This window comes from Thalia democratica, chromosome 2, assembly GCF_965202585.1.
Source record: "Thalia democratica chromosome 2, ktThaDemo2.hap1.1, whole genome shotgun sequence".
NCBI lineage: Eukaryota > Metazoa > Chordata > Thaliacea > Salpida > Salpidae > Thalia > Thalia democratica.
In genome coordinates this window covers 31954363-32026451 of record NC_139166.1, presented here as the reverse complement: position 1 = coordinate 32026451, position 72089 = coordinate 31954363, and the positions used below count along the sequence as shown (strand labels likewise).

Here is a 72089-nt window from a genome sequence, read left to right as displayed (position 1 = left end):
TAGAATAAATTCTGATTACATAGTTGAATTTCTTAAAAATACAATGCATTAAAAGATATACATGGTTTTTACTGTTGTACACTCGTATAATTTTATTTGTGTTTAAAGTTTTGTGTATGACTTTTTTTTATCCTACTGTCCTGGATTATGACGTAAAACTGTATCCATATGGTGTACGACTCGATAACCGAAAGGCTCTTTCGTACCCAAGGTCCTAGAACCAAATATTTTGAGCGCTTTTTTTGTCGTTTATTATTTCTAATATGTTGGCATACTTCAGAACAGTTGTCATTTTTATAGAAATTGAAAGCTAAAATTATTAAAATTTAACAAGAACTAATGATTAAAGCCATTTTACCAATACTGGTGAATAACCTTTCACTAAAACTAGAAATACAAAAATCAAAGTGAATACACTTTTAGTAATATATGGTGTCAAGCTGCATACTTTCTACAACCTAATAGTTTTTATTTTTTATATGTCTTTACCATAGGTTGTTTATTTAAGTAGAAAAATATTAAGTTCATGTAGTAAAGTTTATACAAATTGTTTATATAAAGTAATGCATATATTCTAAAATAAATCTTAATTTTTAGTTTATTTATTTTTAAATTGTGTCAACTGTGGGGTTTTGATCTTGCAACTCAACTTAGATAGTCTTTAACACGGTCAATAAGACCCCTATACCTTCAGGCTACCATAATTTTTACTGATACCCAACTATTCTTAATCAAATTCAAATAAATAAATAAATTTAATTTAATTTTTTATTGTCTTATGGTAGAAAAACATCAGTCTAATACTTCCTTCTGCAACAATAACTGTTTTTTAAAGGTCAAGCAAGTAAGTTACATTGTGTGTAATTTTACCTGCCCCTTTAAAATTAACATTAAATTAACCAAAAACAAATCCTATCTATGGAACTAAATCAAAAATCCCTTGGTGACACATTTGGCAAATGCTCACTAGGTTAAAGTCTGAACTTGAAAAGTGTGGGTAAATCATGAAGCTCAAATCCCTAGGCAAGTATCTGCTCATGCTGCAACAAAGAAAAAACATCAACAATCCAATCATCTGATCACTGCCAACAAATAGAGCTCACAATCAGCTGTTAGAAACATAAATGAACCAATACATTAAGTTATATGAAAACAATAAGAAAAAATAAAGTATTAAAAAGATTTTATATTGAAAAAAGAATTTTAAAATTTATACTAAAAACAACTAAATATTACTTAAAAAATTTGCGAGTAAAATTAAAAAAAAGTACTTGAACAAAAAATTAAATAAACTTTTTATTTTATGGTTAACTTATAAGAAAATAAAATAACAAAAATATCTACTATCTTAAAATCTAACTCATTGAAAAATAAAAATATTTATTGATTCATAAATGGGTATATAAATTCCTCATAAAATCTACTTAAAACAACCATCACAATACAAACATTCATCAGAAGAAAATTTTTTGAAGCAAATCTTACAATAATCATCATTTCCAACAATATCTAGTGTAATTTTTTCATACAATCTTTACAGAAAACCAGTCTTAATTTATACCCTAGAACAGCAATTCTTAACATTTTTTTCATATTTTACCCTTCTTTGGAAGGTTGTTACCAAATTTACCATTTTTTTAAAGTAATTTACTAAATTTACCCCCGCTACACAAAATAGTGTTTAATTTTAAGAAAATAAACTAGATTTTTTGAATTTATACATATGAAAAGTTGTAAAATTTAAAGAGTTTATTTAACTTAAAAACATTACTGTTTAATACTAACTTATTAAATTAAATCTTTACAGAAAACCAGTCTTAATTTATACCCTAGAACAGCAATTCTTAACATTTTTTTCATATTTTACCCTTCTTTGGAAGGTTGTTACCAAATTTACCATTTTTTTAAAGTAATTTACTAAATTTACCCCCGCTACACAAAATAGTGTTTAATTTTAAGAAAATAAACTAGATTTTTTGAATTTATACATATGAAAAGTTGTAAAATTTAAAGAGTTTATTTAACTTAAAAACATTACTGTTTAATACTAACTTATTAAAAAAAAGAAAAAATTAATAAACATTAATTTACATAACTTATAATAGAGAAAATTTACCCCCTAAAACAAGGGTATTTACCCCAGGGTTAATTTATTTTTAGTTAACTCAGAACAGTCTGCATGTATCCATCTCTCACAATTATCATATCATATAGAATCAACATTTGAAGATTCAAAATCTTTTTCACATACACTACATACAAAACCAATATTAACTAAACTGTCTGTCTTTAAACTATAAGCACTCATATAAATTTATTCAACGTATAAACAAAAACAAAACAAGTTAGTTTTAATTTGTTTTTTAGTTTATTAAGGTCATCAACAACATTGAGAATTAATGCTTTGGAGCCTTGTTATTTTCCAAGAAGGATAGTGCCACCTAAGGACCATGCAAATTTGCCCTTACTTTCTTTTTTAAATTTCCTTGCACCAAATAAAAAGTTTTTGCTTCGACTGGTTAAGTTGTCATTGATGTAAAGTGTATCACTTATAAATTTATTTTTACATATTCAAAAATCTTTATATCTATTTTTTCTCCCTTATTACTTATTTTTTTTGTTTTCTTGGTTAACACTACTGATATTGCGTTATTTTTCTTATATCCATCACTTTTCTTAGTTCTTTTAAACCATGTGCCTTATAACTCCCACTCAATTTTTGGGTTAACCTTTGCAACATCTTCATTTTTTGTGACAGGCATTCCAAGGAGTTAAATTTCATATGCTCTGCCAGTTTTTGCTTGATTAAGTTTTACACTAGCAATTTTTTCCTCTTTGACTACTGCCCATTTTTTGTTTAGTACTTCATTAATAAGCTTAAATTTAATTGTTTTCGATTGTTTCATTATCCTTGAGTACTTCTTCAACTTTCTTCTTTTGAAATTTAATTGACTTTTTAAATTTATTCATTTTTTCAATTTTCTATTGACTCTAGTTAGTTCTTTACAACTGTAATATGTTGCTCTCTTTGCAATTTATCTAACTCATTTAACATCTTGTTGAGCATAGGTGTAATGTATTTAGTAATTTTTGTTTGGTAGTTTACAATTGTATAAATATTCTGTCCTATTCAAATATAATTATTAACTCTAAGGATATTGAAAGTATTATTGAACTAAATAAAAAGGATAAGTGATATTCATATATGAAGGGTGTGAAAATGAAAGTTCAAGTCATAACCCTGGATAACCAAAGTATAATAAAATATTATTATATATTTAAAATCATTTACCAAGTACTCATAGCATAACTTAAGGGCATAGGAGGGACAAATCAATTTTTTTCACAATTTGATCTTATTTTATTAAACTTAACTTAGCTACAACTTGCTTTTTACAGATTTTAAAAATTCAAAATGTTTTTTGAGATATAGCCGGTTAAAGTCGGAGACTACAATTGGTTCCTTATGGAAGGCACAAACCAATAAGACAAAAAAAGACTATTTCACTAAAAATCTTTCTCCTGCATTTTAGAGATAATTACCTCAAACTTTTAGAAAGTGTTTCTTGCAATATTAAAAAAAAAATTTAAAAATAAAACTTAAATTTAAAAATAAAAAATAAACAAAAAAATGTTTAACTTTTGTTTGTTAGTCAGAAAAACTAACTTTTTTAACTTTTAAAAATTTTGAACTGACAGAACTTTCTAGATATTACAAGAAACATTTCCTGAAAATCTGAGGTAATTATCTCAAAAAATGTAGGAGAAGATATATTATTTGTGATTTTTAGTTATTTGCTATTTTTAGGGCAAATCATTTTTCAAAATTACTAATAAACACTGCAAACAAAACAAAATACTAAGTAAAATATTAAACAAAACTAGCTGTAAACTGTCTTATAGTTGTATGAGCAATATTAAGGTGATAATACAAAACCACAATAAGAAAACTTTAAATAAAACCAACAAAACCAAAGAACAAAACAACACCACTAATACTTCATCCTGTAACTGCCAATCAAAGAATCTATGCCCTTTCAATTACAAATGTTTAAAAAATATATATTTTACAACACCACGATATTGTCTGCAAAGTAAATAAAAAAATATATAGGTTTGACCGGTAACACTTTTAGAAGTAGATGGTACAATCACAATAATACTTTCAAAAATTATAAAGACAACTGGAGCGAACTAGCAAAATACATATGGCATTTGAAAAACAACACAATCAATTACAACATAAAATAAAGCATCCTCCACCACATTGGTTAAATCAAAAACATACACTACATCTGCAAAACTTTTATTTTAGAAAAATAGAGATAGCCAATGCCAACAAAAAGATCAACTTGAATAAGAGGTACGAACTGTTTGCAATCTGCCCACATTTGCAGAAACTCTGCTTTAAAACTTAAACTATCACTTGTTAATTAGTAAGTTAAATTAATTGTAATTGTAAGGTATTATCTTCACCTCTAGAAAATTATTTTACATTAAAATACCATCCCAAATTAAATCTACATAAATCTTGTTTAATAAAATAATTGAGCAACTTTTAAAAACTTAATTATAGCAAAAACATATTGTTTTAATTTGTACATCAGTTTAAACAGCAAAATAATTATGTCATAATACTAAGTTAAAAAAAAAATCTTCAACAGTCTAAGTAAAACCTTTACCAATAGCAAACCTTAAGTTAATTGTTATACTTCTTTTTTTTTTACAACTAATTTCCGTGTGAGTTTGGTTTATTACTATTTTAATTATTTATTATTTAATTTTTTAATCCATAGTGTCTATAAAATTCTTAAAAATGTAACATAAGTATTAAATTCTTACTTAATTTAAGTATTGTAAGTTTTTGCTTTTATTAAACCACAACTTTTTAAAACATAAATTTTTCAACATTTTGGTTTTCATTTTGTTTTACTTGATATTTTTTATTACTTCCATTTATTTCGTTCAAAATTTTTTTTCAAGATTTATTTGTAACAACTGACGATATAGATATTGTTTTGTTTATAATATACTGTAAAAATAAAAAATATACTATAGGTTATTACTTATATTACAACAGTGATTGTTCCCAAAATTTAAAACTGCTGTTGTAGTATACTAATATAAAGTAACTTATTTTGTAAATTCTTGGTCATTACAATAACGAGTTATTTTTACAAAATTTTTTTAAGGTATACAACTTAACTCTAGTTTTAATAATTATATGTTAATCTTAGTTTTAACTATTTATACACCTCTTTTCAGAGGATATCTCAAGTTGTAAACTAGAACCTTATTTTTAGCTATGTTAATGCACATATATGAAAAATTGTATACCTACTAATTTAAACCTTATAAAGTTTCTACTTAGTTTCAATTCATTAAGTAACAGAGTTACCACACACTTATGATAATTCAGCACAGTTTTAGGTCACTCAGGACATAATTTTTGACTCAAAGAAAGGCAAACTAGTAGTAATTATAAGATTACACTAAAAAACATATTCTACAAAATATAAATTTAAACTTAAAATTGGGAAGAGCTTTTACTAAGGTCATCAATTGTAACAACTAAGGTCATCAATCAATTGTATTCAAAGGTTCTTTTTATTTTTACTTGAACTTTGAAAAAAGTATGGTTCTGCACTTTAACTGTCCACAACAAGAAGTATATCTTTGATATATTTTTAAAAATTGGGAAATTTGACAAAAAGTTAAATGGCGTTTAAGATAATTTGATAACCAGTTACCACCCTGTGTTGATAGTATTTTTATTAAAATTATTACCACAAAATTGCATTTAATGGCTTAGGTAACTCAGCTCTATTTTAATAAAATTTAAAAATCTAGTATACAGACTAACAAGTTTGCTATATTGTTTGCCTGCATTTTATCTTTAATTCATTTAGTAAATTCATAAGTTGTGTTAGGTATGGTTTTCTTGTGTTTTGGTAATAAAATTCTAAAAGTTGCCACAAACTCAGGGTAATTCAGGCTATTTTTAAACTTTTAAAAACCTCAGTTCAACTCAAATCATTTTGAACTTTTTGGAAAACTCAGGTTTATTTGATTATTTTGTGAAATTTCAGACTATTTTATATGACTATAAATATTTTCTTTTCCTAAAAATAAAGTTATTGTTTAAGTTATTTTATTAGGTATTTAAGCTTGATTAATTTTTTTAAATTTTTTGGCTAATGTTATTTTTTTTTATAGAATTTCTGATAAACTCAGACCAACTCAATGTAACTCAGATTATTACTTTTTGTTTACTCAGGCATGCCTTTTTGCTTTAATTCTATTCTGTTAAAACTTAATTGTCTTATTGTTTTATTTTTTAGTTTTGTAAATAAGAAAGTTTATTTCCTGTACAAAATTATTAACTTTAATTTAACATACGGTTTTGCAGGTGTTTAGTCTAATTATGTTTAGGAAAACTTTTAGCTCTGTTGTCTATAAACTTAATTCCACTGTAACATTTCAAAAAGGATCACAACCCCTTACTAATTTAATAAATTTACAATGTTTAAACATTGAGAGAAGTATTTCTGTTTCTTCACTCAAGTTTGGTACTAATCCAGGTCAAAGGTCACAAAAAGTAGCTGCTGGTCAGAAAAAAGGAAATCTAATTTCCAAATTAGTTACTAAACTGCGCGGAGCTATGAGATGTAAGTTTTATTTAAATATTACAAATAATCTTACTTTGTTTTCTCAAGTTTCAATTAATAGTCAAAATACTACATTAAAGTACCTTATGGCATTATGTTATAAAATAGTCTGATAATGATTTTATATTGAATTAATTTCTTATAAAACTCTTCTTTAGACTAGTGCTTTAATTTTTATTATTATAAAAAAAAAAAAAACTTTAATTCTACACTCATAACAACAAACACAATTAAAGTATTAAAAATTGTTTCAATGATTTATTATTTTAAGCAAAAAGGCCATTACATACAAATATAATTTAAACTGATGATACATCAGGAAGTTTTTATACAATAATTAGTTTTTAAAATAGGTTTCAAATGCCCTACCTTTTTTCTTATTTATAAGTTTTAGAACTCAGTATATGTTCATTTTAGTAAAAAAATTTAAGTATTTGACTAAATATACTTAAATATATGAGACTAATTAACTAAGTAAAAACAAAAAAGACAACAACAGCTTGAAATTTACTCAATTTGTTAAAGGCATAGGAGGCTTCATCTAGTTTTTTACAAGTTTATCTTAGCTGTCAGACAATTTTACTTATCACCAGAATTAAAATTAACTTATGAAATTAAGGGATCAAAGTTTGTGAGTGCAAAAGATTTTGTGTCGAAAACGCAAACTAAAAAACTATTTTTCACTAAATAACTATTTCTCCTTCAATTTTCAACATTTGAAAAAAAAAATATTAATACTACGTAAATCTTTTTTTTATGAGTTTAATAAAAAAGTTGAATTCCTAAATGTATTTTTTTTTTCAATGTTTAAAAAGTTAAATTTAAAAGTTTTATTAACTGTCAAATAAATGTTTACTTAAGTTTTAGGTCTCTAAAAAAGAGCTAGATAGGTTATTGGTGAGTTCATGAATATAAAAGAAAATTGACCATATAAAAATAGTAGTTCATAGGTTAGCATTGAAAACTTTTTACAAAAATAACTTTATCTCAAAATTTTGTTAAAATAATTGAAATATTTTAAATAGCATAGAGAAACATCTTAAAGTTTTATAAATTCATTACTTAACAAATTGTTATTTTTATTCCTATAATCTAACAAGATTGTTTTGTTTGATTCTTTTGTTAGCAACCATTATCAAGTAATATTTTTTAACGCATAAGGGGTCCATCTTGTTGTTAACAAGATGATCTTATTTTAATTTTTTTTATCTAGATTCTAGACTATCAGATATTTTAAACCATTTAACAAAATTAAAAGTAGCTTTTGAGATATGAGCAATCAAAGTCAGTGAGCAAATAGGTTTCTTATAGAAGGCCCAAACCAAATATGCAAAAATAAGACTGTTTTACAAAAAAAATATTTTCTCCTTTATTAAGCAATCTTCTTCAAGTTTTCACACTAAGTCCTTTGGTAATATTAATATTTGGTAATATAACCCCTTTTTTTAATGCAGGAAACTGTTTAATTATAAAAAAAAAAATTATTAAGAAAACCACTTAACTTTTTTAATATGATGTTTTTAATTTTTCATATTTAAAGAATTACAACATAAAAACTATATAAGTTGTGTTTCCTGAACATTTGAGGTCTTTATCTCAAAAAATTAAGAAGATAGATTTCAAGTGAATTTTTAATTTCCTAAGAGAACTGACAAAAAAAAAGTTGCAGTCTGTACGTTTGTAATGGAAACATTTTACCAAAACTTCCATATCTCAAATATTAATCATAGTTTTTGTATTTTACAGAAACTGACTTATTGTTTAAACTTTAAGCTTTAATATGAAAAAAAATGCTAAATTAATATAAATCATATCCCCTTTTTTTAAAGATAAGTTTTAAAATTTCATTTTTTTACTTTTTTTTCTTTGAGTTAACACTAAAATAACTTTACTTTAAATGAAATACACTTTAAATTAGAAACAATTATTTTAATTAAAATATTTAATAAAGTTTTACTCAAGTTAAAAAAGGTTAACCAGATACTTTTTTTAGTACCTAATGGTCAATTGGAATTAGATACTAGAAAAAATAGAAATCTCCATAGGATGATTGCACAAGTAAGATCCGAAGGTTTATCAGAAGGTGTTGTCAAAAGAACTCTTGATCCAAATAAAAATGTTGGTGTTCTGTTTGTTTGTTTATATTATTTATTATTGGAAATTGTTTCTTACAGTAGTCTTTACTAATATACAAGTGATTGTTATAATATATTTTGCTTAAAGATTAACTAAATTATTACTGTTAGTTACTAAAACTGATTATAATTTCAGAGTTTGATACTTGCGTTTAACTGAGTTTCCCACATGATCATTGTATAAGATGTTAAGGCAGCCTTTATTTATATTTGATAAGTATTTAAATGACTACTTGGCCACAATTTATTATTTCCTTAAATAGATAATAATTTTTTGAATATTTAAATTCTTATCTTTTAGAGAATTTTATTTCTTAATTGATTATTGCCATCTATAAGTTATAAGTTGCTTTAATAAAAAAAAAAGCCAAGTCGTCATTTAATTAATGTGATAAACAAGAAATTGGTAACTTTCCATACTTTTGGTCAACTACGTTTTTTCTTTAAAATTAAAATTCTGTAAAATTAAAACCTGAAATACAACAATCTATGCAAAGCATTAGTTTTTAAGTTATCTAATTGTATTTATCAACAGTCAAAAGTATTTTTTATTTGTAAAATTTTTTATAGCAACTGAATGAGTTCCAGTTTATGATCGAAGGACCTGAAGGTATACTGATGTTGATCGATTGTCAAACCAAACATCTTCAGGTAGCTAGAGCTGTCATCAGCAAGGTCGCAAAGCAATCAGGAGTGTTAGTTTCTAAATACGTTCGCTTTTTTAAGTGATTTTTTGAATTATAGAACCTTGATACACTTCATAATATATATTTAGTAATATAGTATTAGAAGGCGGCTCTATTTGCTTTTTTAGAAGTATATTTTATATCTAATCTTAAATATTATAATAAATATGCACTTTAGCTATTTTATTTATAACCCGGTTTCACTGGAAAAAATTCGAATCTTTTCAAATATATAAATGAAATAAAATGAAATATAAAATAGTTAACTTGCTTTTTTATTAATATACTTAAATAAGCTCTTTATTTAACAGTAAATTGAGCAACATTTTTCAGTACAAATGATATTATATATCTAATCTTTTAAATATTTTCAAATTATACATGGAATTTAGTTATGTTAGTTTAAACCTTTTTTTTAAATTTAAGTAGTCCTGATTTCGACAAATAAAAAAAGTTGTTGTAAACTCATTAAAATTTTAAACCTTATTTAAATGTCTGTATGAATATATGTTTAAATCATCAAATAAAAATTTGATACGAGCAGTCTGTTTACAAATAGAAGCAATTTATTATAAATTAAATATTAACAGCTATAACTGAGAAACCTCAATGAATGATGTTCTGGTATCTATAACTATTTTTTGTTTAAAATATGATATAGTTGTTGAAAATGTTGGTAAGCAAAAAACTTTGATTTAAAATCTTTGAGTCAAAGCTTATATTAAATATTGTTCTTTTTATTACTTCAAGTTTACTTCACTCCCAAAAGTATCAATAAGTAAAAATATCATTTACTTATAGTTAATTTTTGTCTTCTGTATCTTAAATTTTTAATAAACTCACAATTAAAATACAGCAAGCTGCTAGTCTCCGACGGATTTGACAGGGATAACTATTTTGAAAGAAAAGGTTTCGTATCAGTACTAAATGTAGTCAATGGAGTGAAGTTGGATGAAGAAGCAGCAACCGACCTGGCTATTGAATGCTCTTGTGAGGAAGTAGAAGTTCAAGATGAAACCCTAGAGGTTATTAACATTTTGCCTTCGAACTTTTAACTGTTCCTATTCGCCTAATTTGTTCAGATTTTTAAGGCTTGCTAAGTTTTGAAGTTATACATATTTTCACGCAGTTTTAAATATTGTTTTAAAATTCATAATTTTTAGGTGTCTATTTAAAAAAAAAAATATTAACTTTAAGTTGATGTTTTTTGAAAACAACTAGCATAACATTTCATGATTTTTTTTAGATGGTATGCGATCCACCAGATTTTAAAGATGTTATTGAACTTATTGAAGAAAAAAAGATAAAAATAATCGATTCAAGAGTTGGATTTAGACCTTTGATGAAAATAGAACTTGATGATAATCACACTGTGTTCATGAAATCTTTTCAGAAGAGAATTATGGAAAATATAGACATCAACTTTAATTTCCAATACCTTACATGTAATTACGATCTTGAAGAAGAAGAGTAAAATGTTCAGCTTATTTAGATAAAGGAATAATCAAGTTTTGCGTGGGTGTCTTATCAGGCAATTAGAATTAAATGAGTAATGTTGATTGATATTTACATTTATACTACACGTAGTAAAGTTCTAAAATATTTTTGAGTTTCTTAAGTTATTTTTGTGCTTGTCAAACATTTTTATTGGCATCTAAATAGTATCTATTTAGCCCTGTGCTTTAAATGCTTTTTATCTAAAAATGTTTTACATTAACTCGATAATGATTTTGTTTTAAATTTGGATAATGTTAAGCTGAGCAAAAGTTACATCTACATTTTTTATCTAACTCAGTTTAAAATTGAACAGTTATTTAACATAAGATTCCTTCGCTTAATGCGGATTAGACCGAAATTATTCAACCTTTTAAAATTTATTTATGCATAAGAATTTCATTGTTCTCAATTTTGTAATAAAATTTGATAATTTTGCGTAGTTACAAACTGCAAAGTTGCTATATATTTAAACTAAAATTTTTAAATTATACATTGTAGGCAATTACAATGAAGGCATGTGTGTATATTTAAGTTAGTAAAACTGTCTCTTACTTATACAAAACTATTATTAAATGTTTGTGAGATACTTTTGATTTGTTAAACGAAGCAGTTTTGAAATCTGTAGAAAATAATAGTTATATAAATTCTTTATCGTAAAGTAAATTTTGTTTTATACGTGTACTGAACAATATTGTCAAAAATAATTTTACCTAAAAACAAATGTCTTAACTTATTTAGTTATAGTTAACAAAAGTGATTCGGTCAATAATTAGTATAAGAACTACTGACACCCACGCTTGACGTTTTTTCCGTTGTTTTTCTAGGCCTTTTTACGAGATGTAATCGAAAAGTTTAAAATTATATTGTGAATGTATTAGAAAATTTTATGAAATAAATGCTTATAGTAAAAATTCAATTTTGGATTAAATTAGCTTTATTTATGTTAAATGATAAAAATAAAATAACTTAGCTTTTCTATATTTATATGGTCCTTTTATTCAAGATGGTATTTTTATATAAATTTAATAATGTTTTTAACCAGTACAATGTTTAAAGGGTACTTAAATTTGAAAAAGTATTGTTTTATGAGCTTTGAGTTAATAAATAGACTAGATGTATATCATTTAGTATAAGATTATATAATAAAATTTTATATTTAATATTGTATCTAATATATAATTTAAGTTTTTATTTTAGTTAAGTACCTATTTTTCATTTAAGTATTTTAATTAAAGAAATATTTATGCTACAATTAAAGAACTAAGTTTTATAAAAGCCTTAAAACAACTCAAACGGTTAATTTAGTTAATTAATTAAGGGAATAATATATAGATAGTTTTCGGTTTACCTACCGATGTTTTAAGTTACAGTCATTTAGTTTTAAAATTTCAAGCGTAGACGATGTAAACTGGAAAATATATAAGTTTTTTTAGGCATAAACATAAAATGTTAATCATTAGTATCTTGAATAAGACTTCAAAAACAAATTTGTTGATCTAATGGGTTACATGGTTATTCAATTTCTTATAAAAAAGTATTATGGAGTTACATCTCCGAAAATAGTTTAATTAATAATAAGTAAAACAGGCCCATGTAGAGTCTAATTAACAAGATTATAATAGTAGAATTTTCTTTTAATATGTAAAAATGAGAACACTTACAAATGTTAAAAAATAGCCCTATTTTAGTAAGTTTTAAAACAATTTTAAGTCGTGTATCAAAATATATTTCATTGAAAAAGATCACGAAGGTCTGGTCAATACGGTTACTTAAGTAAATTAAAAAAAAGTACATGAAAGCAATTATTTCATAATAACTCTTATATTGATATAGTTTGGCTTATCTCGCTCCAGTCTAATCAGTAATTTTACAGTAAGAAAGTTTTATTGCTTCAAAAATTACATCACATTTTGTACAAGTATTTTTCCATTATAAAAGTTATTTTAAACTAAATAGTTTTACTAAAGAAGAGTTTTAAAAAATACTCTTTAAATAAAAATGTTCAAAATAAATGTGAATTTAACACAGGCTGTCCTCTATAAAAAAAAGAGTACATAGCTAAGAAATTAACTGTCTTAAAGATAACAAAAAGCACTAACTATGTTTTTTTTTTAAACAGGTTAAAAAAGTTTTTTATTTTTGAGTATCCAAATTATATTTTCGTGAAACTTAGCAGTTCTTTACTAAGATTAAGTATTAAAATCTGAAAATTTAAGTAAGTTTAATTTAATTCTTAACATAGTTGTATTCTTTTTGATATCATTCTTAGCATAATAAATAATCTTAAGATATAAAACTTACCAATTGTAAGCATGTTGTACTTTTTGCTTCAAACAATAGTTGGTCGCTCGAATAGTTTAAACAGATAGCAAATATAAAAATCATAAGATTTTTACAAAAATAAACATTATTGGAAAACTAATACTATAGAATGTTTATTCTATGTTGATCAGACAATACTTTAAGTTAACACATGGTACGGTCTATCTTTAATAGTTAACTTTTAAAAAATAGTGTCTATATTATTGAATATATTGAGAAATGACAAAAAAAATATTCTTCGTATTTTTTCTTAAATTTCATTAAAAAATTAAAAAAACCTTATAAAAAGAAAAAAAAAGCTATCTATGCAATTTTATTTGAAAAATAGAAATCTTTTTTGCAGTTTAATTTTATTGAATGAAAATTAAACAGAAAAGTTTCGTAGCAGTTATATACAAATTAAAACTTTATTACTCGATGACTTGAGTTTCAGTTTACGTTGTAATCTGGACGTAGCCTTAAAAAGAAAGTTTTATTCTTGTTTTAATTTTTTTTTTCATCAAAACTTTTATATGTAATGTTTATAAAAAAAATGTTTAAATTGTAGTTATACCTTTAAAATTATTCTTCGAAATCTTCGAAGTTTGATTAATTAACTTTGTATTGTAAATAAATTTAATTATATATGATTGTATCGTTTAGAAAATAAAATAATTTATTTATCATGAAGCATTTATTACACATACTTAAAATACTTCAAGACAACTATTGTACTAAATATAATGTTATTCTATAATTTTATTTAATTGTAGGGTCACTTTTAATTTAACAGAAAAAAATTATAAAAATCCCAATCGTTAAAAATTAAAGTTTAATTGTTAAATTTTTCATTTAATTCTAGTAAAATAGGTTTTTTCTTATTAAACAGTATGAAAAATTCTGCATATTTTTTTAAAATACAAAACAAATTGTTGATTCACGGGGGTTCTTTGCGGCGATATTATATTCTAATTGTGTTGCCATTGAATTTTTTTTATGGGTGGTTTTCATCAAAAGATGTATAAATTAAATTTAGAAGTTGTTTGTAAAAATAGAGTATTCAATCGCAACACAATTAAAATATCATACATTCGTACAAGTAATATAGAAGCAAAATAATAGCACACACAATAAAATTTCAAACAAAATAATAAAAACGATAAAAGTAGCACAAAAGATATACTTTGCAATTTCCGCAAAGAACCCTGCCCTTTAACCAATGCCTAGTTTCTAATATAATCTATTGAGCAACAGTAACATCCAATAAAGCAGCCAAATAGTGCTTGGGGTACGTGGGGTACTACGGGAAACAGTTTAAAAAAAGACGTATGACTCATTTATCTCTATTTAACAATACTAATAAAAGACATACAACAGAACTTGCTATCTATATTTGGGATTTAAAGAACAACAAAACATATTTTAAGATAAAATGATTAGATTAATTAAGCGGAACAAAATCCAAATTTAGAATATAATTTGGTTACATACTTTGTAACCTAGAAAAGTCGAAACAGATAAAGCAGACAAAACTAAATCACTAAACAAGAAAAGTGATAAAATAAATATATGTACAAATTACCAAAAATTATTATTTAGAAAACTAAACCCAAAGAAATTTTAATCAAAGTAAAATTAGTCCGAGGACACGAACAGTTTAATTTTTCTAATATCACTTTTCTTTTCCGCATTTTACAAAATTTTTAATAGTGGTTACTAAAAATTTTTCAAAATGCACAAGTTCTTAAATTAATAACAAGACAAATATAAAAATTTACTTTGTACATTTACGTACACATAAACACTAACAAAAATAATTTTTAGATCTATACAATTAAAAAAAAATATATATTGATCAACATTTTGCCAGCGGATTTTTTTTGTAAAACTAATGATATGGAACAATTAAGTAAAAAAAGTCATCAAAAAGTATTGAGTTTTTTTTTTGTATAAACTCTAAAGACCAGTTTCCGAAGGTGTGCAAGAAAGTTGTCAGGAAAAACTGGCAAAAAACATTTACAGAGTTACGATGCAACCAGTAGACCAGGTGAAAGTTTTGTTTTTAATTTTTCATACTAGTTTATGTGTTCCTACAAACTAATGCTGATAAAACTATTTGTTTAAGTTAAAAAAGTGCTATATGATTTTAATACAGCAATAAACGATTAAATCCTAGATAATTTATAAACATTTATGTTAAAAAAAAAAAAAAATACAATAAAAGAATGTTGCATGTAAAGCCAGAAGTAAGTTAGTAAGAAAAGAACTATTTCTTTTTTTTTATTTTTGTAAATCAAGTTAAGATTAGAACCTATATAATAGTGATTGTTTAAACTATATTCCTTTTTTTTAAGCTTATATGCTAGGAAGGTACATTTGTTTAAACGATATATCAAACGTAAGTGTTTTTGTTTTAGTGTTAAAACTAATGAAAAAAAGAAACTTTTGATTTAAACTTTTATTTGTAATAATAAATGTGATCCTTAACTTTTGGATTAATTTTATAAATAAACTTTATATGGATGCCTCTTTACCATCTCTAACTTTTTAATTAAAAACATTTGAAAAAATGTGTACAACACAACTTTTGTTTTTAGTTAGTAACTTTTATTTAAACAAAACTAAAAATAATAAGGAAAGTTAAATAAAAAAGAAGTTATTAGCTCTCAAGTCAAAGAAGAATTTGTTGTGCGAAAATGAAAAATACAGAACTACCCAGTTGATTGAAATAGAAACTAAAAAAGTGCTAGCTTATTGTTAAATATCTCGCTAAAACAACTTTCAGTTTCATAGAAAGAAGTTTCACAACAGTTGCGGATTCTTATGAACTTTTAGGGTTAAGCTTTGCTTTAGTGGCAAGAATTCCCAGCAGCTTATCTTCAAGCATAATAACGTAAGTTGACGTTTTTAATGCCGCAAACGCGTGATTGGCGCACAATAGTTGTAGCAACCTTTCAAAACATCTTCTCCTTAAATTTCGTCTTCCTTTACTTACAGAAGGCGCTATAAAGCATGTCTACGCAACTTCATACCGTTTTCTAAAAACTTAGGTTGTGTGGAAATAGTAAATTAAGTTTTATGCAATCAATCCAGCAATATTTAAGGTAAAGTTTCGTACAGATATTACAACCATCGCACTTACGACAACCTGGCTGATTGGGGATATGATTAGAGTAGGGATGAATGGCGGAGGATCTGTTAGCGGTGAGACCCAGATTAATGGAAACAACTTAAAGTGCATCCAAAAACTCTCTTCGATGCCTGGTGTTCTGGCAAGATACAATCAGTTTTTGTAAAAGGTGAAGTTTACATTTTCATTGGCTTATTGACTTCCACTTGAAACCCACTGAAGAAAGAGTGAGGTTCGATAAGTTCTTTTCGTCCACTGGTGTTTGGAGCAAGATGGTAGCTGGTATGTTTGATAATCGCAACAAACTTCAAGTCTGCGTCTTCATGAACAAAATTTATATCTTTTCCGGGCGTAACGGTAAAATAAACTAGTTAAAAATGAAATAATTTATTGTGCGGGATTCGACTTGGCGGAAATGTAAACGGCAGGAAACTGCAAAAATCAATCAAGCTAGAAAGATGACCGCCTGTGCAGTTTATTTTGGGAAAGTTGTTGTATCAGGAGGGAATTTGTGGAATAGTTTGGATTGGGATCACGTGTCTTTTAAGTATATTAAATCCTACGACGTCTTCTCAGACAACTGGTCTCGCATGTCAAAATTAAAAAAAAAAATTGGTGTCACAGTCTGGTTGCCATGAGCAACAAACTGTTTGCGAACGGAAGGCGTCGTAGTTTTTAGATTTGAAGCTGACGTTGTACGAGTTGTTTGGAACATTCAACAACGCTGTGGGGATCGAAAGCAAAATATACGTGTGGCGAAATTGTTGCAATGTCTGTGTTTATGAAGTTAACGAAGAAGAATGGAAACATGAGCAGATGAATGTAACGTAAAGTTTATCTGATTATTCATTTTTAGTGCAACCTTCGAATTAGCACTAAAAAATATACTTCTCAAGAAAAAACAAAATAAAGAACGTTCGTTTCAATTATATAAACCTTGCCTTACTTATTCTTACTAAATTGAGTTTCAAACTTAGTGACTTGAATCGTTAAGAAATTCTTATAAACTCTTTAAAGTTTATATTACTGTGTTGTTGAAATAAAACTATTTATAACCAAAACTTTGTTTTTTATTGTCAATGAAGTAGCAAAAAGTAAGAGAACTATGGTACCTTACACATAAACTAAATAACTTTTAGATATGATTGGGCTGGAAAACAGTAATTGACATACTCTGAGAGTAGAAAATAAACTTATAGTAATAAGTTGTTTATTAAAAGTGGCTTTCTGCTTTTCAAAATTAGTTTTGTATCTTTTCTGCTTCAAGTATTTAAGTTATGTTAATTTTAATACAGCTAATTTGTTTTAATCTTCCCGAAATACATGAAATGTATTTACAATGAAAGTTTTATTAAGCATCTATTAATTCTACATGCACGCGTCTCGCAACTTTTATTAATACTTATCTTATACTTACACTATTACAAAAGTAAAAAACTTAATTCAAATATTTTCTCATCTGGTTTTTTCTTTTTAAACTTTAAGGAATAGCTTAATTTAAAGTCCTAAAAGCAAAAAGTTTATTTATTAAGAGAGTACAGTAGCTTTTTAATCAATTTTTTTATGGTTTATTAACATTATCTTTTCTTTTTAATTTAACTATTAGTTTATACTATACTGATCATAACTTTAATCATACCTAAAAAGAAATAAACCTGTGACAATTTTTTAATATAAAATTTATTGTTAATAACTAATTAGTTAAAATTAATTTTAAGTTAGTAAGTTTATTGTAGAGCATTAATTAAATAAGTTAGCGTTAAATGCAAATAAATTTTTTAAAAGAAATCTTTGAATAGCTTGAGACAAAATTTTTAAAATAACGGATTTTTTTAAATAAGTTATTTTCTCGCACCCCCTAAAAACCTAATTGCAATTTTTTTCATTGTCAAAAGGTTTACATGCAAGTATGACATTCATTTTAAACTTAAAAGTGTGATAGTTCATGTGGAAATGTTCATGTTTATACATAAAATTGTTTATTGAAAGATAAAAAAGCGCTCAAAATATATAGCCCTAGGACCTTGTGTACTTTTCGGTTATCGAGTCGTACACCTCTTGGATACAGTTTTACGTATTGCCCAGGATAAGTTTCAATTTAGACAATTCATTATTCTACAGTTGGAGGTTTGATAAATTATAAAAAAAATTCTTTATAACTTTTGCTGATTTACATATATAACAACTTACCCTGATAAAAGAATTTGTGATTTTTGTCACCTCTTTTCAAGCAAATATTTTTTCTAATTACTAAATTTAAAAAAAAGCACTATAAATCGAAAAAATTTGGCTCAAAAGTGCAAAGTCAACCATCAGTGCGAAATCAGAAAATGAAAGCTATAGCGGCTGATCACAGTACTCAATAAGTAAATTTGACGTCTTTGTAATTTAAAGGGCATACTTTGACTCAGTTAAAAACTAATTTTAACAAAAATATTTTTAGCATAGTTAGTCAAGCTACAGAGAAAATAGATACATTTTTATTTTTTAAAAGATTTTCCAACTTTAAAATTTAACATCTTTCTTGTTATCATAGCTTTAATATTTTTTTAAATGTAACTAACTTACGTTTGTACTTGTTTTTTCAAACAAAATAAAGATAAACATGCACTATTTAGGTGAAGCAAATACATTTACTGAATGGCATTATTTACTAATTTAAATGGATCGGTAAAAATCTTATCAAAAATAGCTTAAATTTTTTACAAAAGTAATTAAGTTTTTATAATTTTTATACTGTTTTGATATTTTTGTCAATTTAAACTTTGGTTTTAAGATGTTCTTAGTTTTCCTTCAGTACTTACATATGTTTTGTTATTGTATTGATTTTATATTAAAAATTTGATAACTTTTTTTTTTTTGTTCATAAGGTTTTGATCAATATATTGAAGTATTTAAAAAAAACAATTAATATTTTCAAAAAGTCTCTTACAAGTTTAGAATATTTTTCAGTTTTTTCTAAACATTTTCATTAAAAAAAAACTGAATTTGCTACCATTAAAATATTTATCTAATACAAGCATCTTATAAGAAAAAAAATAACTTTTCCATGTAGCTTCATTGTCATTTCAAAGAGTAGTTTAGAAAAACAATATACAGTCACCTCTCGTAAATCTACGCACTCTTGTTTAGTTACGCATTTAAAAAAAAAAAAAAAGTTCGATTAGTCTTTAATTTTGAAACTTTTTTGTGTGTATTGAGTTAGTAATATTTTTATCTTCTTGAATATTTTTAAAAATGCTAATATAGGAGGAAATTATTTTTCTACAAAATTGAGATTTTTGCATTTTTATTGTTTTTTAAAGGAAAAAAACGAAATTGCTCAAAGTACTTGGTTTTAGGACTTGGTGCACGAAAAAACCTTTAGGTTATCGACTCGCACACCACTTGGATACCTTTTAATGTCTTGTCCAGGACGAACCTTTTAACGTCTTTTTTTTAGACTGTGCCTTTCATAAAACCTATTGAACTCTATGGCTTTGCTCTTTATTGTTTAGGTGTCATAGCCAACCTTTAAATAAAACAAGGAATAATTTTCAATTTACTCAAAATATGAAAAAAACATTTAATAAATAATCTTTGACAACTTATTAAGATGTATCTGTGGAGTATAACCCGATAACCGAAAGGTTTTTTCGTACACCAGGTTCTTAGACCAAACTTTTTGAGCACTTATTTTGTCGTTTAGTAAAAAATTTAAGTTTGTCTCATTATTAAAAACATACACTTAAAAAGAGATCAGTCGTTTACTACAACATTTTCAATATTGATGAAAAATACAGATATATAGATAATTTACATTACAGATATGTTTAATAACGAGTTAAACAAAATTCTTATTTTACTTTTTTTTAACTAAAAGTAACGCAAAAAAAGTATAAAAAATTAATTAAAAAGTTCCTTATTTTATGTACCATTCTATAATTTGGATAAAACAAAAGTTTGGAAAAATCCTGAATCTAATTAAAGCGTAATCTTCAAAATAAAGAAAGTTAAAATAAAAATAAAAATACAGTAATTTTCCTACACTGTTTTTCCGCATCACAAGTCTAGTTACTTGTAATTGATTTTGTTGTACTGTTTATTGAACGATAAAAAAAAGCGCTCAAAAAGTTTGGTCTAAGGACCTGGTGTACAAAGGAACCTTTCGGTTATCGAGTTGTACACCACATGCTTATAAAGTTTCTTACGAGCTATTACACATAGTTTTTTTTTATCATTTAAATATTCAAATCTTTAGTAATGAACAATAAATTAAACGAAAAGAAGAATGAAAGAAAATAAAACTAAACAAAAATAAACTAAAAATTGTTTTTAAAAGTGTAGTTTGAATCTTGTTTAGTAATATATGAACTAAAAAATATATATATAATTTTAAATTAACTTTTTAAAGTAGATAAACAACAATAATAACAAACGTGTGAATACTTGAATTGTAGGTTACAACTTCTTTAAAGAAAGTAAAATGTAATACGCTGAAATTTTTTACAAAAAAAGTATTTTTTATAAGTATTTTTGTTAAAAAGGTAATTTTTATTTTATTTAATAATTTAAATTGAACAGTAAAAACAATTTTACATTTGAATAGTTAAATTAACTATTGTAAACTTTTTTTTAAGAATTTTAAAGAAGTGATTTTTACAGTAACTAAACTTAAGTTTTATAAAATATGAAAATAAGTACTGTAAAATTTATGCTTTTAATAAGAAAAAAAAGATAAAAAATATAATAATTTTAACAATAATGATATTAACAACAACAAATTTCCTTCTATTTTAAAATATCCTTTTTATTTTCATTTTTTTTTGAATACCTGTCCAAGTCTAAAACTGTACTAATAGAAAGCAAGCCAAATTTGCAAACGTAAAAAGAAAAAAAAATCTTTAATTTCCTCAAAAAAACAAAAAACAAAAATTTTTAACTTAAGTTTGCTTTAAACAGTTATCTCAGCTTACTATTTAAATACTTTATTTTCTGCTAAAGAAAAAAAAATCTATAACTACTTTTTTACATTTGTATACTAAAAAAGAAAAAAAAATTGTAAGCATAACAAAAAAAAAAGTTTTTAAGCATTCTGAACTTAATTCAAACTAGTAATCTTAAAGAATAATCTTAAAACATAACCAGATAGAAAATGCTAAAACCTAGACTAAATCAATGTTAACGTAACCAAACAAATCAACTTTCGAACAATAAAAAACAAAAGTATAAAAAAATAAATAGAATTTAGGAAATTAAATGACAAATACTATTAACTCCTTAAACAAAATAAACAGACGAGTAGAAATGATCACTCATTAGACCTTGAGAATCACTATTTAAAAGATAGCTTTTAAGTTCATCCTTGAACTTTCCAAAATGACTTATACTTTTTAGGTATATTGGTAGCTTGATCCATAACTTACTTCCTTGGTAAGATAGCGATATATGACCTATTTCATACATTCAATGATAGTATATGTTCAATGTTTTTATATTTTTGTGTTTGTTATTTTTGCTATAATTTTATAATATAATAAATAATAGTCAATGTTACAATATAAAGATTAATAATAACTTAATGACCAATAATTGATTAATAGTGTACAAGCTGTTTGAAAACTACATTTTGTGTAAATAATTACTATTATTATTTGCTACTTTTTGTTGATTTTTATTTTGTTATCTAAATATACATTAAAAACTTTATTATTTTGTTTCTCACATATACCCTGATAACCTGTATACAATAAAAAACTGTTGATAAAGTAAAATGTAACCTCTTACCCTGATAAGCATTGAGCGTTTTAAGTCAATAAGATAACTTTTACATAAAGAATTGCTGCATTTTCCTTATGTTTTTTTAGCGTAACAAGTGTTCTTAAGTTTATAAAATTAAACAGTATTTAAAAAATTAGTCTTGGTTTTCTACCTTATAAAAAAAAGACACAACAAAATATATAGACTAAACATAATTTTTTATAAATAAATAGCTTTTTTTATTTCAAAACTCAGTAATTGCATTATTTTGAAAACTGTCTTACATGTTGGAAACTAGTAAAAAACTTAAAATAGTATTTACTAAAACAAATAACTCAGAACTATCAGAGTTTAAAATATCTGAATATTTTTAGTCTAAACTATTAGAATTTATTTGTCACACTTTAAATTGTGTTGGATCTTAAAAAGTACAGCGTTATTTAGAAGTACATTCAAAAATTTTATCAACTTTAGTTATTTAAAGACTTTATAAAACTTTCAGCTTATTGAAGATGTGCTTACAAGTTATAAACGTTTTTAAGCAGTTTACAAATACTAAAAGTAAGAATTATAAAAATTTGAAGTCAAAAGTCTAAAATAAACTCGTATGGGTTTGCTTGCTTCGAGATTCTACAAACTATTCGAATAAAGTTAGGTGATGCAAAAAAAAAGACGAAAGTTTAAAAAAAATTACCTGTATATGTCTATAATGAATAGTTGGCAGGTAGTTTTTTAGACAAGAATCAGGCAGCTTGTGATAGCTGAAAAAATAACTTGTTTTAAAAAGCCATTGAAAAAAAACTGTCTCAACTCTTAAAAGAAGACATATAAAAAGAGATCTTTTGTTTGATAAATAACATTTAATTCTTATTCAAATAAATTCTATATTTTTCAAACGCTACTTTGAACTTCAACGCGTTTGGTTTCTATAACATAACTAAGACTAATAGTTTACAACAGTTTTAAAACTTACCACATTTATTTCGGTTTTAATTTGCAAGCACTAAAAATGGTTTTAGATTTCATCCACAAACTCTTTAGAATTAAGTTAAAGGACCACAAGCCAAACTTTGAGTAAATCCCGTGATATCCGCGACTGAAACTCTGCAATAATTTTTACCCGAATGGTTTGAAACACACTTCAAGCCATTAATGATTCTGTTCCTCTACTAAAACTTTCTTTTTTAAGTTCTTATATAAAATTAAACTAAAAAACTGTCAGATTTGCTGACTTTTATTCTAAAAAAATCTATGACTTATGGAATTACAATTACTAAAAGATATAAATTTGAGTGGAAAAGTTTTCAGTTTAGTAAAAAATTAGTATTATTTGTACAACTAATTTAATTAAAAACAATCAATTTTGCGTTTTTATTACCTAACTTCTTTAAGAAAAGCAAACAATCAATCTTTTTATGATATAAACACTTTATAATGTAAACATGCATTGTTGAATAGTTTAACAATAAATCATTAATAAAAAAAGTATATTTTCAAACCTAAAAAAATAAAAGTAGGCAATGAAAGATTTCAACTAAGTTTTGGAAAAAGGTCTAGTGAAATACGCCTATAAGTAAAAATAAAAACTATTTTTATCAATCAATGTTCATTTAAATAATGTGTGCTTTGACTATTTTTGTTGTACAGTTACAGATAGATTTCTTTTGAACTTTCTAAAATACATTTGATACTTAGTAATACTGAAAATTAAAAAAAAATTAATCAGCTTTACAACAGAGGTATAAAATATAAAGCTTTAAAATTTACACTAGATATTTATAGTTTTGAAATGAAGATAAAAAGTCTTAGGTAAAATTTAAAGGAGACTTAAAACTTACACTAAACATATCAAAAAAAGGTCAAATGCATAGAATTAGTACTTTTGTAAATGAATTGGATAGTTAGAAAACTTTGTAGATTAAATGAAAATTAAACTCTCCGGTCAATTAAGGACTAAACTTTTCTACTACGGCCCGCCGACTAATAACGTTGCCCACCTCTTTTCTATAGTTTTTCAAAAAAATATCCTGAATCAATAAAATTTATATGTGTAAACAAAATATTAACCCTGTTGTTAAAAAGATATTTGTGTAAGAGAACTCCGTATTTTATTTTTTTATGAAACAATTAATAAACACTCTATATCCTAACGATTGTTTAAGTAAATTTAATTAGTTGTTTTTTTTCAAGTGCAAAGACAAAATAAGTTTTTAATTTTTTTTTAAGTTTCGCTGTACACTATAAGCAACTGTGCACAATTTTAGAAAAATCAAAAGTAGATAACTTAAGTGAACCTTAATTTATATTTAAAGTTTTTTGTTTTACTGAAAAAAAATCTATTGCTAGAATGAGTAAGGTTCTAATACAAATAGTTTCTTTTTAATTTTCAATAGTTCCAATACTTTAACGTTGATGTTAATTTCAAAACTTTAACTTTTTTTTCCATTTTATTATAGAACTATAGACCTTAGTTTTAAACCATAAATAAAAGTAGTTTAATTTGAAGTATCACTTTTTGATATTGTTTGAATGAAATTTTATAACTTTGACGCTAACCCGGTCTACTTATACACTTTTATTGGCTTGATTTACAACGCAACGTGCGCTCTAACTTGTATAGTAGATGCCCCAAGATAACGCTTAAATTATAGTCGACTTAAATAAACTAAAATGAATTACTTACTATTTACTAAAGGTTTAATAAATCAGTTACTTATACTAATTTAAACTTAGTTCGAATCTGTGATAATGATTATATTTACAATGAATTTGCGAAACTAAAAGATGATAAAATACTGCACAACATTACACTGATAAACCAAATTATCAAATCTTTTAAAAGACGACAATACTCGAAAAAAAGAAACTAAAAACTAAATGTTCAAACCAAACTCAAAAAGTGTTCTAAAATCGAAATCAACTCGACAACAAGATTGAAACCATTAAAACTCAAGTGCAGCGAAAAACTGCACTGACTTCAGTCCGCCGCAATGCAGTACAAACTAAAAGAAGTCTAAATTACTCGAGATTGTTGAATATATACTCGCTTGAGAAAAAAGAAGAAAGTAAAAAAGAGACAATTACCGCGTAAGCGGCACAACTTTTTTGATAAAATATACAAACATTAATTTTTTTTGATAAAGCTATTGTTAATCGAGATTATTTGTATCATAAAAAACTCAAAACTTGTATTAAATAATGTAAAAATAAAATAACAATCTTGTTTAAATGACATTTACTTTACAACTTTGAATTACTTAGATATTTAAATAAATTTGATAAAACAGTAAAATAAACACTCTCAAAATGAACTGTTTATCTTAAAATAATTGTAATATAAGATGAACTTTGTTTATAAAACAAGATTTAACAATTAAAGTCTTATTAAAATAACCTTATCTATTGTAAATTTATTTACCACGCAACAGATCAAAATAAAAAGCTAGCATAACAAACAACGGATTGTAAGTTTAACGTAGTTTTTGTAATCTGATATCGGTGTATTTCTACAGCAAAAAAAGTTCTTTTCTTTTTGCTCTATTGCATGGTAGTTAGCCACAAAGTCTAGATATTTGAAACATAATGTCTTTGGCTAGCTTTATTTTTTTTTGTAAAGTAAACTAACAAATTATAATATATAAATAGCAACCTAATAATTTCAATAACAATCATAATATTAAGTAAACACATCTTTGAAAAAAGACTAAATTAGTCGGGCTTAAATTTAAGCATGGTTCCACTGATCAAGCTAAGAAAAATTTCCTGACTTTTTACCAAAATTTTCCTGATTTTTCTAAATCAAGCTTTTAAATTAAACTTGTTCTAATATACATAATCTAACACTTGAAACTATATAAAGCTTTCAATCTAATTTTAATACAGATTAAAAACAACAGTTTTTTGCTGAATTTTATCATCAAACTTCCAGTACATCACTTAAACCATCTGTGTATGATTGATGTTTGTAATAAAATGCTCTATCAGCAAAATACTTGTACTATTACCTTATAAACACAGCTTGTCTGAAAAAAGACACAATTTTTCAGCATTACCTAGCATAAATGTATCTAGATAAACAAACGACATATAAGGAACTTTTAAATAGTTTTATAAAAGATATTCTACTAATTTATACCAGGTGAAGGCATTGGAAACAAATTTAAATATTTTTGTAAACTTCTAGGGAAGTTTTGGAATTTTTTTCTGACTTTAAAGGACTTTTAATTAATTTCTACCATTTGAAAGCTTTGGAAAACAAGGAATTTTGTAAATTTAAACTGACAAAATCTAATTTTTTTTTTAATTATATCAAATTTTCTGATTTTTTTTCAAAACCCCCCATTTTTTCCTGACTGTTGTCATTTTTTTAAATTTCTCCTGACTTTTCCTTACCGAGTGGCAACCCTGTTTAAGTCTTGAAACTGGGTATATATACAGACAAACAATTAACTAAATTGTTTTATAACTTAATGCAAGTATATTAGGGATTATTTAGCTTGTACTTAGTCCATCAGCAATCTTTTACACTGTAAATTTTTACTATCTTATTTCATAGCAATTTTTTTTCTTTACGAATATAATTAAAACTTTTGTAGTATATACCTTTAAAATGATATAATAAATAACTAGTATTCTTAATTCAGCTTTATTAAAATCTAGTTTACATAAAATAAAAGGCTAAAAATTTAACTTAGCACTTAATGTAAACAAAATTAAATAGAAATGCAAAAAAAGTATGAAATAAACTATTGATTTAAACGATCATCATTTTATGTAAAGAAACCAATACATGTTTCAATACTATTTACGCCTTACTTATATTCATTATTTCTAAAATACTCAACAAATTAAAAATTAAGTAAATTATTTTATTTTTGAGCAATTAACTAAATTATGCTACATATAAAAAAGCGTAGAAATATTGAAAACTTGATATCAATAAAGAGAATGAGCAAAAATATGAAATGAACAAACACATTATCTTAAATACTTTCAGCTTTATTGGCAATTATGCTAAAAAGCAGCTTAACGTACCGATTATATTTATTTAATTACTAAGTTTCAATTAATATTTTAAAGATTAAATGTTTTCGTTTTAACTAAGGTAAATAACTTTACATATTGAAGTTTTCGTAATCAATAATATAAAATGTTGTAACAGCACCATAAAATAATAAATAAAAATTAAATACAGTAGTGGTATGTACAAAAAGTAGAAAAAACATACTATATGGAAAACTATTACATAAAAGTTACAAAACAATTAGAAATTAATCAAACATTATCAAAGTTTTAAATAAAAATGTATAAATATAGTGTTCATAATATCTAAGGCATCTTAAAAAGTAATTGAAAAAAAAAGCGATAACTATTGTGAAGCAAATATTTAAAAAGTTTGTTTTATTTTTCAAAATTATGCCAAAAAGTAACTAATAAAAAAAAAAGCTTTTGATATTCAAAATTTACAAGTTGACTCAACTGATAAAAAAAACTTTGGTGTAAGAATAAGTTAAGTTGGTAAAAAAATTTCAACAAAAAAAATTATGAGTCAATTTTCTATCGAAGAAACTTGCTTATGTCTCGCTACTTCTATTAAATTCAATTATTTAAGTTTATATTTAATCATTTTCTTCCACTTCTACACTTTCGTTCAGAACCCTTTCAGCTTCAGCTACCGCCCTATTACAATATAATATTATAAATCATAAATTGTGATCTGATCTAATTCACATTAAACGTTTAAGAATTTTTTATTCAAAATAGCATTTTAAATATTACGATGTAATATTTTATAGAAAAATTAAACAAAGAAACAAGTGTTTTTTAAAAGTTATTTGTACATAATTATAATATTTAAATTATTGGGAATAATAGTTTTGTTGTTTTCTTTAAGAACACTAATTTGGTACGTACTATGTTAACTAAACTTTTTAGCTTCAGAAAATTTGTTTTGTGTAATAAAAGTAATTCAATAGTAAAATACAATACGTTTTAGTCAAATATCTGTAATGTTACGGATCTATAGAACCAAATTTTTGTCTAACTTATAGCAAGTTTAAAGATCTATCTTTGGTAATTTAAGTTATAGTACCAAACAGAATTTAGCCGTAATTTAAAAAAAAGTAAGACATGTAAAAAATTAGAGACAATTGAAAGATTATATTGAAGATTCAAACTGAACATTAGATAATTGTTTGCATCTGGACTTTAACTATGAAAATAAGTTATATACATAATGGAGCAGTACACTTATAAAAGTTTTAGTTTTTAAGTTTTAAAAAACTTCTGAAAAAAAAAAACGTTTAAAGATATAAAACTTCCGTCAATATATTTTTTATTTTATGCTTTTATTTTTTTCTTAAATAAATATTCTAAAATATAAAAAATGGTTTTTTAGTTTAAGTTTCAAGTACTGACAACTTTTAAATTTAATAAAGTATTTTTTCAGTAAAACGTTTGAATAGTCACAACATTTGTTTTCTATTTTAAACGAAACATTATTTGTATTAAATTATTGCTATGATAAACAAATGATATAATGAAAAGATATTAAACATGTTTGATCTTATAGATAATTCAGTTTTTGTGATTATTTTAAAACTTGCCATTAATTAACATAAATTTTGATGAGATTTAAGTAGACCAATGTTAGAAGTCACTATAGCTCTTCTGAAAATGGTTATGATATAGTTTTAATGTACAAGTAAATACTTATAAAAATTAATAAGATCAATAGTTTTGCTTAAGTACCAAAGTTCTACAGTTTTAGTAAAGAACTTTTTTTCAGATAATATGTTTAGTTTAAAATTTTTGAATACTCATTTTACCTTTATTTTAAGACCAATTAGAAACACAACTGTCAAAATTTTTTAATACACTTATCTTCTTATACATTAAAAAAAAGTCTTATATACAATTTTGTTAAATATATACTTTAACTTTTTGTTAAAACGTCGTATATTACATTATTAATATTTTACTTTTTGTCAAAATTAAGTACCTGAAAGTTTAAAACCACAAATTTTGTACATTTAAATCACATAACAAATTTTATTTAACTTTTTATCTATAAACTCTATTAAAGTTTAGTAATTTGTTTATTATTTTTACTTTACACATGCTGAAGCAAAGAAAAAAGCTTAGGTGCATCAAAAAAAACAAAGTTTAACAGTACATTTTCTATTCATATCATGTTGTGTTTTTCTTCAAACAGTGCAGTTAAAAAAAATATACGAAGAACTAGTAAATTTTTAGTGGTCAATTAGCCTATTTAGACAATAAAAGAAGTACATTAACTATGAATTTTGTTTAGAGTGCATCACAAACAAGTAAAAACATTTACATTCAGATAAAAGCACATAACAGTCTTAAACAGATAATATCAAGGAAATTGATATCTAAGTGTTTTTTTTAAACACCAAACCTTTTAGTTTGAGTTGAAAAAATCACTCTAATTATTTATTAGCATGCTAAGTTGTAAAATATCAAATTCATACGGTATGGAGAATAAATGTGTTTTAAACTGTTTTTAACGTGATTTAGTAGATAAAGCATAATTAAATATATATTTAAAAATGTTTATATGTTATTTCATAATTTATCTATCACATTCGTTATGCGACTTAGCTACACAGCTTATTGTTTTCTTAGTTCTTAAGTTAATACTCTCCTGTGTATCGAAATTTCTGAACCCTACACCGAGCCCATACAAATATTTTTCTCACCCCATAAGCTCTTCGACATCAACCCCTCCTTCCGAAGAAGCGTTGGATGTGGATTTTTTCTCTATGGCGTCACAATTATTTTTCTTCGAATCTTTTCGCACGACGTTAATTGTCATCACTTGATGAGTCCCTTCTTCTTGGTCGCTGTGAGTATCACCTTCCTCTGTTGTCATGGAAATTTCCGCTAAGGTACGCTGTACATCCTCGAGTACGCCTTAACAATTGTGACGTCACAAAAATTCAGGTTAAAAATTAGACGCAAATACTCTACACAAACCTGATTGCTAAACAATAATCAACTGAAAAATTATCTTTTTCTTTTGAATCACCGATAAAGTAAACGTCACAAAAAACTAAACTAACTTAAATTCAAATAACAAATACTTTCATGAATCAATACCGCTGCATAAACTGAAAATATTTGTCTGTACCCTGTTACTTATAACTTACTTAGTTAAAACCTTTTATTGAAATTGGTTGCATACACACCACATGCAAAAAAACCCATGCAGTAAAAAAAAAAAAGTAAAAAAAAATATTTATAAGCTTTTTTTTTTATTTGTTTAGTTTAGACAAAAACAAACACTATATGAGAAAAATGTATCTATTAAAATTAGCTTCTCAAGCTTACTAAACTGTTTTAGAGGTAAAATATTTATGTTGGTTAGAAATAAAAACTCTAACATAAAATATATAAACCGCTAAACTTTCATGCAAATATCAATAACATTATTTGAAGCTCATGCAAGTTTTCATTGGTGTATTATATAAATTTAGAAAATTGTAAATAAACTTTAGATTTTCTAAATTATGCTAACACTCTTTAAAAGGACTTTCAAATGTTTCAAATTTATTTGTATGGTTATTCAATAACTTTAATAAATATAAACTTAAAAAATTTATTTATGTTTAAAAGTTATAGTTTTGTGTTATAAATGTAACGGATTAAACTAATATTTTTTTTATAAATGATTAGAGTTAAAAAATATATTTAAATAAAACTACATATTGTAGTAAAACTATTGCAACTTTTTAACTATTATTTTTCTATAGGTATATTTTAATTACTACATCGGTATATGCACCACAAAACGGTTAATCTCAGCTTAGCTGATGATTGTTATTACTGATTACTTTTGAGAAATTTTGCAACAAAATTTTAACTTCTTTAATTATAAACTAACTCTGGTGCATTATAACGTGGTCATCGTCATCTTCAGAGTCGCTGCCTAGCAACGGAGTTTTGGGTGAACTTGCATTTGACCGCAATTTTTTAGACTTTCTCTGAGGTGATTTTTTCTTGATTAGTTCCTTAAAAATTATAAATAAAAAATTTTAGTTATAACAAAAAGTAAACTTACATAAGTTACACAAACTAAAATTTGTTAATCAACAAAATGTCAAACTTGCTTTTGTTAAATTTGCTAAATTTTGATGCTTTAAAACTAAAAAAAAAAACAGATTTACCAAATATCATTAATTAAAGTATAGATAATTTATCTTTAGAATAGTCTTAACTTAAAATAAAAAAATCATAAAAGTTTTAGAAGTGTTGTTTGTTAAACTTAAAACTTTCTTTATAATATATTTTTAAATATTTTTAAATTTTAAACAGCATTGGCACAGTGGACTCAAATCGCGTTTAACTGGAAATAAGGAATTAATTTTCTTAAAAAACTTATACTTTCAATCTTTACAAACACTTGATTTTAGTGTAGTCTAAGGTTGTATCTATTGAATTTTCAGAACTAAACTTAAAAAATTGTAATAGAACAAAAGTTACTGGACTTTAAGTAGTAGCTCTTATAAAATGTTTTTGCTCTATGCATTTTTATTAATACAAGTATCTTTGTTTTAAAAACATAAATAAAGCTAATTAAACTTTTATTTTTAATTAATTTCGCTTTTAAACATTTTGTAGGTGTTTAGTAGATACTAAATATAAAGTTTTAATAATGAAAAAGAGTTGTTTATACTAAAACTATTTTATTGAAATTTTCTAAATAGATTCTATAGGGTATTTTGGAAAAAAATTGCTGGCTAATTACTTTTAGAATGCTTCTTATCAAAAAATTCTGGGTATGTGGTTGATGTTTTGTTAGTGTTTTCTAATCTACTAAATCTAAGGATTTTTTAATTTATTCATATATGATTTCCACCTAACCAGAACTTTTTTTATTTAAAAAAGTTTATTAGAATGTTGTTAAAAAAAAATAGAACCATATCTTTTGTTTAAAACATTTTTTTATAGTTTAACAACTCTTTAAAGTATATTTTTCAAACTCTGAAAAAAGAAACAAATACTTTGTTGTTAAAGTAGTTTTTCAATGATATTTTTTATGTAAGCGTTGATTCTATATTTTTAAAGACATCAAAATTTGAACTAATCAAAATCCCTTCAAATCGCCTCGCACCAATTGACGTAACTTTAGTTATAGATGGATTTTTTTAGCTCAGTTTAAAGCACTAAATGTGCTATCTTGGCTTTCTTCCCACAAATTTTAAAGAGAAATAGAAATTTTTTTTGCCATTTCCAGTCGCGGGCCCACTGTGAATGGCAACTAAAATATTAAAATATAAGAGTATTACATTATTATTTTTAGTGGCAATTTATACTACGCTAGTATACAACCAGAGGTGTCGCGTGGGGTGCAACGCTGGAGTAGAGGCAACTCGAGCAGAGGCAACTTAAGCAGGGGAAACTCGAGCAGAGGCAAAAGTTTTAAGTTTTTTTTTTAATTTTCAGCACCCCTTTACCAAAATACCACGCGACGCATTTGCATACAACTAATTGTAATTCCTAAACATATTTGTTAAAAATAAATAAATAAATTCCTTAAAAACATCATCTTGTATTCATAGAAATACCATAAATTAAATTTAAAAGAAAACAAATATCAAGATTTAAAATACAAAAAAAACAAATCAGCTTCAGTAAAGTTTAAGGTTTTCAACAAACTAACAATAGAAGGATTTTGTTTTTTCGGGGCATCCCCTTCTCCTTCAATGACGTTATTACCACCCAATGACGGATCGTCAACTTGAGGAGAATTTTCAACCACGTGACAATCTCCCTTTTCATCGATCACGTCACTGTTGGAAGATTGTGACGTCACAAGGCAACATTTCGGTTCCACTTGGTGACGTTGTTCTGAAGTCAAACTGAACCTTTGAAGTTCTGATTGTGACGTCATATAGAAGCCTGAAATCAATCAAAATATTAATTATTAGAATTTATAAGCAGATAACTAAATAATAAATAGAACTTTCAATAATTATAGGGAGATTAGTTAAAAATATATAATTAAAGCGAAGATGGTGAACAACTTAACCTAAATTATTTTTTTTATAATCGAAAACTTACATAAAACAGATAGATTTAAATAAAAGATAAAAAATTTAATAAGTATTTGAAATAAGTATATAATTTATTTTATTTGTTAGATGACCTTCTTGAAGAATAAATAAATAATCTTATTGAGTCTAATACTTTTTTAAATTTATTTGTTTTTAGATAATTATTACTTAAAAATATGGATACAAACGGTTTATCTTAATAAGTATTTTACACAAGTTTATAGAAACAACAATACCTTGTGCGTTGTTGGTAAGCATAGTTGAAGAAATAGCAGTCATATTATCAATTTTTATACAAGAAAGTTTCTTCATTAGTCTTACTTCACTCATTGGTGCGTAGATATGCACTTCCCCTGTTTTAATTGTTTTATTGATTCTAGTTGTTTAATACAAATTATAAACAAAAGTATATTTTCACTAAAAGCTCAAAATAGTTAAAGTAAAAAAATTGGTGTGTAGCTCGATTATCAAAAGATCTTTCTATACACCAGGTCCTTTGACCAAATTTATGAGTTTCGATTTTGTTATTGTCAGGGTTGCCACTCTTTGAGCCAAAAAATCTTCCCTGAGTGACCAAAAATTTCCCTGAGTAACCTTAAATTTCCCTGAGTAACCTTAAATTTCCCTGAGTTTCCCTGAGTATTTTTCAAATCTTAAAAAAAAAATTTCTCTTCTAACACAAATTATTAAAACCTCATTCTCATTTTTCTTCTTTAATAATAAAAGGAAGGTTGTATGTGTATGCTTCTGCATTAAGTTTATGAAAAAAACTGTTTTCAAAAACTCAATCTTAAAAGGTTTAAACCAATTAAAAATTAAAAACTAAATTTTTGCACAACTTTGTGTAAACTTGTTAGTTAACTTTCTACATAAAAGAATAAAGTTTTTACTGAAAACAAGTAGTTGTAAACAAATAACAAATAACTTTATTATTTAAAAAATAAGAACTAATAGTACAACATAGTGTTTTTTAAACTACATAAGTAACTAAAAATAAAAAGTTTATTAGAACTTTTCAATGAATAGTTACTTTCATTTCTCTAAACTGTTTGATTTTACTTAAGTAAATATAAATTTAAAACTTAAAAAAACTACAATGTTAATACTAAGAATATTGAAGAACTAGCCGCAAGGCTAAAAAAATTCTAAATAACCACTTAAATAATAAAAATTACTACTTTCGAACAAAATATTGAAACTGGATTAACTAAACCTCATTCTAGATCTAGAAAAAAATTTCCCTGAGATTTTCAAAAACTTCCCTGAAATTTAGAGAAAAAATCAAAACTTCCCTGAGTTTCCCTGAGTTAAAAGAAAAATGCCAAAATTCCCTGAGTTTCCCTGAGATTTTCTACAGTTTGAAAATTCCCTGAGATTCCCTGAGTGTGTGGCAACCCTGTATTGTTCAATAAACTATAAACTACCAAAAATAAAATTAAAAAGGATATATTTAAAGTCATCAATCTATAAATAGACGCTTTTTTTAAAGATATTGTTATTTTGAAACTAAAATAGTTTTATTTTCAAAATTCATTATAGAAATATTCAAGTATTTATGATTAAAAATATTTTCAATACTTAAAACTTGAAAATAATAAATTGTAAATAATTTTTTTTAATGATGTTTAGTTAAAACTTTACTTTCGACATATAATAGTGCTTACTCAAAATAAGTTAAAGCCTCTATCAACATAAGAAATGTTTAACGTTTTAAAACACGGCAACAAACTTTGTAAGCGAATTAGTGCGCATAATTTTCAAAAAATTACAATATAAAATTTGAAAACATTAGCAAAGCAAAACCTTATTCATATAGTACTAATCAAACCTTTCCAAAAAGATTTTTGAAAAAAAAAAGTATAAATGGCAGTAAATGTTAAAGTGATCGAATATCTTTTACATTGCTTTAAAACACAAGTGAAAAAAATTAATACATAGAAATATAAAGTTTCAATTTTGATGAATACCTTGGTTAGTCATACAAACGAGGTTATACTGATTATACTCCTCATCTGTCAACTTGGACGCATTAACCTTCCTAATACGTGATCCATCTGTAGCAGTCAACTTCACTTTCCTTTTTGGTGTGAACTTGGGTAAACTAAACAATTTGATTTGTTCTTCCGAGCTGTAAACAATTTATTCTTTAAAATAAACATATTAGATAAGCTGTAAAAATTTATAAAACATAAATTCTTTGAAACAAAAACTATTTTAAAGCAATGAAAACAACTGAAGTTTCAAAGCGTTTAAAAAAATCTTAATTCAGAAAATGATTTGAAATAAACAAACCTAATAATAAGCATTGGGTGGTTGGGATGAGATGGGCTGGTTTTCTGCTGGTTACCATTAGGAATAGTATTTGTAAATGGTGTGTTTTTGTGTTTGAATGGTGCCGTAGATGGTATGTTTTTGCTATCAACCACCTGTATATCTATCACTGGTGCTCTGTGCTTTAACTGCACCATTTTTGCTGCAATAAAAACATACTTTAGATTTGTTTTAAATAATTTCTATATGTACTATATTATTTTAAATTGAGTATTTAACATTTGCTAAAAAATAAAAAAACAAAGTACTAAGGTAAATGACCAAATACTATCAGAAATTTTAACTGTTTTTATTTTGTTAAACATCTAGAGCAGAGTTTCGAAAAGTGGGTCAGATGGCCCCTTAGGGGCCATTTCTTATTTAATATCTTCAAAGGTGGCCTTATAAATAAATATTTGAACCCTGATCTAGAGTTTATTATGATAACTCTTAAAATTTTATAAACATACAAATTACTAAAACCAAGTTTTAAACATTTTCATAAAAATTGTATGTAATATAGCTAGGTATCAATTGAATTTATATTGCTAGATACAATTAAACTAATACTATTTCAACACTTTCGAAAAATTCAGCTTAGTTTCGCTATTCACAATATCTTTAAAAATATATATAAAAACCTGTATAAATTTATTTAAAACCGTGAAACTGATCAATTAAGAAACACGTGAGTCATAACAAATTATTGTACTGTAAAGATGTAAAACTAAAATAAAAAAACTAAAACGTTTTTGCACCTGCAACGAAGCTAACTTGGATATCTTGTCTTTTACTATAGTCAGGTATGTGAAGTGCATAACAATAAACCATCCCTGAGTTTGTACCAGCCCAAAATGTTGGTGTTGCGCTCACAGCTGTAATCAATTATAAAAATATCAATCTATAGTACATCTTTTATAATACTAATTATTTGTGTTTTGAGATTAACAACAAAAAACTAACAGTCTCTAAGGTTGGTTGTAGCGAAATAAGTGCATCTCACCATTCCAGTCATTCCATCGTCCACAGCTCTCGCTTCAATTCTTCGTTGTTGAGGAGCGAATCCTGTGTTGCCAGGTGATTCGTCGACCAGCGCTTCATTTGCCTCCTGAATTTTCTGTTTTGGGAGATTTTTACAAAGGTATATTTAAAAATTACTCTTTGTTGAACTTTATGGTGCTTTAAAACTAAATAGTTGTAGAGCTTTATTTTTAATTTATTTAATATTACTGGGACGCTGAAAACTTAATACTGAGTTTAAATATATCAGTTTTGCTTTATTGTTTTTTAATCTATTCAATATAAAGTGTTTAAAGCTTAATTGCTTTATAAGTGTTCAGCTTTATTGTTTTGCTAAAATTTTTAGCAGTAATATTTGTACTGTTGAGCTTTGTTTACCTTGGTCAGCAAGCTATAGTTGCCAGGTTACAACATTGTAGGTCAATGTTAACTTAAGTAATCCTTAAAAAACTGCATCAAAAACTATATCTGAAATCTGAAAAATCTAAAACATTTGTTTCTTTTAACTTAACGTACTACTGACAGTTAATAAAAAATGCAATCTAAATCGTTATTTTGGATTAAAAAATAAACAAAATCCAGTCTTTAAAATATTAATCGTGTTAAACTATTTTCGATTATAACTCGTTTGTTTCTAAACTGAACAGTAAAAAAGACTAAAACAAAAAACACAGGCAGCTAATAACAAGATAAATTGTACCAGTATAAAAACTAACTGGAGCTTAACACAAAAATACTAATTAAAATACATAAAAATAACTGGTAAAGGCCTGTTATCTTGATCTTCAGAGGAAGAAGTTCTATCAGATGAATATTCTTCACTCAAAGTCACCACGCTCCTACTGAAACACTGTCAATGAAAAAAACAAGATAGATTTTTACTTAGAAGCACTATTAATTTTGTCTTTACGCATAAAATTAGTTTTGTCTTATTGGTTAAGCTAAAACAAAATATTATTAATAAATAATTTACTAAAAATAATATTAAACGAAACTTGAATATTTGTAGATTGTTTAAAAAAAATATTAGTTATAGGCTAATTAAAACTAACTGCAAAAGTTTAATCAAATTTAAAGGTACAATAAAATATATCTGAAAAAACTTCTTGCTATCAACTATACTACTTTTATAATTAAAAAAACATCTGATATATTCTTATAAGCTTTTACTTTTTTTCCTAATACTACTAACAAAAGTTCATGTAAGTTAAATTTTGTTTCTATAATAGCAGCTTCAACTTAAAAAAAATAAAGGAAGAATGCTGTACACCAGTGGATCTTAAACTTCAAAAAATTCTAAGTTTTTTAGTAAATTAAATCAGCTATCAAAACGTAATTAAACGTTATAAGTCGAAAAAATAAAATAAACTGTATATATATTGTATTTTGATAAATTTCTTCCAGGTTTGAAAGTACACGTTTCTTGGTTTATTTTAAATTTTAAATTAAGGTTAAGGTAACAAACTGTCTTAAATAGTATAACAACATTGAAAAGATACTGTAAAGTTACTTTAAATGTGTTTTCAAATAATAAAACTATTGATGATGTTAAAAATACGGTAAATTTTTTGTGTCAAATCGAAAATTTACTACTAAATATGCAAAAACTGTTTATAATTCCAGGTTTTTTCAGTTTTTTCTCAAAATTTCTCTAAATCTAGGTTTTTTTAGCCTAAATTGTCAAATTCCAGGTTTTTCCAGGTTTTGTGGCCTTCTGTGTATATATAGATATCAATGAGTCCGCTAAGTTATCATATGTACGGTATGCAAAAAAAAAAATATCAATATGCACTTTTTACATATGATCCGCTTTAATTTAACTCAATGCTAAATAATAATCAAATAAAAGAATAACAAATAAATTTAAATGCCTAAATAAAAATCTAATAACAATTGTTCACTTAAGAAATTATGCTAAAATATAAAACACTGTATGCTTAGTATGAAAAAAGCTTAATCTATTGCCAGTGAATTTACTAACTATATACATAATTTTGCAATTTTTTTCTAACAATTTATCTATCATACTTTTTTCTAGAAAAAACAAGTGGTACTCATGAAAAGTCTTACATTTATGAAAATTAAAAATTTAATATCTATATTTCAAAAAAACCTAGTGATTGTAACATGCTGTAATTATTGTTTTTAAGTGATAAAATAATTTGTTTAAGTGTATAAAAGACACCATTTTTGTAAATTAACGCTGTATTGGTTTTTAATATATAGTTTTATTGAAAATGATAAGTAATGTTTATTTTATGTAATATTTGATTTGAAATTTTAATAAAAAACTAGCGTAAATACTAACACTATGAAAATATATTTTGTAACTCGAAACAAAAATACCGATTTATTTTTTACGCATTAATAAAATAATATTGGTAGTACAAACAATAATTTAAATAGCAATTAATAAATTTTACCAATATTTAATCAATTATTGTAATAATAGAGTAATAAATAAATATAACGTTTAAAACAAGTCTATAATAAAAAAATCATAAGTAGGCGCATTCGGAGTTTTAAACTAGCTGGAATCAGAGAAAAATTGTTTGAATTACTCTTTAAATAAAATCTAGTAGAAAAAAAATTATCTGTTTTCTTATTAAACTTTGTGTACTCAAACCTTTCCACGGTCGCCCGACTTCTTTCCCCTCCGACTCGACCTTCTTCTGCTTCCCCCTCTGAACGAGCTTCCGATCCTCCGCATCGACTGCCTGATCGACATCTTCAAACTCCGCACCCTCGAAAAATTTCCCTCCAAAGCCAGCTGCTCCCCGGCCTCCAAAGTGCATCTCTGCACAACCATCTCGTTCTGCGTATTTTTTCACTTAAATGTTGAATTGAAAAAATAAACTTTTATTGACAGAAATTTATAGCAAAACACAAACTAAAATATAAAACTGTTATGTTCCAAATTAAACTAAAATTGAAAAAAGTTAACATGATTATTTAACATTATTAAATTGTATTATTATTAAATAATTAAACTTTTTATAGTATATAGTTAATATGATAGTTTACTGTTTTATCTACTAAAGATTTCCGATTTTTTTGTTTATACACAAAAACCCTTAATTTCTATTTTTAAAAAGTTTAAAGTAATCGTACATTAACACCATAAGACATTAAAAGACTTTAAATTACAACTTTGTCGTAGTTTGCAGAACATTTTTTATAACATAAACTTCATTTAAAATCATAAATAATCTAAATGTTTCAAAATGATTAATTATTCATTAAAGTTGTTTAACAATAATAGTTTAAGCTAACAACTGAAAAGACTTTATTAATATAGCTTTACTTTGCAACAAACCTAGATGAACTTTATTAATATAAAACAAACTTAAAACTAATTCTCGAATAAGTTTAATAGTTAAGGTTGTTTGGATTAAAATGAACTAAAATACAATAAATAATTTAAATTAAGCTTTAAACCTAAGTTAAAAGCTGTTGTTTAAACTTCAGCTCTTAGTTGAAGCTTTAGTAATTTTCCATGCTAAGTTTTTTTAACAAAAAATATTTAAAAACAGAAAAAGGTTTAACAAATAAGCTTCAGCTGTCTAAAGCAGTCTTTGGTTTCACTAACAATAACAAACATTTGTGAATTTAACTATAGCAGTCTTTAAGTTTTAATAATTAATTCTGAAAAATTAAAATCCCTAAAAACATACAAGTAATGCAAATAAAAGTATGACTACAAATATTTTTATGCATTTTTCTTAATTAAGATACATGTTAATGTAATTCAAAAAATTACAATCTAATTTTAAAACTTGCTTAGTTTCTTGGTTTAGTTAATCTAATGTGTAGCAAAAATTATTTGTAAGTATATCTTTGTAAAATATAAAACATAGATAACTCTACAAAAATTAAATATATACGTACTTCATTTATTTTTATGTTGATTTATAGTGTGTTTTTACAACTTAAACATTTTGCCACTCGTATTTGAAGTTAAAAAACTAGTTTCGTTAGCAGTTGCAAGTACTAAAACAATTTTGTGTAAAGAATGCACACAAATATGATTGGAATGACACGCTCTTGTTCAGTTTAATCATTATTTTTTGTCTGAAAGAACAAAAATTAATTGTACTTATTTGTCGTTCACATTATAAATATTTATATTTTGTCATGCGTTTTGTCAAAATATTTTTGTTGGAAATTTTTTATCCGAAGAAAATGCTTAAAAAGAAAGCATATATTAAATGACAATAGTCTTTGTAACACCAAATTAAAAAGTTTAGTCATACAAAACACTAAAATGTCTATGCATTATACATTTACTAGCAGGTTAAAACAAACAACGCATGAAATTGAGTTTAAAGAAATATTTCTTGAATGTTGAAAAAGCTGCATGTTTTACAGAAATTTAATAAACAGTTTCATAATAGTGCAACTGAATATTTATGTTTAAAATTTACAATATTCTTCATTTATTATATTTACCATTTCATTAAAATTTGAATAGTTAATGTTTATTTATTTTTTACGCATCAATGAGTTCAGATTCACATTACTGCCAATGTCTAAATGTTATTTACTGTTTTGAAATTATTTGAAAAGGTCGGCTAAGGCTCACCGAAACCAGGTAATAAACCAAAGCAGTGCTTATACATTTGTTTTATTATATTTTATTTTATTATATTTACCTTAAATAAAAATTTAAATTTTCTGCTAATAGCAAAATATAACTGGTATAAAGTATTTTATATAAAAACGGTTCTTGAAAACACACAGTGTTTATTTACGGAAAACAGTCAATTTTGCGAGATGTTTACTCGAAAGAAAGTTGCTCCACCCATCTGCTGTTCTTTTCTCCAGGTACGTCAAAAATAACTTACTCTACCGCCGGTACAATGTTTTAAGTAGTTATTAAAAAACTTTACTAAAAAACTTAAAATTTTAAAAGTTATCAACTTAAAAGTAGTTTTTTAACATATACAAAAACACTTTTGGACAATAATTAATCATATAAAAAAGTTTAAAACAGGCTGTCTATATACGAAAAGTCATCTCATTCTCAATAAAATTTAAAAATAAATTTTTTCCATTTAATATTGCTAAATTTTTTTTGTACATGTTACATATACTTTTAATTAAAAATCAGAGTAGAAACAGCATCAAAAAAATTCAAAACTCAATTTATTATAACAAGAGACAATGACATTTCCTATAAAAAACAAATAAGTTTAAATTATGGTGAATGTTACATGAAAATTAATAAAAAATAGTAACTATTCATACACCACAAAAAAGCTACTAAGATGACAAAAACTTAAGTAGTTTTTTAGATTTAAGTTTTCTATTTTTTGTTTTTTATATAAAACATATACACTAGTTTTCAATAAATAAAACGCTCAACTTTTGCGATAAAATAAATATCAGTTTTTATTTAATAAATAATTTAAATTTATAACTATTTATTTCTATAAGCACCCACAAAAACTGTATGTAGCATTTATTGATAAAAATAAATAAAAAACTTGTTTAAAACTATATAGTTTGAACCATTATAAAAACGATAACAAATTTATAAATAAAAATAATAGTACTTTGTAGTTGACTAAAAACTTTTTATAGTGATCTGTAAATATTACTTTAATTTTTATATTTTTCGGTTAGTTAATATTCTATTATTTAAGTACAGCGAAATATGCACAAGTAAAACAAGTTGTTAAATTGTAAAGTAATTTTTACTTGGAAAATTAAATTGCAAAGAATAGTTTTATTATTTATACATTTAATAAATGTATAACTAAATAAAGTGTTCTTGTTATACTCTGTAGAAAACTACCGTTAAAACATTGAAAATGTCATAGTTACAATTATTAAACTTTGCTAAATTTTAATATTAGATATATATTTATATTAATAACAGATATATAAGGATATCTTTTTAAAATGTAATTTGAAATCTTATTTACCTTAATTCATATAGTTAAAATAAAATCCTTAAAAATAAATACAAAAACTATTAGTTATTCTTATTACCATCTCTTTTAAATTAATTATTGGGCTTTAAAGCACGTAGTTATTGAGTTATAAAAGCTTTTATTAGTACTTCTTATTTAAGGTATAAAAAAAGAAAACTCTCTAATTTAATGCCAATTTTTAAGTCAATGACTAAGAACAAATAATTTGTAAACTATTTAGAAAAAAAATTCAAATTTAAATTGACTGAAAATCGATAGATTGATTTTAGTTTAACTAGTATAAAACAAACATAATTAGAATAGCTTAACTTAAACAAAATACAACCCCATAATTAATAAATTAATTTTTCACAGTCTCTAAGTTTTCATTTTTATATCTTCGCAAACTATATAAATTTTTTGGCAATATACTAACACAATATCATTTTATAATTACATATAAACCTGCATATAGTCGAATAATCCAAATCCATGGCTTGTACCAACACCTATTAATCCCCAATTTGCATTCAGATTTATTGAAGTAACCGAGGCTGGAGGTTCGCATTGAAGTATGCTCGAAACCTGATAGCCTAAAACATCAATAAAAAATTATTACATTTTCTTCACCACTATTTATAACATTTTTATTAAACCAGTAGACTTTTTTGAAAACTCTTACGTAATTTAATGCAGGTAAGAATATTTAAAAGGAGAATGGTTGTAAGCATAGATTTATCTAAAGTTATAAAACAATACAAAAAAACGTAGTCAAAGCTTTTTAACGATATTTATAAGACGTTCTTAATAGTTTAAATTGAGTCAAAAAATATTATTTTATAAAAAAAAAAGTGTTTTTTAACCTAAGCCTTATGTAGATGGAAAGTTCTTTTAATACTTTTGGTAGTAATAGCCGACTTGCATTTTTTACACGGTAAATAATTATAGAATTATCAATTGAGGCTCTAGTATACTAGATTCAAAAAACTGAGTTACAAAATACACAAAATAAACTTATCTATACGTAATTTTTAACATTATATTAACATTTCGCTTTGTTTAGGTAAGTGTCAAATATTTACGAATTGACACTTTTGTACAAAGAAACTTTTGGTAGAAGGGTCACTTTTACACAGGTTGAAATTTCTTTTTTTTATTTTTAAATTTTTTTTTTTATTTTTACTATCTTTGTTACCCCTAACCCTTACCTTCGGTCGGTAACTTTTTTTTCTCCTTGTTATATCTAAATAGTTTATATTTGATTTTTAATATACTTAATTTCATGTTTACTATCACTGTTACCCCTAACCCTTACCCTCGTTCAGTAACTTTTTTTCTTCTTTTATGTTTTTTAATTAAGTACTTTTTTATTTTATTTTGTTTTTTTCTTATATTTCATATATATATTTTTTACTCTCGTTCAAAAATTACCCTTCGCGCAAAAGTGACTCTTCGTGCAAAAGTGACCCTTTGTGCAATTGTGTCTTCGTGCAAAAATGTCCTTTCCTACATATTTGACCCTAAGTGCAAAAATGTCTTCGTGCAGATTTTACCCGTCTCCTTAATATTAATTATAGCAAAAACAGTTAAAATTTGATATTTGCAACCTATTATACAATTTTGTTTTATTAAAAATTTTTGAATCAAGCTGAAACATTTCCTCTTTTTATATGGGCAGTTTTATTAGTTTTAGATAATAATCAAATTATGCTAACATACTATCTAAGTTTTGAAAACATATAAAATTATTTTTGTCACACCTAACCTGGTTTAAAAGCGATGTGTCCATTCTTTAGTTCTAACTTCTGATGACCTTTCCACGTAAAATCGGTTCTTCCTTGTAGCAAGTCCACACTCGAAGATGGGACGACCACCTCTGCACTATCCTGGGAAACTTGGAAGACCACCACCTGACCCGCAGTACCACCTGAAATGTTTTAACTTAGTTTAGTTTATGATTCTAGAGTTTTGCAGCAGTAAAAAAATATGCAATTTTTAAGTAGGAAAGAAAGTTATTAAAAAAGGCAAAACTATTGTCTCATTTTTATGTCAGTTCTAATGTTTTCCATTACAGATTTCATAGCTTAGTTTTAAGAGAAGACTAAATCATTAAAAATCTTGTTTTACACACAATCGACATCGGTAAACTTGAAACTAACAATTCATGATAACTGAAAAAAAATCTTCTTTCAAAACCAATGTAAGTTAAATACCACATGACTTTTAAAACTTTTTAAAAAAATTGTGAGTCAGAAGAGACAAACTATTAATGTCAGCTCAAGCTATTGCTGATTTTTAATGAAAGTTCTAAACAACAATTTATGAGTTTAGAAAGTTCCTAACACAAACCTGCTGCAATAGCGCCAGTAAGAGGGCACATTGACAACTTTCTAACTGCAAGCCGAGGGTCATCACTGTATGGATCGAATTCTCCAATCTGTGATTGTGTGTTTTTTTTTTGTACAAACATTTAGTAAAGACTTTTTCATGAAAAAGTGTTCATGAAATTTAAGACAAGGATCTGAGTTTGCTTAAATAAATTAATATACAAGAAACTAGTTTGTAGTTTAAAGTTAATCTAGTCTAAAATAAAAACACTATGTTTTCAGTTTTACTTTTTTATTTAATTTGTATTTTAATTATTGAGTTTGTTGACAACATTTGTTTTTACTTTTAAAATCTAAACTTGTTATGCTCCATTTTGTTTTGAGAAACTAGTAAGGATTATTTCAGAGTTGAAGAATACTTAAAAATGTGAAAAAATGTTTTATTTCGTCATACTAACTTTTCTAAATGGTGGAAATTCTTCACCGTAATCCTCTTCATTTTCTTGATCTTGGTCTTTGAACACCGTTGAAGTTTGTACTTTCAAAACTTGCCACATATTAGTGCTTGATAAATCCCACACCTGATAACTTTTGTTTGTTAATCATTTTGTAATTACTATAAAAAAGCAAATAGAAATAAATGTTGAAACTTCTTGTAAAAACTTATCAAAAGTTGTACAGAAAATAAATTATATTAAAAATGTTACACAATAATTAATTAAAGTATAAGCTACTTTTAAAATCAAGTAAAAAACTAGTTGAAAATACAAAGCATTGAAAAATGTTTTAATTAATTAATTGTGCTACTAAGTCAAAAACACATATAAAAGAAAAACATACTTTAACACATCCGTCTTCATGACCTGTTAACAATAAACTTTTCACATTTGAACTTAGATCGCTCCTTAAATCAGTGCCTCCACATATTGGCCATTCCTGCAGTTATTAATATCTTATTAGAAAGACTCAACTACATAAACTTTAACTTTTACAGTTTTCAAATTTTCCAGCTTTAAACGAAAGAAATACATGTTATTATATATTTCAATTAAGGTAGCAATTCATTGAAAGAACTTCAAAGTAAGTAGTCATAATATGATACCCTCAAAATTTAATTTCAAAGTTAGCAAGCAAAATATGCTTGAATTTAAAGTACATGAAGTATTTTACAAAACATTTCTAGACATTTAGAAAAATCCTTTGCTTTACACAGTGGGCTGGCAAGTGGCCATTGATTATTTTCGCGACTAAACAGTTAAAGCAAGATTTTTATTTAATTGTTTAGAGCGGGGTTTCGTCTTTTAAAAACTGGGTTTATTTCTGTTCTGCTTAAAGTATACTAAAAGTTATGTAAGCTTAAATATAGCCAAAGTTTGCTTTTTTGAAACCTCGAAAAAAAAAAAAGCCTCGAAAAATGCTTAAATTTTTGTCAAAATTAAGGTCTACATCTACTGTTAAAAAACACCTTAAAAGCTTTTATACAAATACTATTTTTTAAGTTTTTTCATTTCTTTGGTTTAGTGTTAATTGAAAAAAGTCAAAATTCTTTGAATATTTAAATCTAAAAGTATATTATTTTTCATTTAAAAAATCTTCTATTCTCGTCGAAAATCCATTGATGATTTCTGGCAATTTAGGGTATTCTTTAGGGTTAATTTTTTCAATTCGCCACCGTACAACCAACATAATTTTTTTTATATAATTTAGTAAAAATGACAAGGATTCTATATACAAATTTACAGACAAATCTATCATGTGGAATATAACTATTTTTTTAGGTTTTTACAAGCGATATTTCTGTTTAAAAATTTGATATAATATCCTATCCCTGGTTTTTCACTATGACAAAAAAGACCATTTTGTATGTTCTAGAAAGTTCTTAATGTGTATAGATTCACTTACTTATGTTTACAGATCATTTAAGCTCCAAGAATGATGAGAACAGTTAGTATTGGTCAAAACATGGTAGCTTAGCATATGTTTTAGTTATTGAAATAGTTTTTTTTTACTATTTTAGCAAATTTAAGGTATTGTAGTTGTGAAGTTATTATAGTAACTATTATAGTAACCTGTTGATCGTTTTCTTGAACAAACAAAACAAATATGTGAAGAGAATGGCACTTGCTTGAAAATCAGAACCAAATGACTATAAGGTTAGATAGGGAGTAACTAAGGAACCAATTACAAATGAAGAGCACTTGACTTTACATCCGCTTCACAGTTACCTCAGAGTTTTCGGATGGATCTATAAAATATGTTATCATGCTGTGGCTGGACATTTTAATTGGTCAGAATCGAAGTTTGAACGAATATATAAAAGTCAAGGTGTAAATAATTTAATTGAGTCAAAAAGAAAAAATCAGAAATGTGTAGAAGAAGAAATTAATGTTGCTCTTGAAAAACCGGATCCCACAGGCCATGGTGGAACTTCTACAACAGGTAACGTAGTCAAAACTTTGCTAAACACCAATAATAGGACTCTGCTGACGAAGCATATTTCTGATGTTAGTTTAAAAGAAAACATTGACAAAATTATTTTGTATGTTTCCATTATTTTATGCCTCATAAATTCTAACAGAAAGATTAATGTAGAGAAATACTCAGTTTTATGTCAAAAAACAATGATGCTGGTCATGTTGGTTAAATGAATTCGCTTTACACCAACTGCGCATACTGTTCTTGCACATAGTGCTGAAAATTGAACAAAACAACGGTATAGGTTTGCTAAATTACACCGAAAGTGGATTGGAAGCTAACAACAAGTTTCTAAGACAGTACAGAATGAACTTTTCAAGGAAAACTTCTTATGAAAATTTAACAGATTGTTTAAATCGATTATTGGACAAGAGTGACTACGATGTTAACAACACTTTAGACAGACTGAATTGCACTTATTGTAAAGAAGTTGGACATACTGCGCGAAGTTGTTTGCAGCTAGATGGAAAAATATCATCATGTAGTTCAGAATGGGAAACGTTGTTACATATGCTTTGTGCTACTGAATAGAGTGTTTTATTTATTTTAGAAACTTAATTTCAAAGAAGTTTTAAGAACTTACTGTTTGACTTATATTTTCTAGTAAATTTAAAGTACTTTTTTTTAATCACAGGCTAAATTATTTTGTTTTTTGCACTGTTTTGCAACGAAAAAAATTTTTTATTGTTCAAAATGTTTACGGTTTTTTTCTTTTGATTAAGGCCATAGAGGGGGGGTAGGCAATGTTTTTTACAAATTGATCTTATTTTATACAGTTTTTACTAAGCTTCAAGTTGCTTTTTACCGTTTTTAAAAATTCGAATTAGTTTTTGAGATATGACCGGCCAAAGTCGGGCCGCATAACAGGTTCCTTATGGGGAAGGAAAAACTAAAACGGCGAAAAAAGACTAATGCATTCAAAATCTATCTCCTCCTTCATTTTTTAAGCAATCTTCTTCAAACTTTCACAGTCTATTCTTTATACAATAACAAAAAAAACGTTATTTGTGACTTTAAAAAATTTCAAGTAAAAATACCTTTTTTTTGAAAAAAAAAAAAATTTTTGATAAAAAATCACTTTTTTTTTTGTCATAAAATTTTTGTTTTTCAAAATTATTAAAATTCACAAATAACGTTTTTTTCTCATAATGTAAGGAACATTTCCTGAAAATTTGAAGAAGATTGCTTGAAAAATGAAGGAGAAGATAGATTTTAAAGCCCGTTTTTAAAAACTCGAGAAAAACGGCTTTAAAGTTACTCTTTATAAAGACAACCCTTTATATAACCGGTCATAAAAAAAAAAGTTACTTAATATTTTTAGAATCTAAAAAAAGCATCTGAAAGATTATGAAATTTACTATAATATAAGTCTATATGTTATTTTTGGTCAAAAAATGGCTTCTACCCCCCCTATGGCCTTAACTAGGTACAAATGTAACGTTATTAATAATACAAACTTTGATATACACAGAACAGCCTTAAATTAAAAATAAACTGTATTTAGAGCATAGTTTTACCCGGCTTGATATTGAAAATTTATTCATTTTTAAACTAAAATGGGAGTAAATGTGACTCTCTTGAGGTAGCCAACTATTAATATCTTTTTTTTAAGTTTCTTTCTTTAAGGTTTTATTAGAAATTAAAATTTTAACTATTTTTTAAATAAAAACAAACATTCATATTTTAACACTAAGTTTAACTTTAAATTGTATTATACTGCTTTTAATGACAGTTTTATGTCAATGGCCGCTTGAACCCCGTATTCAGCCCACTCTGCTTTAGTAACAAAAAAAACTTTTTATTTACAGCGTGGAACGTTTAGGTTAGTTTTCAAGTAAGGAAAAGTTTGCTTTAAATTAAACATTTTAGGTGTTATATTCAGTTAATGAAACCAAAATCAATAATATAACTTATATTAAATATAAAAAAAAAGTTTTTTATTATACTTTTTTGTATTTATTAACTTACTACTAGTTCTTACTATTTGAAGCTTTTTTAACATTACTCCCAATTTTTATATATCAACATTTATTAGGTAATCATTTCTATTTGAAGCTTTTTTGATAAACAAAGGAAAAAACTAAACAACACTTCAATTTGTGACCAGTGTGTTGATGACTTTCAAGTGCTTCATGTTTAATGTGGCAAACAAACGTATTGATATCAACAAAAATATTAATAAAACATTTTTAAATAAATTATACCTTCAAAAAACATTAAACTTTAAGAACTTTCTGGAATAGAAGCATTTTAAAGACTAAAATTTGAGAGATATACAATAAAATAAGTTTATATACAAATATGTAAAACCTAAATTTAATTAAAATGTAAAAATAAACAACAATTTATAACTTTATGAAAAAAACTATTGAGAATATATAATTAAAATATGAAATACCTGTTAATTCTCTAAACTGCATAAAAATCTAACATATAACACATGATTAATTTTGATAATAAAAACAGCCATTGTGTAAGCGATCGATTCTTAGTTGGTTCAACAGCACACGTGTTGTTTTAAATATGGAAAAAATATTATAAATAAATAAATATAGTAGTTTGTTTGATACATCGCTATGTATTTAATTTTGTGGATATTTCATTTTTTAAATTGTTAAAATAGTGCATTGTATCAAACGTTATTACTTTTACAAAACAAAACATTAATTCCACACAAAAGCAAGGGTGATTACATCATTATTTGTAAATGTTTATTACTTGTTTTTATTGCTTATAATTCTGTTTGCACAGTCGGCAGTTTATATATTGATTGCTAACTGAGTAAACATTGTGAACGCTGAATTTCTTTAATGCTAATATAATAACGATACTGCTAATAATTTTAATTGTTAACTTATTGGAAGTTTAACAGTGTAAATTAAAAGAACCGCAAAGTAAGATTAACATACAAAACAAAATCTCAAAAAATATTGCATTTATTATTAAATAAATATTAATATTGATTCATTTTAAAATTAGCAACTATAAGTCTGCTCAATTTAAAAAATATTTAAAGAGCTTCAGATAAAGATTATATAATTTGTAGTATCTGATGAACTTATTTTTATGTATTTATACCAAAAATTTCTTTTTGTTATTTTATCATGTCTTTTCCGTTAAATTTTTTTATACACTAAGTTTTTACTTTGAAATTTTGTTTACGGAATCTACTAACTTCTTATACTTATACCTAGTTAGCTAAAAACAAACTAATCAACTTTACTTAAAAACATTTAACACGCCCAATTAGTTTTTTATTTTCAATATAAATATAGCAATATGTAAAAAAATTGTTAGGGAAAGATTAAAGTAATAAATATAATTAAATAAGTAAATAAAAGGAAGATTAGTGTATAATTTGTTTCTATTATATTCCAGTGAACTTGTTTCACTAGAATCTTTTGAAAACAAAGATTTAAATTTATATTTTGAATAGTTATAGCCATATGCAGTGATTTTGCAAATTTATTTTGACTAAAGAGCACTGGTAGTAATACCACTACAAAACTCTAGTTTTGAAATTAACTTAGAATCACTGAATCGTTTAAATAAATATTAAACATATTATAATTATAAAGACTATAACTATTTTTTCACAGCTTATCTTGCTTTTTATATTCATGTTTTAGCTACAAAAGTATAAGCTAAAAACTACAGGAATTACATCTTGATCAGCAGTGTCAAAATGGCCAAGGGTACTTTCTTAAAATAATATCTAGTATTCGAAGAAAACTATATAGGTTTAATAAGTTTTTTAAAGGAATTTTTTTGTAACTAAAAAAAAAATTCAACTCTTCACTTCTTTCAGGTTTTAGCACATAATTTAAATTTCTAACAACCATATCTATGTTTTTATACTAAATAGGAAAATAAAAACTACTAAAATAACTGACGATGATAAACTTGTCTACCTTAAATTTATGTCTAAAACTTAATACAAAACTTTATTAATCTCAAATATAATACAATTTTTCGATTATATAAAAAATATATATACGTAAAATTTTGATACATTATCAAGTTTTCATTTTTGCAAAAATTATAGACTGAATCTTTCTCTACCTACTTAGTACAAATGTACTCTTAACAATATAAATACTTATCTTTTAAATCTAAATGTTTTATATAATAATGTTCAAATAGTTTGTCTGTTAGTATTACTGAGTATGAGATTAAAGTGTTAAGTAATTAAGATTATTGTAAAAACTAACAAAAATAATATGTTTTTTAAAGTTAAGTTTGCTTAAAACTTTTTTTATGTATAAGTGAAATCCTATGTGAAAAAATTACTTATAGTATAAATTTCAGTTACAAACTTCAAACTTATTACTCTAAGTAGTTTTTTAGATATTCAAACATTTTTTTGCTATTTGTTTTAACACATTTGAAAAAATTTAGTATAAAGTTTAAGTTATATTCCACTCGTCTACTTTGGTATAACTTTTCAACTTTAGTAAAATTTATATTAACAATATTAAAATTATTTAAATAAATATAAATATACTTTTATAAAAATATTAAAGCCGAATAGGTTTAGGTTGTGCTTGTTACTGCACAAAAAAAAAACTCTTTTTTGCAGTAAGTAGTTTAATATTTTTTGGAACGTTAACATGAAAACAGTTACACTAATCGTGTTACAAATAATAGCTAAATTAGTAATCAAATTCTAAACGCTGTCTTAAGTATACAACTTTAATTTAAAGATAAAAGTTATTAAGTTCATCAAAATTTTTACTATTATTTTATTTTCTAACTACTAAATAGTCAATAAAATTATAAAATTTATACGTACATTACGAAGTAGATTTTTATTTGGGAACCGACTCATAAAATTAAAAATAAAAACTAACAGAGTAAATTAGTATAACATAAGATTGTTTGCACTTTGAATTTTTTAACTAAAACCCTTAAAACAATAACAAATATACGATTATTGAAAATAAGTTTTGTCAGACATACGTTCTTACTAATACTAAATTTGCTGTCAGATAAAATATTAAAAATGTAGTCATATGGAAACTAAAAAGCTATGTTTTATGAAACATTTAATAGCTTTAACAACCTAAAAGTAGCCAGAGTAAATTTAAATTATTTTGACATATTTTGAAAAAATGATAAGCAATTCAAAGTTTTGACGTGTGTATTTTAAATAACAGTTTCGGTTTTTAGTTCAAAAAACTTTGCATTTTTTGTTTAATTTTTCTATCATCCCTTTAAATAAGTTTAGCTTACTTTTAATTAGCTTTGTTCTATTTAAATTTCATTATAAATTTTTAAGGTACTTATAACAAATTTTCACATATCACTTTATTAATGTTTATACTTTTTAAGTAAAGTATTTTAACTTTAAACGACCTTAGATAAATGATAAAACTAGCCTTTTGAGATTTATCAAGTTGATGATTTGCTTGAACTACTTTATTGAAAACTTCCAAGTCAACGTTGGTCACGTGATGCTGACACGTGATTGCTGAAGCGTGGAGCGATGCGAGGTACGGAGGACTCAATGAAGGCCATCCAGGAGTGGAAAGATCAATACAAACTAGTTCTTCATCGCAGAGAACTACTATGAAATCAGGTTCGTTTGTACCTGTAATAATTTGGTAAAATTATATTTTTGTTGTATCCAGGCACGTAGTTTGGTACGTTTCTGCAAATATGCAGAAACGTATACGATTTTGCAAAAAAAAAAACGCGCTTTTGTTTCAATTCTTTAGCTGATAAAGACCCTACTTTCTTAACTTTTAATATTTAGTTTTGCCCTCCTGATAAATAATTTTGAAATATAAACACTCCTTAGTACTTGAAGTGTCTAAAAAATAAAATTAAACAAATTAAGTACATTTAACTTGTCATTTAATTCAAAAATCAATGCATTGTAAAAAAAATTTTTTTAAGGGTACGGATTTTTAAATTTGAAAGAGTGTGAACTAAAAATCATGATCTCGCGTTGTAAAAAATTCATTACAACGCGAGAACAATAAGACTGGTAGTGCCAAGTCTTTAAAAATGTATCTTCTCCTTCGTTTTTTAACCAATCATCTTCAAACTTTTAGAAAGTCCATTATTAATTTTAAAAAAGATTTAATGAAAGAATTTTTTAATTTTTAAAAATAAAACTTTAGATAAATTAAACCACCTATTTTGTTTGTTTTTTTATCATTTTTTTTTAGTTTTAAATATTTTTAAAATCGCAACATTCAAAGTCTTTTAAACTATAAAATGAACATTTCCTGAAAGTTTGAAATCTCTAGCTAAACAAATAAAGGAGTAGATAGATTTTTGTGATTTATAAATTTCCGGGAAAATTGACCTTTAAAAATTTGGGGCCTATACTCTATACGTTTGTATCGGAAACTTTTTACAAAAGTTGCAATATCTCAAAAGTTAAATAATATTTTTTAATTCTATAAAAACTGGCTTATAGTTTGTACTTAAAGCTTTCATATAAGAGCCAATGTTATTTTTAGTAAACAAAAAATTGGACCCCCTGTGCCCTTAATAAATATAATTAATATTTTAAAGATTTTTAATTTCAAGTAATTAAGTTTAAGATAATAAAACCAATACCGTTTCTGGACGATGCAATAAATATGTTTTTTTTTTGATACATGTTAAAACAACATAAAAAATTTTATGATAGAAAAAAAGCACAAAGTTTGAGATAAATGAATTTACACTGTTATAACTTCTTTATCTATTTGGTTTTAAAACTTTTTTCTTAGATAAGATCAATGATTCTCAAACTAAGGACAAATCATTAGAATTGCATATTTGTTGAAATATGGTCTAAAATAACATTGTTAATTTATTTCCAAACTTCTTTTGATTGTTATACAGGTAAGCGTTTTTATGTTTTGAAAAACTTTATCAAACATTTATTTTTTCAATGCTTTACTTTTTAACATTATAATAACTAGGCATGAGCAGAAATGGTATGCATCAAGCGGGCGCCAAAGAAAAATTTGAGACCTGCTTGTTTAAATTATGACAGTGAAAAATATATTTCAATAAACCTTCAATTATAATGCTGAATTTTATCTCTTTTAAACACTTAATACCACAAAGTCAGCTAACTATTTAGTTATTAAAAGTTTTAAAATATACACATTTAAACAAATAAACATTTTTGTGTCTAAATTAATATATTTTTTTTATGTTCAACTAAATAATTTTCCACTATTTTTTGTACACGAGAAAATAACAAACTTTTGTTATTAAAAACGAAATAGTCAACAATTCGTGAAGTGAAATCAAAGGTCACGTGATCAATCGATTCATGGATGACACTCAAACATTGTCGATCTCCGTAGTTTGCGCGAGGCATTCCACCGGTGAATATTGTCATCGGGTGGCTGTGATTTGAGGATTAAAATAAAGTAAAGATCTGCACTTAAATATAGTAATAGCTTATTTGCTTATTTAAATTTGTTGAAAACCGTGCAATGGGTCCAACTTTTTAAATCAAAAACGAAGTTTTATAGCTACAAAAAGAAGATCAAAAAAGATATTTCAGTAACTTTTCTGTTATAGAACTATTATATTTTAATGTATAAACTCTATAATTTAATTACCAGTCTAAAACGTAAAAATAAAACTAACGATATAGAAGTTTTCCAGCTAAGTTTTGTAATTGGTTTGCAAGGAAAGGGTCCTGAAACAGACATTATAGCATTCATTATCACCAATATTAAACAAATCAAAAAACACATATCTCTTACTTTTTAATGACTAACAAACATACTGTATGACGTGAAATATTTTTTTAAATAAAACTTAAATCTACGATATCACTTATTAAAAATGCCTCTATTATTTTATAGCTATAAAAAATAACCATATGGTGCATGTGAATCTACAGCAGTTGTTGATTGAACGTTCCAATTTGAAATGAAACCGTCAGAGTAGGCAGACATAAACTCAACACCATTGCTATTCCAACATAAACACTCTAAAGACTGGAGAAAAATTAACCATTAAGGCTTACTAATGTATAAAAGAGCAACTAGATGCAGGTTTTTTGAGATATATTTCAAATCATCGGTATATTAATTTTATACATTGTCAAAAGACCTCTAATTTATCTAAAATGCAGTATTTTACAACTAATTTTTCAAAAGTAAACGTACTTTAAAATTAAGGTTTTGAATAACTATGAAACATAGATTATTTACTTAATAGTTTCTTAAGGTTATCAAATTAATGAGGCTCTCTTAAAGATTTTTACAGTATAATTTAAAAGGAATTAATATTGGAAAAAGAAGTAATGTTAACAATTAGATACTAAGACTTTTTCAAAAATTTACTACCAATTTAAACTTGTATGTCTCTTACAGTATTTTTTCTTTAACTACTTATATTTTATTTATTGACAAAAATTACCTTTATAAATTTTGTCTTCAATATTATATAACAATGCAATGTAGAAAACTACTCCTTGTTAATTTTGACATAAATATCATTTTATTAATTAAAATATAAATGTAAGTTTTTATTATAAATCTAAATACTCATACAATTTTTATAACAATAGAACCACATTTTTAATATCATCTTGAACAAAATACTTTCAAAAATTTAAATCTAATTAAAAGTAAATTACCATTTGGTTAAATTTTCAACTTTACTTGTGTTGATTACGGTTGAACTTCGTTAATTGATTAAATATTTGTGTAATATATATGTTGCTTGTGTTTTATCTTAGTTTATTGTTTCAGTTTTACTTTCCCTGGCAAAAATTGATAGAGTATATCGAAAAAAAAATAATCTGAGTTATTTTGTTTAACCAGTAAAAGTAAATTATTTTAAAAAGTAAAATCTAACTTTGTCGGACAGAAAGTTGTTAGGCATAGTTTTATTAACTTCGTCCCACAAGACAATGAGACCTCTTTGATAGCCAATTAAAATAGCTTGGTTGTTAGTGGGGTGCTCATCTATGTCTTCAACTGGTCCTAACTTATTTGATTTTATACCAGACGGTGAACTGTTTAAAAAAATTGTTATTTTGTTTATACAAATTTTGTTCTCAAATATTTCTTCATCTTAGAACTTAATTTTACAGTTTGTTAAAATGTGTAAGTTTCTATGCCTGACAGTATGGGTAGAAAAAACAAAAACAATACAAGCTTAGTAATACCTTGAAAACATTTAAATTAGTAAATATATATTTTTTTTTTATTGTCGATAACAATATAAATTATTTATATTTATATTATAATTATCTAGAGAGACAATTGCTGTAAGTATTGCATAAGAGTATTGTACCTCTTGACGATTTGTTCAGGAGTTATAGTTTTGCTTGAGCATATTTCAAATTTTGGCATATCGATGTAGTAAACACTGCCAGATTCAGATCCAACTCTGACACGACTATTGTCGGAACTAATACAAACCTTAGTGACGCAATTCGCTCTGAAATAAACGTTTTAAAATATCAACTTAAATTTAAAACTTATCTCTAAATTTATTTATTTATTTATTTAGACTTTCTATAATGAATAATTATTATTGGTTTTAAAATTTTCTAGTATTTATTAAATCGATTTCATTAAAAAAACTGGTGAGTATATGCAACTAATTTTTTTAACTGTCAAAAATATAGTTGTTGTATGTGATTGTTTTACCTTGATTAAATATTATAAACTTAAAACATTTGAAAAGCTTTACATTATAAAGTAACATTATAAAATAATTGTAAAGCTAACTTTACAACTAGATAAACTTTTTTAGCATTGTTCAACTTTTTTAAATACTACAAAAAATACTAAGTTAGTGAAAAACAAAATATTGTAGCAAACTATAACATTGTTGTACTTAGTATTTACTGTGTAATTATTATCAAATAAAGCTTAGATTTTAATGCGTATAATAAACTTAGTTACTCTTATATAGCTTGCTTTCCAACTTTTTTTTTTGCTTTAGTTTAAGGGCATGGGGGGGGGGGGGGTAAACTCCATTTTTTGGTTTTTGATCTTATTTTATATAGTTTTTACTAAGCTACAAAATGCTTTTTGCAGATTTAGAAAATTCAAAATATTTTTTTAGATATAGCCGGTCAAAGTCGGAGGCAACAGTAGGTTCCTTATGGGAGGCGCAAACTAAAACGGCAAAAATAGACTATTTCACTAAAAATCTATGTTCTCCTACGTTTTTTGAGATGACTATCTCAAATTTTCAGGACATGTTCCTTGATATAATATAAAATATAGAGGAACTTATATAAAATAATATAGAACTTATATAAAAATTAAACAAAAAAAAAAGTTTTTTTTTGTTTTTTTGTTATAAAATATTTATTTTTTTATTTTTTTAAATTCTGTTCCGACACAATTATCTAAATATTGCAAGGAACATTTCCTGAAAATTTGAGGTAGTTATCTCAAAAAACGTAGGAGGAGATAGATTTTTAGTGATTTCAAGTTATTTACCGTTTTAGTTTTCGCCTCCCATTAGGAACCTGTTGTTGCGTTCGACTTTGACCGGCTATATCTCAAAAAATGTTTTGAATTTTTTAAATCTGTAAAAAGCATCTTGTAGCTTAGTAAAAACTATATAAAATAAGATCAAAAACCAAAAAAGGGTGTTTACCCCCCCCCCCCCCCCTATGCCCTTAACTAATAAGAATATTTTTAAACCAGTTCAAAAATAATCAAACTAAAGTTTTATAAATTTAGGTGTAAATATTAAAAAGCTGTAAATATATATCGAAAAAGAAGAAAAAAGGTAGAAAGTAAAAAACAAAAAAATCTATTTATAGACAACAAAAAAAAATATTTAGGTTATATTATAACTTTCAGTATAATTGCAACAACTTAAGAATTTAGTCGTTGGTAATTGATACCAATAAAAACTAACCCTGGTCTACCAGGTAAAGTGCAAGACTTCTTCCACTTAAGTTGCTGATTCAACGACTTTTTTTCTACATTTTCTATAGACCACAAGTGCAAAGTGTTGTCGTCTAGTACACTAACTAGTTTACCCTGTATAAGACATGACTTAAGGTTAATTTTTTTTTTTCTAAACATTATTTTGCAACATTTTACTTTTATACTTAAAAAATAAATAAAATATTTTTATTAAGCCTTGTTTTCATCTTATTTATTTATAAACATCTTATAAACGTTTATGAGCGTATTTATTACTAATGAGCGTGCTCCGTAAATGAATTTTTAAATAACTTAAATCAAATAAATTTTCTAATATGCTTGACTAACAAAATAATCAAAAAGACACAAACTTTTTGTTTAGTATAATTTTTTTTAATTTATGTTTCAAAAAGGATTAATGTACCGTACATCTACAAAATATATAGCTACCAATTATAGGGTCAAAAACTATTAATTAGCTTCAAATATTGAGCAAGTTTCTGTTCTTAAGAGACATTTTGCACCAGTTTAATTTAAGAAAATTTTAAGTCAAAATATAAACACTCACTTGTCCATTTATGAAGTGAAGTTGTAAAACACCGTTTACCCCAGCGTGTTTTGTTGTAAACTCCACACCAGGTGCACCAAGACTAATAACAAAAGAAAGTTTACAATCTAACTTCAATACTTTATAAAATTGACTAAGAAAAGGGTTATGTACTTAAACCTTACAAATTTAACTAAATTTAGAAAAATATACAAAAATGGCAGTACAACTTTATAAATGTGAAAAATTTAAAACTTTTCATTTGGAAAACGGTGCATGTGATAAAAAACTGTAATATAACCCTTTATAAGTTTACTTGCTAGGTATTTTTAAATATACTGCAATTTAAACCTAACCATTTCAACTTAATAGTTTTAGAATTTTATCCCTAAACTACCTTACCCTAAACATTACAATTGTTTTTAATTTTGTAATTTAAGTTCTTTTCCAAAATATCCAAAAGCTTTGTAATCAACCTTTAATTTTAAGTTTTAGGTGATGTAGATTAGGATAAATATATTTAAAAAGAAAATGAAATAACAAGCTTTAGTGAAAGACAACAACAACAACAATGAATTAGTGTTTTCTTGGTTTGATGCTGTTTTAAGTGTGTATAAAGTTAGGGTTAATATACTGAAGATTGATGATATGGATTAATATTAAGGGTTACAAGTTGGTATATGGTAAAAGGTATAATATTTCAGTTACAACTCAATGGTTGAAATCAAATTTTAAACTTATCCATCTAAAATTGACTGATAAGTTACACAACACTATGGTTTTTAAACTTTTTTCTTTGATTTTTATGAGCATTGAAGCAGGGATCGTAAAAATTTTCCAATTATACTATACATTTTGCAGTTTGAAATGAAGATTAAAAAAGTCACAGGTACAATTTATTGGAGATTTGATACTTACTCTGAATTTTTGGGTTCTGAAACTTTAAAAACTTACACCAGATATTCTGGGGCTTGAAATGAAGAGTAAGAATAGGTCATAGGTATAAACGACAGGATGTTTGAAAAAAAAGGTGACAATCTACATTGCAACTCATGAAGATTTTTATTTTTTTAAATATGTAACTACCAAAAGCCAGCCAACCTCTGCATTAGAAATCTATGCACTTTTTACATAATTTATTTCTTATCATTTAATTTTAATGTTATATATTAGACAATATTTTTTTCATAAGAAAAAAAGTTACTTTATAAAAGTAGCAGAAATACATTTTAGAAAATTCATACAGCTTAAGTTTCTTGAAAGCTTAAAAGTGAATAATATACGTATATATCTCCTCATAAATTTTTCTAGCAACAAGCATCAAATTGACAAATACTACTTTGAAAGTTTATAATTTTTTTAATTTTACTAATTTAAATAATGTATAACTTTTGAGAAAAAAACTGTTTAATATGTATCTAAAGTGGTCTTTAAATTACTAAGAAAAATCTGTTAGCACTTAGTTACAAAAATTTCAAAGGTAAAAAAAAATTCAACAAAAGTGTTTTTTTTTTGCTTATTATGCAGTTTCATTCCCAAGTATATGTAAAAACATATTTAAAGGGCTTATAAATTTTTAGTAGCTCTAAAATATAATAAGTTTTAAAACATTATAGTAGTGAAAATAAACAAAATAACAAAACAAATTTATTTGTAAAGTATTATTCTGTCGTTAATGTTAACAGTTTAGATATTTATAGTCTTTTTACATCGTAGAAAATAAACTATTTTTGAATTTTTATTTAAAAGTAAGCTGTTATAAATAAACGGTTACATTTTTTTTAATTAGTTCATATGCTTAATGAAAATTCAAAAGTCAAATTCAAAGAAACCTTTAATTGTAAACTTTATATCATTTAGTAGTTTTATTTATCTACTTCAAAATTATAAAGACTAATAACATTTATCAAAAGGTTCCCTAAACAAACAGTCTGATAAAAAGTTGTAATCGCATAAATTACATTTTTACTTGTTGAAAATATCTTTAAAAATTAATCCTACAGCTGTTAGGAGAGTTGAAAAAGGTTTTTTGAAGAAAAAATTCCGAGTTTTCCAATTTTCTTCAAGGTTTTTTAAGAATAAGTTTTTTAGTCATTTTTTATTATAAAATAAAATTTAAGGTAAAAACTGTCTTAAATAGTAAAACAACATTGAAAAGATACTGAAAAATATAAACGTGTTTTTTAATAAAAATAATAATATTTTTTTTTTAAATCTTTTTTTCTATATAATAGATGTTTGTATTTAATCGAAAAAGTATTACTTTATATGTAAAATTCTTTAAAAATCTAAGTTCTTAGTGATTTTTGTTCAAAAATCAAGGTTTTTATTCAAGATTTCTTAAATTTTAGGTTTTTCCTGGTTTTTTAACCTAAATTGTCAAATTCCAGGTTTCACTAGGATTTCAGGTCTTTTGTCAGCCCTGTATCAACTTTTACTAACATATATTAAGAATATTTTTTTCATTGTTCCAGCATATCAAAAATATCTATTATTTATTTTTACAGTTTATTATCAACCAAACAATGTTTCACTCTATATTGGCATATAGGAGATCATCAGTTGTTATAAACAAATCTTATTCAATTCGTATTTAAGTCGAGAATTTTAAACTGTGTGATTTAAAACAAAGTACAATATTATATCAAAAATATCTAAAATTAATTAATATGAAATTTAGATTAATTTAAATCAAAACTTGTAAGAGTTTATTTGTAAAAAGTAAAACAATAAAAATTTAGTTTAGAAATTTTAAACTTAGTTTTTTGAATACAAGTAAAAACTAAAATTTTAATTTTAAACTTGATAACTCTGCAATAATTCGTATTTGCAGCTTGGTAAATTATTAGTATCACATATATATATCAATAAGTTTACAAACAAAACTGACACTTTAATTTCACCAGCTTTATTAGCAACTGCCATTAAGTTTAGTTGATGGTCATAGGCAAGAGCTGAAGGCCTGTATGGAAATCCATGCTTTATTGTCTGTAATTATTTATTTTATTAACTACAATCAATTTAAAACTCTAACTCGTTTTTAATATTGAATACACAAATTATTTAAATTTTCATTTGTTTTTAATTATTTTAATTAAGTTTGACTGCTTAAAGAAATAATAGTAATTTATACTTTTTACTTTTATTTCATAATAATAATAATTTATAAAAACAATAGCTTTTAAACAACTTTTGTTTTTTAATTCAGAAAGTTTTTGACTTTTTAGCATGTACATTAAAGTTTACTTTAATAGTTGTGTAAAGGCGTAGGGGTAAAAAGTCTTTTTTTAAAGTTAGCAGTAGGTCTTAAGTAAAAGTTTTAAGTATAAACTAGCAATCAGTTTTTATTGTTTATAGAAATTTTAATTAACCAAGTTCCGTTTGAATAAAAACTTTATTGTAACTGAGGTTCTCATTAGTCTCATTAACTGTGTAAAACATCGCTTTATGATAAAATTCTTATAAAGGGTTGATCATGCCAATTTGATCTTCAGACCACAAGCCTTTGGTAGACTGAGACCATTTTTGTCCTTATTAGAACTCATCAGTCAGTCACAACCAAAAAATTTGCAGTCCTCAATCTACAAAAGCATGATAAACTGTTTATAGTTTGATAACTGCAAGTTTTTAGGTTGTGACTGACTGATGAGTCCTAATAAGGACGAAACCGGTCTCAAACTACCAATGGATTGTGGTCTGATGATCGAATTGGCATGATCAACCCTTTGTTAAACTTGAGCTTGTCTCACAGCAAACGAAAGTCCAGGCTTCTGCTCTGCAGACTTTTGCCGATATTTTTTTTATTGAAGAGATTCTTGAAACTCTTTAAATTTTTATTTATTTGCATGGAAACAAGCTGAGAACTTATTGCTCTTAAATTAAGCTATAAGTATAAAATAAAGCTTTTTTTGTGAAAGAACTCTGATACAAACGTATGGACTGCAATTTTTTATTGCCAAACAACTCAAACTTTTTTTTTGAGCTAGAAAGGTCAAGTATTATTTAGAAAACCTTTATTAAAAACTTAAAGCTTTCTAGCGTTGTGATTTTAAGATCATCAAAAAATAAAAACTTAAGTTAAAAATCAGAAAAACAGGGTAATTTTTTTCAAAAATCCATCATGTTTAAATAAGAAACTTACTTTTTTTTTAGAATTTTTCAATTATAGGTGATGAAATAATAATAAAAAAATTAAAACACTTGGTCTAAAACTTAAGTTAACATAGATTTTAAGTGAAATAGTCTTTTTTTACAATTTTAGCCTTCCATTAAAAACATATTAAACTCATCTACTTTAACCCTTTCTATCTCAAAAGTTACTTTAATATTTGTTAAACATTACTTAAGACTAAACTCTACAAAATAAAATTGACTAATACAAAATAAAGTAAACCTTCCTTTGTGGCTTTTTATAATAAAAAGTACTAAAATTTAAAGTAAAGGATTTATAAAAAATATACATAATTCTTTATAAGCTTGATCAACACTCCCAACAATATCTATATTTACAAAGATAAGTTTTTTTTTAGTAAATAAAAAATCAAAGAAAAATTAGCAAAATTCTAAAAAGTTTAAGCCTTTATTTTCTTTGGTGTGAGACAAGCTCAAGTTAACATAAAGGTTTGATCGTACCACTTTTATCATCAGGCCACAAGCTTTTTGTAGAGTGAGACCTGGGTTTTGATCTTATAGAAACTTGCTAGTCAGTAACAACCAAAAAACCTGCAGTTGTCAATCTACAAATAGTATATTATGCTTCACCGTAAAGCTACTGTTTGCAGGTAAGATCAGTGAATAAGATAAAGTTTAATACATTCTCAACTAGACAAGACATGTGCTATACTCATTTTTAAGTATAGTAAAATAAAAACATGATGATGGAAGTGGTAAGATCAAACCTTTATCTTAACTTGAGCTTGTTTTAGGGCATAAAAAGTCCAGGCTTAGGTTCTGTAAACTTTCACCAATGTTTTCTTTGATTGTATTCAAAACAAGAGTACAAGCTGTCTTGCCTAGTGGACAATGTATTAATTGTTGCAAGGCAAAGGCACAAAGCTGACCCCGCTGATCATACCAGCACACAATAGCTTTGTGATAAAAAATAATAAATCATTTGTAGATTGAAAACTTCACGTTTTTTGGTTGTGACTAAATGACAAGTTTTAATAAAAACAAAACCTGTTATCAGTCTATCTAAGTTTGAGGTCTGATGATCAAAGTGGTATGATAAAACCTTTCAGCTTTATATTACATGTTAATATACAAATTGATTTTATTTTTTTAGGTTAATCATTTAACAAAAAAACATAATTTATATATAGCTATAAAAATAGGTAATTTAAAAAAAAATCTATGTATTGTAAATTCATCAAAATTTGGCTGAAATTTTTAACTTACTAAGTGAAAACCTTGATAATTAAATACACAATAACTTCTTTAAAAAAAAGCAAATTTCAAAGTTTAGATAATGTAAACAAAAAAACCTTTTTGAGCACATACAAATCATCAATTTGCTTTGCTCTTTGAGCATCAACATTTCCTCCTTTCTTCCATTTTTTAAACATATTTTCTACTTTTTTAATTATTACAGTGCTAAATTCAAAATAAAAATTTTTGTTAATAGTTTTTTTTTTTATTAAGCTTGTACTTTTTATAGGTTAAATAAGTAAAAAGTTTTTCAACACATCAATTTAAAAATTGGCTTCCTCTACAAAACTATTTGGTTATGATATTTGTATAGTTTATTAAATTTTACGTCAAAGCTATAAGAAAATTTTTTCAGCATCACTAACAAAATCTACTTATTTTAAGTGTTTATTTTTAAGATGTTATATTCATACTTTAGAGTAGAGTATACACAAAAAAAAATATCACTAAACATTATTACTAAGTATTATTAAAAACAACAAAAGCTAAAAAAATTTGGTCTACAACAGCAGTTAATAAACTCAGGCCAGGGGGTCAAATGAATAAGGTATTTGGCAGTGTTAGAAGTATGAAATCAGTTAAAGCTAAAATCAATTAAGAAAAGGATAAGAAGAGGATGCTTAATCCTATTTTAGTGGCATTTAAATCTAGGGACCTAAACAATAAAATGATGAAGGAAAAATGAAATTTGGCTACTGCTACTTTTAAGATGTGAATACTAGTATGGTTTTTGTTAGTGAAAACCTGACAAAATCTAGTAGGATTCTTTTTGGTTATGCTAGAGATTATGAAAGGAAAATGGTTGGAAGTACACTTCAATAACATATGGTATTATCAGAATTTTAAAATCTGATGATTCACGAGCTTTTGTAAACACCCTTTTTTGGTTTTTGATCTTATTTTATATAGTTTTTACTAAGCTACAAGATGCTTTTTACAGATTAAAAAATTCAAAATAATTTTTGAGATATAGCCGGTCAAAGTCGGAGCCAACAATAGGTTCCTTATGGGAGGCGCAAACTAAAACCGCAAAAATAGACTATTTTACTAAAAATCTATCTTCCTTCTCCTTTGTTTTTTGAGATAACTACCTCAAACCTTCAGGAAATGTTCCTTGATATATTTAGAAAATTCTGTCGCAAGGAATTTAAAAAAATATATATATAAATTTTTTATAAAAAATAAACAAAAAAACAGTTTTTTTTTTGTTTTTTTGTTATAAAATTTTTTTTTTTTTATTTTTTAAAATTCTGTTCCAACAGAGTTTTTTAAATACTGCAAGGAACATTTCCTGAAAATTTGAGGTAGTTATCTCAAAAAACGTAGGAGGAGATAGATTTTTAGTGATTTCTAGTTATTTGCCGTTTTAGTTTCCGCTTCCCATAAGAATCCTATTGTTGCCTCCGACTTTGTCCGGCTATATCTCAAAAATTATTTTGAATTTTTTAAATCTGTAAAAAGCATCTTGTAGCTTAGTAAAAACTATATAAAATAAGGTCAAAAACTAAAAAAGGGTGTTTACCCCCCCCCCCCCCCCCTATGCCCTTAAGGGCATAGAGGAGGTAAGTCTTTTTTTTTACAACTTGATCTTATTTTGTACAGTTTTAACTAAGCTACAAGTTGCTTTTTACAGATTTTTAAAATTAAAAATAACTTTTGAGATATAGCCAGTTTAAGTTGGAGAGTACGATAGGGTCCTTATGGGAGAAGAAAACTAAAACAGAAAACAAATTTAAATAACTAAAAATTTGTCTATTTCTTTGTTTATGAGATAAACACCTCAAATTTTCAGAAATGTTCTATGCAATATTTAGAGAAATCTGTTTTAAAGAAACCTTTAAAAGTAATAACAATAAAAACTTTATGACAAAAAAGATTTATGATTTTCTTGTTTCTTTTCAAAGTATTCAAATCTTTTCAACAGAGCAATAGAAAGCTCCTAGAGATTTGATTCTAAACAAGTAGTTAAAAAGTTAAAGAAAATAGTAAAAAATTCGGGAAAATTGTAAACAGTATGTTTTCCACTAAACCTTCCTGCAGTTGTAGAATTAAATGTGTGTTCGATGAGTGTGGTAAATTTGTGGAAAATCCAAAAGGTGTAGGAAATCTAATGAACTAAAGTTTTGTCAATATTGCTGATAAATTGTTAAAAGAGAGAAAGGGTGTTATTGGTGTAAAGAATGATGAACTTTTTCTTGTTCAGTAAAAGATAATTTTGTTTTTAATGATGTTTTAGAGAGTGAGATTCAGAAGTGTTTCAAAACTATGAAACCAAACGAAACTGTGTTTTGATGTCCCTGGTATTTATTTTGTGATGCTTAGTACAAAAAAAAAATCCTTATCTTTCTAAATTGTATAAAAATATGTTGAATATGGTGTGTTTCCTGAGTAGCTTAAATATGCTGAGGTAGTCCTAATCTATAAATCTGATTTTTTAAATTACATTAATAACTATGCTAACTTTCCAAAGTTTTTGAGTTTATAGCGTGCAAAAGATTGAAAAAGTTCATCTAATTGAATGATGTGCTACATTGGAAACCATAGGGTCAATGAAAAACTGTACAACTGAATTAGCTTTAAATCAGATTGTTGGTGAGTTAATTGAGGTTGGTGAGAAAATGTCAATAAATTTCTCTGTATTTTAGGACTTAGCAAAAGCATTTAATACTGTGAAGCATATCATACTTTTATTAAAACTTGAAAGTAATAATGTATAAGGTTCAAAGCTAAACTTATTAATAGTTATTTAAAACATAGAAGCTAATCAACTGTTATAAAAAATGTTGTCTCTGATAGTGAAATTGTGAATTTTAGAATACCGCAAGGTTCTTGTTTGGATTTTTTGTTGTTTCTTGTGTTTTTTGCTGATGATTACTGCCTAAGCTACCAACATAGTGCTCCTAACTATTTGAATAAAATTATTATTGAAGAATTGGTCAAAGTTGAGAAATGGCTGTGTGTTAATAAACTTTTTATTAACTATTCAAAAACAATTTTTTAGCTTTTCAATGAAAGTTCAAGATTTGTGGATTTAGTGAAAATATTAATGGTTTTATCATTGAGCAGAGTGATAGTATAAAATACCTAGGTGTGGTTTTTGATGATAAGCTGAATTAGAGAAAACATTTGAAATCTTTTAAACAAAATTGTCTAGGAGTTGTTATATTCTGTCAAAACTGAGATATTATTTGGGCACAATTACACTTAAAATGGTAGTTTCCAAGTTCTATTTCAATAGTTTGTTTTATCAGCTTGTCAAATATTCTATATCTGCTTGGGGTGGTGCTGCTGACTGTTACTTAAAACTACCTAAAAATAATAACCAGCTATGTTTGTTGTGTGCCTGCCTGCTCTGACCATAACAATCTCTCTTTTTAAAAAAACTGGTCTGCTGAAGTTCGATAATGTGTATAAATTCAAATTTGTAAGTTGATGCGTCTAGTTGATCTCTAGCAGGTTTGATGTTGACAACCATATATTTACACTGATTCTGTTCATTCACACAATACAAGGTTTTTAAATAAATTAAATTTTATAACTGAAAGACCTTTAACAAGATTTGGCCTAGTTCAGGTATTTATTATTATTTGGATCCGAAGTTTTGGTCTAGTGTCCGAGAAGCTTTTAAAAACTTAAATAAAGACAGTTTTAAATAAAGTTATAAACTCCTAGGTAATTACCTAGGATGATGTCGCACCAATATTAAACTGAAAATATATTATATTAATGTCATTTTAAACCATATTTTTTGGCTAAAAATTTGTATTTTATAAATATATTAATATAATTAAACTTATTTATCATAAACTAATAAAACTTAAGTATTTAATGGCTTTTATTTGATAAAATAAAGCGATTATATCAATGCAATAATTTATATTGATTCTGATATTGTAAAACAAAGTGTATTATATATTTTAGTTTATTATAAATAAATTTAACTTTTACTATGTATTTGTATAGCTTGTTTAAAACAAAGTATTTATTTAGATTAAACATATTAGGCTTAAAACGTTGATTTTAGAATATAATTATGGTCAAAAAGACATCAAATATAATATTTTTTTCAGTTGGATATTGGTGACAATGACATCATCCTAGGTAATTAATATCATTTTTTATTTAATAACTACTAGAAGATCTATAGTAATTTTTAATGTACTTTTATATGTAATAAAACTGAATTTTTTTTTTTATAAATATTTTTATAGAACTTTATACTTTTAGTTATATATTGGTTTATTTAAATTAACAACAGCGGATTATTAGTTAATTTTTATGGCAGTCATCAAATTATTGGATTATTGAGGATTTTTTTGTTGTAGCATTGGAGCTTAATGATTTTCCTTTTTGGCTTTTAGTATTGAGATTTTAACCTAGTGAGTATTTGCCTAATGGATTGTCACTAAAGATTTTTTTCAGTTAACATACATATTTTTTTTTTAGCCAAGTTTAATACTAATTCTTAAGGGACAGGTAGAACAACAATAATTTAATCTTCAAAAAATGTTTATTGTTGTAGAAGAAAGAGTAATTTTTATTTTTTTTACTATAAAAACTCATGAATGCTTGTATAACTTTTATTGTTAAAATGCCATGATTTTACTACATATCAGAAATAACGCAATAAGAAGAAATATAAGAGAAGAAATGCAAGTCTCACTATTCACTCTTTTTTTTTGTATATGTTCAGGCCATGGGTTTTAATTTTGCAATGTTCAAATCTAGAGAGATAAATAATTTTTGAAGACTTTTTAGATGTTGCTTTGGCTGTAAAAAAGAAAAAAAAATTTTGAAGACATGAGCTCAACTTTTTGCCATTGTAAAAAATTGCTAAAGTTAACTAATTACAAAAGTTTTCTAATTTCTCATTTACTTATCATACTGCTTTTTAGTGTTATAATTGTTAGTATGTATATTAAATTTAGCATCATTTTCAAATGCAACTCAATAAAAATATTCAACATTCTAAATAAAATTTGAAACACCTAATCAAAAGGTAAAATAGGGAGGGACGTTGACAAGAACCAAAGCTAAAATGTGTGTGTGTGTACATTTCGGCGTAAGTAACCTTACGTTTTGATACAAGTATTACCCTTTTAACCCTATTTTAGAGCTAAGATGACTTATTGTCAATAGAATTACGGTCTATTCCAGCTAATAACAAAGTTACTAGTTTTTTATTTCAAAGTATAACAATTTTGAAAACAATATATAACAAAAGACGTTAAGAAGATTTTATATACAATTATTTATTCCTTATCCAGTCCTCAATTATCTGGTACTTGCTTATTTGGTTCTTACTTAATCGTTTCCTCGCTATTTTAGCCAGTTTCAGTTGTGAAGTAGATTTATTTAATTTAGTTAAAATCAATGTTTCACTAGAAATACATGTCTAGTTTGTTTTTTTAAACTAAGCAAGCAGTTTGTAGTGTCATATTTCGTTTAAAAATTACTTTATGACTTATATTTTTCGTGCTTAGTAAAAATAAGTCTATTTTATTATTCTTTTGCAAGCTTTTCTGCTTTTGCTAAATAAGCTACATATTTTTGACACAATCAGCAATCTGATTCAGCATACTTGGTTTAAAAAACTAATAAAATTGCATAATTTTGTACCGTTTACTTTTTGTTTGTTCTAATTTTTCGGTTCGCTGAAAAAATTAAACAAAACAAATTAAAAGAAAAATTATTGTGTTTTATTAAGTGGTGCACTGCATGGTCAATATAAAGAGAAAAATTACTTTAACAAAAGCAATATTTTGTTTTATTCCGGCTAAAGACTAATCCCACCATAGTTACAAAAAAATATCGCCTAACATGGTCGAGCGAAGAAACAATGTACCACTTAATTTCGAATTAAAACTATTTTTTCCATTTATCAGGTTTATTTAAGCAGTGCTTTAAAAATTTAACTAACTTCCTTTTAAAAACATAAAAGATACTAAAAAAACTAATAAATCAAACAAAAATACAATCAAACTTAAGAAAATATAAATTCAATACACTACACACTATAAAAATTAATTAAATAAACTAAGAAAAAGATATTTAAAACAAAAACAAACTGTTCAAAAATGTTTAGGCAATTCTTGATTTTTTATAAGGACGAAATTGGTAAATAATATTTGGTTTAATTTTTAAAATCATAATTGCGTAAACTGCTAATAAGCTATTTCGTTTTCTACCGAATTTAATCAAAATAGTTGAAAATATCATAATAATTCTGAAAAGTTTACATTGTTCAAAGTAGAAAAAAAATATTTAACTCTTTTTTAGTTTCGTTCTTCTTCTTAATTTTTGACAAACAGTTGTCGCTTTGTTTTTTCAATATACCAAATATCAATATACCAGAGTTTCTAGATTTTAATCACTTGAAATAACGCATATTTATTTTACGTATATAGCCATGTTCAAATTAAAAAATCTGGCAACTAAGTATCCATTTTTCCTGGACACTAAAACCTATAAACGAGGCAAACCCTGTAATAACTACTAATTTAATCTTTTAATGAAGTTTTTTTTACATTTTTTGTCGTTTTAAAGGCTATTGTTTTTCATACCATTTTTATCGAATGTTTTCATTCCATCATGTTTCTTATAACTTTTAATGTAACAACTAAATGTGGTAATAAGAAAATATATGTACGTGTTGTTTTTTAATAAATGGTCTTATTTTAAATTTTGTTTGTTTTAGTTCGACAATATACAGACAAAAACAGTTATAATGGTTTGCTTTAATAGAAATAATCTTCCACTTTCAAAAATTTTGATAAATTTTTATGAGATTTTAAAACTTCTAATGTAAGTAAGCTTAAAAAAATAGTAACTAAACATTTTTTTTGCAAAATATGTCTTAGAAACTATTTTACGTGCTCTACCTAATTTATTTTGTAAAATATTGTTTTCTTTTTTAATTTTACCTTTAAAATTGTTCAGAGTTCATTTCATCTCTTAAAACATTTTAGTATTTAAAATTAAGTCTAGAACACATTTAAAAAAAATGAAGTTTATATTGATTAAAAGTAATAAATGCTTTAAATAAGAGCATAAAATATTTTTAAAACTACTTCATTTAAAATATATTCTAAAATGTTTTTTTCTTATTTAGTTGATCTATTGCTTTTGTTCTAAAAACGTCTTTAAAAATTTTAAAGTGAAAATTTTGTTTTTAGCATGGACTTTTTGTAATGCCTTAATAAAAGGTTTTTGAGTAGTTGGTTAAAGAAAGGTTTTTTATTTGTCGAAATAATTAGCAATAAGTATTTACTTTTTAACATTACTTATTTTTTTATAATTTATTTTTTGATTTTAAGTATCCATTAATCTTTTTAGGCGCCAACAAAACTTTTTTATTTCTGTAACTTAATTTTAGTACTTTAAAATTAACTATAAGCAGAACTAATACCTAGTAGAGTAGAAATTTAGTTGCTTTGAAAAATTACTCTTACATATGAAGTTACTGATCAATGTTATTTAGTTTTAATGTTTACTTAAGAGTTGGCCTACTTAACGTACAGTAATCAGTAAAGTAAATAAAAGTTATTCGACTGAGCAGAAAAAATGTTTTTTGAAAAACATAACATCAGAGCAAGTACACAACATATCGTAAATAAAATTTTGTTCAGAGATACATGTTAACAAGTATTAGTATTAACAGATTACAAATGAGTTTTATTAGATAGATTTTGACAATAATTAAGTCATTGAAATGTATTGTTGAATCAAGTGCTTGGACGCGCACAGTTCTTCTAAAGTTTAAATACAAAAACAAATCTGTTTTTATCAATTGTATGTATTAAACGAAAACTTGTTTTTTATACTTTATGAAAGTACGTATGCTTTAAAAAATTGTGCTTTTTTAAACTATTTAAATTATATAGTACTGTAGTTTGTCACTTGCGTTTGCACTTTTAGCGAACCCTTAATTTTTAAAATAAAGTTGCATTTAAAAAGTAAGACACAA

At 25.2% G+C, this 72089-nt stretch overlaps 2 protein-coding genes across 3 annotated transcripts; one reads left to right on the top strand and one right to left on the bottom strand.

Annotated features, from left to right (window-relative positions):
* The first annotated feature begins 6413 nt into the window (after window positions 1-6413).
* On the top strand, window positions 6414-11896 carry LOC145829413 (putative transcriptional regulatory protein NIS_0560). The gene is made up of 5 exons (XM_082937194.1): window positions 6414-6668; window positions 8662-8786; window positions 9374-9498; window positions 10346-10514; window positions 10736-11896. Exons 1-5 carry the CDS (start codon window positions 6425-6427, stop codon window positions 10961-10963), a joined length of 891 nt encoding a protein of 296 aa, XP_082793320.1. The 5' UTR covers window positions 6414-6424; the 3' UTR covers window positions 10964-11896.
* A 15289-nt stretch (window positions 11897-27185) lies between these two features.
* On the bottom strand, window positions 27186-64290 carry LOC145830187 (LLGL scribble cell polarity complex component 2-like). Of its 2 annotated transcripts, XM_082938100.1 has the most exons (25): window positions 64180-64290; window positions 61587-61684; window positions 58718-58799; window positions 58139-58263; window positions 56549-56695; window positions 56108-56267; window positions 55122-55242; window positions 54887-54938; window positions 54494-54639; window positions 52663-52874; window positions 45650-45745; window positions 45268-45390; window positions 44832-44919; window positions 44248-44409; window positions 42948-43075; window positions 39194-39382; window positions 36511-36664; window positions 36306-36422; window positions 35530-35710; window positions 35205-35365; window positions 33474-33590; window positions 32844-33082; window positions 31065-31191; window positions 29881-30094; window positions 27186-27835 (listed from the first exon to the last, which is right to left on the bottom strand). In XM_082938100.1, the coding sequence occupies exons 1-25, from the start codon at window positions 64258-64260 to the stop codon at window positions 27775-27777; spliced, it is 3381 nt and encodes a 1126-aa protein (XP_082794226.1). In that variant the 5' UTR covers window positions 64261-64290; the 3' UTR covers window positions 27186-27774. The 2 variants fall into 2 exon arrangements, with proteins under 2 accessions (XP_082794226.1, XP_082794227.1); XM_082938101.1 differs by lacking the exon at window positions 29881-30094.
* Window positions 64291-72089: the final 7799 nt, after the last annotated feature.

Coding starts and splice junctions, on each gene's coding strand:
- LOC145829413 (XM_082937194.1), top strand. CDS start 6,425: ATGTTTAGGAAAACTTTTAGCTCTGTTGTCTATAAACTTAATTCCACT. Junction 8,787..9,373: donor CTCTTGATCCAAATAAAAAT/GTTGGTGTTCTG, acceptor AATTTTTTATAG/CAACTGAATGAGTTCCAGTT. Junction 9,499..10,345: donor GTCGCAAAGCAATCAGGAGT/GTTAGTTTCTAA, acceptor ATTAAAATACAG/CAAGCTGCTAGTCTCCGACG.
- LOC145830187 (XM_082938100.1), bottom strand. CDS start 64,260: ATGTTTAAAAAATGGAAGAAAGGAGGAAATGTTGATGCTCAAAGAGCA. Junction 58,800..61,586: donor AAAGCTGGTGAAATTAAAGT/GTCAGTTTTGTT, acceptor TTTTGTTATTAG/TCTTGGTGCACCTGGTGTGG. Junction 39,383..42,947: donor GATTATTCGACTATATGCAG/GTTTATATGTAA, acceptor AAAAATACGCAG/AACGAGATGGTTGTGCAGAG.